At 33.4% G+C, this 70829-nt stretch overlaps 7 protein-coding genes across 13 annotated transcripts; 4 read left to right on the top strand and 3 right to left on the bottom strand.

The window, feature by feature from the left end:
- Nucleotides 1-16057: 16057 nt before the first annotated feature.
- Nucleotides 16058-19073, top strand: LOC105784633 (uncharacterized). Its single transcript, XM_012610558.2, has 3 exons — nucleotides 16058-16226; nucleotides 16339-16427; nucleotides 18740-19073. Exons 1-3 carry the CDS (start codon nucleotides 16200-16202, stop codon nucleotides 18885-18887), a joined length of 264 nt encoding a protein of 87 aa, XP_012466012.1. The 5' UTR covers nucleotides 16058-16199; the 3' UTR covers nucleotides 18888-19073.
- A 13715-nt stretch (nucleotides 19074-32788) lies between these two features.
- Nucleotides 32789-36227, bottom strand: LOC105784751 (protein KINESIN LIGHT CHAIN-RELATED 3). 3 transcript variants are annotated; one of them, XM_052633503.1, is made up of 3 exons: nucleotides 35839-36227; nucleotides 33483-35513; nucleotides 32789-33277 (listed from the first exon to the last, which is right to left on the bottom strand). In XM_052633503.1, the coding sequence occupies exons 2-3, from the start codon at nucleotides 35483-35485 to the stop codon at nucleotides 33067-33069; spliced, it is 2214 nt and encodes a 737-aa protein (XP_052489463.1). In that variant the 5' UTR covers nucleotides 35486-35513; nucleotides 35839-36227; the 3' UTR covers nucleotides 32789-33066. The 3 variants fall into 3 exon arrangements, with proteins under 3 accessions (XP_052489463.1, XP_052489465.1, XP_052489466.1); XM_052633505.1 differs by having other exon boundaries at nucleotides 35958-36227; XM_052633506.1 differs by having other exon boundaries at nucleotides 33131-33277; nucleotides 33386-35513.
- Nucleotides 36228-38706: 2479 nt separating this feature from the next.
- LOC105784994 (uncharacterized) lies at nucleotides 38707-44693 on the top strand. Of its 3 annotated transcripts, XM_012611072.2 has the most exons (8): nucleotides 38707-39007; nucleotides 39128-39332; nucleotides 39425-39548; nucleotides 39644-39984; nucleotides 40288-41397; nucleotides 41491-41590; nucleotides 43450-43649; nucleotides 44009-44693. In XM_012611072.2, the coding sequence occupies exons 1-8, from the start codon at nucleotides 38925-38927 to the stop codon at nucleotides 44084-44086; spliced, it is 2241 nt and encodes a 746-aa protein (XP_012466526.1). In that variant the 5' UTR covers nucleotides 38707-38924; the 3' UTR covers nucleotides 44087-44693. The 3 variants fall into 3 exon arrangements, with proteins under 3 accessions (XP_012466526.1, XP_012466453.1, XP_012466404.1); XM_012610999.2 differs by having other exon boundaries at nucleotides 39131-39332; nucleotides 40288-41590; XM_012610950.2 differs by having other exon boundaries at nucleotides 38709-39007; nucleotides 40288-41590.
- A 1347-nt stretch (nucleotides 44694-46040) lies between these two features.
- On the top strand, nucleotides 46041-48943 carry LOC105785165 (uncharacterized). The gene is made up of 4 exons (XM_012611105.2): nucleotides 46041-46438; nucleotides 46630-46856; nucleotides 47578-47678; nucleotides 48477-48943. The coding sequence occupies exons 1-4, from the start codon at nucleotides 46175-46177 to the stop codon at nucleotides 48554-48556; spliced, it is 672 nt and encodes a 223-aa protein (XP_012466559.1). The 5' UTR covers nucleotides 46041-46174; the 3' UTR covers nucleotides 48557-48943.
- A 3063-nt stretch (nucleotides 48944-52006) lies between these two features.
- Nucleotides 52007-54412, bottom strand: LOC105785172 (endoglucanase 8). 2 transcript variants are annotated; one of them, XM_012611123.2, is made up of 7 exons: nucleotides 54107-54412; nucleotides 53423-53830; nucleotides 53246-53338; nucleotides 52968-53155; nucleotides 52771-52856; nucleotides 52487-52650; nucleotides 52007-52400 (listed from the first exon to the last, which is right to left on the bottom strand). In XM_012611123.2, the coding sequence occupies exons 1-7, from the start codon at nucleotides 54299-54301 to the stop codon at nucleotides 52080-52082; spliced, it is 1455 nt and encodes a 484-aa protein (XP_012466577.1). In that variant the 5' UTR covers nucleotides 54302-54412; the 3' UTR covers nucleotides 52007-52079. The 2 variants fall into 2 exon arrangements, with proteins under 2 accessions (XP_012466577.1, XP_012466569.1); XM_012611115.2 differs by having other exon boundaries at nucleotides 52771-52873; nucleotides 52994-53155.
- A 6492-nt stretch (nucleotides 54413-60904) lies between these two features.
- On the top strand, nucleotides 60905-64516 carry LOC105785150 (NAC domain-containing protein 7). Of its 2 annotated transcripts, XM_012611093.2 has the most exons (3): nucleotides 60905-61293; nucleotides 63013-63178; nucleotides 63262-64516. In XM_012611093.2, exons 2-3 carry the CDS (start codon nucleotides 63019-63021, stop codon nucleotides 64107-64109), a joined length of 1008 nt encoding a protein of 335 aa, XP_012466547.1. In that variant the 5' UTR covers nucleotides 60905-61293; nucleotides 63013-63018; the 3' UTR covers nucleotides 64110-64516. The 2 variants fall into 2 exon arrangements, with proteins under 2 accessions (XP_012466547.1, XP_012466543.1); XM_012611089.2 differs by lacking the exon at nucleotides 60905-61293 and having other exon boundaries at nucleotides 61309-63178.
- A 2450-nt stretch (nucleotides 64517-66966) lies between these two features.
- On the bottom strand, nucleotides 66967-70357 carry LOC105785142 (monocopper oxidase-like protein SKS1; the record flags this gene model as incomplete). Its single annotated transcript, XM_012611081.2, has 9 exons — nucleotides 66967-67299; nucleotides 67383-67582; nucleotides 67677-67755; nucleotides 67842-68207; nucleotides 68361-68727; nucleotides 69007-69145; nucleotides 69247-69517; nucleotides 69600-69709; nucleotides 70052-70357. Coding segments are annotated over 9 exons (1938 nt in total), but the record flags the coding sequence as incomplete, so codon positions are not given.
- Between the last annotated feature and the right edge of the window lie 472 nt (nucleotides 70358-70829).

Here is a 70829-nt window from a genome sequence, read left to right as displayed (position 1 = left end):
CTCCACCACCAGTGTTCAATAGAGAAGGCTACCACATTTGGGTAGTAAAGATGAAAACCTACCTACAGGCATTTGACTTGTCGGAAGTTGTTAACTCCGATGTTGAACCAGCATCTCTAAGAGCCAATCCCATAGTGGCTCAGATCAGACAGCACACAGATGAAAGAACCAAGAGACACAAGGCCATGTATTGCATCCAAAACAGTGTGTCTGATGTGATTTTCACAAGGATCATGGCTTGTGAGTCACTAAAGCAGGCCTAGAATATGCTGAATGAGGAGTTTCAAGGGACTGAAAGAATGAGCCAACAACAGCTATTGAATTTGAGAATGGACTTTGAAAATTTGAAAATGAAGGAAGAAAAATAGTGAAGCAATATTCAGATAGAATCATGGCTGTTGTGAACAACATCAAATTGCTTGGGGACCAGTTTAGTGAAGCAAGAATTGTAGAGAAGGTTATCTCAATATTGCCTGAGAGTTATGAAGCCAAGATTTCTTCCCTTGAAGATTCAAGAGATCTGACTAGCATCTCCTTGACTAAGCTGATCAATGCTCTTTATGCTCAAGAGCAAAGAAGGGCCAGGAGATAGGAGAAGCATCAAAAAGGTGCCTTTCAAGCCAAAAGCAGACCTGCCTTGAGCTCCTCTAGCTACAAAGGGAAAAAAGGCCTGGTCTGACAAGCATAGAAGAGGTGGAGCAAGAAGAAGGTATTTATCTTGCCCACATTGCAAAAGGCTCAGTCATTTAGAAGCAAACTGTTGGTTCAAGCCTGATGTTCAGTACAAAGTCTACAAAAAGATAGGTCATGCTGAGAAAGTTTGCAGAAACAAAGGCAAGCTGAGACAAAACCAACCTTAATAGTCAAGAGCTTAAGCTCAAGTGGCAGAAGAAGGCAGTGACCAGGAATAGCAAGTCTTTACAGTCTCTTGCTCAGCTGCCAAAGGAAAAGCCACAAAAGGATGCTTGATAGACAGTGGTTGCACAAACCACATGACCCCTGATGCTGCTATCTTCAAGACAATAGACAGAAGCTTCAAAATAAGGGTAAAAGTTGGAAATGGACACTTCATCAAAGCAGAAGGCAAATGAGATGTGCTGATAGACACTCCTACAGGTAACAAACTTGTCTCTAATGTCTTGTTTGTGCCTGAAATTGATAGAAATCTGCTCAGCATAGCTCAGTTGCTAGAAAAGGGTTATTCAGTAGTGTTCAAAGGCAAAGAATGCCTGATCAGTGATCTAGGTAGATCCAAGCTTATGTCAGTGACCATGGCTGACAAAAGCTTTATAGTAGACTGGAATAAGAGCTCAGATAGTGCCTACACAGCTGTTTTAGATGAATCCAAGCTGTGGCACAAGAGGCTAAGACATGTCAACTATAAGTCACTGGCTCAGCTGACCAAAGAGGACCTGATTGAAAACTTCTCCAAATCAGTTGAGAAAGAAGATGTTTGTGAGGTGTGTCAATTAGGAAAGCAAGCCAGATTGTCATTTCCTTCAAACAAGGCTTGGAGAGCTTCTGAAAGGTTGCAACTAATCCATACTGATGTGTGTGGCCCTATGAAGACACTGTCCTTGAATAGCAGTAGGTATTTTATCGTATTTATTGATGATTACTCGAGGTATTGTTGGATTTACTTCCTAAAGCACAAGTCAGAAGTGGCCTCAGTATTTTAGAAGTTCAAGGCTGCAGCAAAAATAGAAACAGGTTGCAAACTCAAGACATTAAGGTCTGATAATGGCTCAGAGTATAACTCAGCTATGTTTCAGGGTTTCTATGATGAAGCTGGCATCAAGCACCAACTCACGAACACCTACACACCTCAACAGAATGGTGTTAGTGAAAGAAAGAATAGAAGCTTGATGGATATGGCAAGATGTTTGTTGTTTGAGAAAAATTTACCCAAGATCCTGTGGGCTGAGGTAATTAACACTACTGTGTGTCTTCAAAATAGGTTACCAACCAAGGCATTGGTTCAAAAAACTCCATTCGAGACCTGGTTTGGGTTCAAACCATCAGTTGCTCACCTGAGGGTCTTTGGTTGCATATGTTATGCACATGTTCCAATAGTAAAAAGAGACAAACTGGCCAAGAAGGCTCAACCTAGCATCTTGGTGGCCTATAGCAGTGTCAAGAAAGGCTATAGGATCTTGGACCCTTCATCTAACAAAGTCTTTATGAGCAAGGATGTTATATTTGATGAGAAGTCAAGTTAGAATTGGGATAAAAATAAACCAAAGGCTGCTGCTGAAGACCTGGTGATAGATCAGACTGAAGTTGATCGAAATGATCCTGAAATAGACATTGGTGATGTGCCAGTTAGGGGAACCAGACCATTAGCTAAAATATATGAGAGGGTTGATGTGGCTACTGTTGAACCAAGTTGTTTTGAAGAGGTTGAAGCTCAACAAGGGTGGAAACAGGCTATGCTCGATGAAATAAGCATGATTGATAAGAATCAGACCTGGGAGCTAGTTGCAAGACCAACCAATAGAAATGTCATATGAGTGAAATGGGTGTTTCGAGCTAAGTATAATGCTGATGGAACTTTGAACAAATTGAAGGCAAGGCTGGTAGTAAAGGGATTCAGTCAGAGGTATGGCATTGACTACCTTGAAACATTTGCACTAGTGGCTAGGCTTGATACAATTAGGTTGTTGGTTGCTTTAGCTGCATAGAAGCATTGGAAGATTATCAACTAGATGTAAAGTCTACCTTCCTCAATGGTTTTCTTGAAGAGGAGATAAATGTTGAACAGTCTGAAGGTTTCAAAGTAGCAGGCAAGGAAGATAATGTTTACAAGCTGAAGAAGGCCTTGTATGGCTTAAAATGTAATAGCCTGAATTTTTAGTGGTGTCGGAATGGTGATTCGAGATCACTAAATCTGACAAACGAGTAGAAAATATTATAAATTTAGTAAGTATAAGTTAAATGTGAAGTTAGGAAAATTTTTGAAATAGTGAATAGTGTACTAGGAATAAATATTAAAATAATTAAAATAAAAAACGAGGTATCGAGACCTCGAAGATTTTAAACCGAGCCATAAATATTTTAGAAATATTTATAGAGTGTCATTGAGTTGGTATTAAAGTTTAGTTAGAAAATTTTAACGTTTGGATAGTTAATTAACTAAAAGGACTAAATTGGGAATAGTGTAAAATTTGTTAAATTGGGATTAAATAGCTTAAGTGACTAAAGTGGAGGGATTTAAAGGCTATTAGGCCCAAATTATATGGGCTGGACGGTTGGGGAAGAAAAATCAGCAGAAGGTAAGGAGAAACAGGGGCAAAATTGGAAACTTAACAAATTAAATATTTAAAACAAAGACAAAAGTGAAAAATCTAGAGATCTCTTCACAATTTATCAGCAAAAACGCCATAGGAGGTCTGGAATAAGCTGGTTTTCATATTTTTGAATCATGTAAGTTTAATTCTTGATTATTTCTTCTAATTTTTGTGATTTTGATACTTTTACAATTAGGTCCAACTAATTATTTCATTAGTTTTTGATTCCATGGCTGATTTTGAAAGTTACCATTGATTAGTGTTGGATTTTTATGATGAATAAACATGAAATTGAAGCTTTAATTTTGTTATATGATGATTTTATTAAGTAATTTTGATAGAAATTGATTTTAGGGACCTAATTGTGAAAAAGTTGGGAATTAAGGTTTGGTGTTGTGGTTTTGAGTATAAAAGGCTATGTATTAGTCTAAAATAGTTGGAAAATGTGTTAATTGAGAAAAATTAGATCAATTGAGGGGTTAATTGAGTAGGGATCAAATTGTAAAAACTGTAAAGTTTGGGGTAAAAGTGTAACTTCGAAAATTAAAGGGCATAAATTGTGAAATGAATTAGAATTGAATTAAATGCTGATGAATGAATAAATTTGCATTTTAGATCGAGAACCTGAAACAAGTCGAGGAAAAGAAAAAGTAGCCGATTAGTCCACGAACTTTTACAAATTCTGCAAATTGGATCCAGGTAAGTTCATATGGCTGAAATTTAATGATTAAATGTTAATTTCATGAATTATACAATGTATGGTGAAATGTATTTATTGTTGAAATGAGAATAAAATAAAAATGTGAAAATCGAATAAATGATCAAATTAAGTGGAACGTCGGTTTGAGTACTTACGATCAAGTGACAAAGTGATAAGTGGTAGTTTTAGCTACACTTATCTGATCAAGAAACAAAGTGATAAGTGGTTACACTTATCGATCAAGAAACAAAGTGATAAGTGGCTACACTTATCGATCAAGTGATAAAGTGATAAGTGGTAGCTTACTACACTTATCCGATCAAATGGTAAAGTGATAAGTGGTAGCCTAGCTACACTTATCGATCAAGGACAAGTGATAAGAGGTCATATGGCAAAGTGAAAGTGAAGTACTCAAATTTCCATAACCGTTCCTTAATTTTGATCAAGGATGGTAAGTGACAAATGAGCCCAAAGGAATTATGGTAAAGAATAAGTAGTAGTGAGTTTATACCAAGGAACTCACCAAAGATTGTGGTTGACAGTAAATTTAGTAATGGTGTATATTGTATAAGTGTACAAGTGTTTGGTAAGATTTATGTTTTATGCCTATGAACTTACTAAGCTTTTCTATAAGCTTACATGTGTGTGTTTATTGTTTTGTAGATTAACGTATTTATACATTCGAGGATCGGATCTACATCAAGAATCACACTACCGGATATACTCCATTAGTTTATGTTAAGCAACTTTTGGATTTATATGGTATGTATAGGGAATTGAAGTAAAAAGTAAATTTGAATGTTATGGTTGCGTTAGATATCGAAATATATACATGTTTTAGTTTGAAATGGTTGATTGGTTGAACTTCATTAGTATTTAAATGAAGTAGATGAAATCTTGGAATTGGTTGTGATTTGAAATTTGCGGGAAGGTTAGACAATTATAAAGGGTTATATTGAATTTTTTAAAAATTGCAATGGAGCAGTTCTTGGACAGCAGCATTGATGTAACTTTTAAAAATCACCAAAAATAGTGGAAATAGAATTAGAAGTTGAGTGAGATATGAAATTAAAGCTGAAAGAGTCTACTTTCATAGGAAAGAAGTGGAGTAAGCAAAAGAATTATATACTTTTAGATATTTGAATTTTAGTGAAACAGGGCAAGAATGTTTTGAAGTCCCTGTTCTGACTTTAGAAATTCATTAAAAATTGTACAGAAGGAATTTTGAGTTATAATTTATATGTATAGACTCCTTAATGAGTCTATTTTCAGTAGAAATAAGTTTAATCACCATATGAAGTCTTTAATAAGAGATAATTAAATTTTAGTGATGAGTGGTTAGGATAGTCGATTAGTGAAACAGGGGAGACTTCAACTAATAAACTGTACTAATTGGCTAAAGCAAAAATTCTGAAAATTTTATGGTGAATAGATATATGAGTCTAGTTTTATGGAAAATTTATGGATCTAAATTTCGAGTTTCGTAGCTTGAATTATAATTATTTTAGTGACTGCTGTACAGGAGGACAGCTTTATTATGAATGATGAAATTAAATTTTAAAGTAAATTTTTATGCCCCGAACTTTTAAGTTAAGTCAAGTAACGCCTCATGCTCGACTCCGGCCATGGTCTCGGGTAAGGGGTGTTACATAAAACAAGCACCAAGAGCCTGGTATGACAGAATTGTCAGCTACCTAGCTAGCTTGGGATTTGAAAGAAGCATCAGTGAGCCAACCTTGTATGTAAAAAAGGACGATGATGAAACACAACTCATAGTCTCCTTGCATGTGGATGATCTACTGGTGACAGGAAGTAACATTGCCACGTTGGTTGATTTCAAAGGAAAGATGGAGAAGATGTTCGAGATGTCAGACTTGGGACAAATGTCCTACTTCCTTGGCATGGAAGTGTCTCAAACTCAACAAGGGATCTTCCTAAGTCAAAAGGCATTTGCCTTGAAGATTTTGAATAAATTCTCCATGTTGAACTGCAAGGCAATAAGCACACCAGTTACTATTGGAGAGAAGGTAGATGGCACAACCTACAGAAGTTTGGTTGGATGCCTGCTCTATTTGACAGCCACTAGACCAAACATTATGTTTGTTGTAAGTCTGTTATCTAGATTCATACATTGATGTAATGTGAAGCATTTACAAGCTGCCAAAATAATTCTCAGGTACATCAAAGGTACACTGAGCTTTGGAATGATGTTCAGCAAAGTTGATAGCATGAAGCTACTTGGTTATGCTGATAGTGACTGGGTTGGATCGATAGATGATATGAAGAGCACCTCAGGGTATCTGTTTACCCTTGGTTCAACCATTTTTTTTTTAGAGTTCGAAGAAGCAAAATGTTGTTGCTCAATCAACTGCTGAAGCTGAGTATGTAGCAGCTGCTAGTGCTGTTAACCAAGCCATTTGGCTAAAAAAGATCATGACAGACTTGAATCTTCACCAAAGGGAAGCAACAGAGATTAAACGTGACAACCAATATGTTGTTGCAATTGTAAAGAATCCAGTGTTCCATGGGAGAACAAAGCACTTCAAGATTAAGTTTCATTTTGTTAGGGAAATGGAACAAGCTCAAGAGGTGAAACTGATTCATTGCAGTTCTGAGGATCAGCTTGCTGATATCTTGACAAAGCCCCTTAATGTGTCAAGGTTCGTGCATTTGAGAGTCAAAATGGGAGTATGCAGCATGCAAGCCAAGGAGGAGTGTTGAAGTTGACCTGCATGCAGCCAAGAAGCAGAGGAGCTACCTGAGCCATGCATGTAGCAGCTGAAGCACATTGCTGCTGTTGTATTTCATTTTGTTTTGTTACTTCAAGTGTTGCTTTGTAACTTAGTCAGATTTGAACTAAGTAGGTAACATATTTGATGTAATTAGGTGAAGCTTAAGCTAAAAAATCAGCTTTGCAAAGTGTACAAATTATGTTTAACAAGTTTCAATGTAGTTTAGTGGAGTTAGGTAAATGTTTAGGTGACATTTGCTTATTTTTTACCAGCTTGTGTCTGGTATATGTATTGGCATTAAGCCTTCTTTCAGAGTTAACGAAAATTCATCAGAATTCTTCATCTAATGCTCTCCTAATTCTTTGCTTTCTTTAGTTCTTCAAGCCCGATTCTATTTTTGTATTCACAGCAAGTATCGAGCCTTCAAGCTCAAGAAACTGCTTGTTTCATTCATCTGTGTTCTTAGTTCCAACATAATTCCATTAATCTACCATTCGAAAGGCATTTCTTTTTAGCCTGTGCGGATGTCTTATCAACAGAAATATATTACTGGATCCCACTTGCTCTTCATTATCTAGCGGTGGAAGTTAGATGCTTTATTGCTGCATAAACAGTCCACATAAATTACATGGAGCGAAACGGCCACTTGAGATAACAGTTGACAAGTAAGATTCAGGATGAGTGCGGTTTATGTGATGACTGTAGCTTTCTCTTCCTGTAAAGTGTTCTGAAATACAAGCAAACAATTTATTCATAACTTGCCCAGAGGAATATATGTAAAATCATCAGTAACTGAGCTATTAATGACTTGAGGGCATCCATGTCGTGTCTGGAAGCATGTGGTTTAAACTGTTCAATACAGATTTGAATGGTAGCACCGGCTGAACCAGTTCCCTGTATGCATATGAAATTAACATGTGATAAAGAGTAAGCAAGTTATGAGCCTTAAAGTTTGAGTAAGGGAAACAAAGCAATGACATACCGATCAACGAAATATAATCCTTGAACCATCGGTGAAGACAAATCAAACACCCTGCTTTGTAGTTACACTTCCATCCACCTAAAAATACGGACAATCAATATTATAGATATTTGAAGATAGTACAGTAATATGTTGGAGGAAATCAAGTTTTAAGCAGAGACAGCAAAAATGTAGACTTCCAGGATCAGTGTATCAAAAGTCATTGGCAAACAGACGCAAAATAAGGTCATTTATAGTAGCTGGTGCAGATGGTATAAGATTTGGTTAAGACATCATTTTTACTTTGACTGGAGGATAAGTTTACAGTGAATAACAAAATCCACAAAAGCAACATAAACAAGGAACAGTTGCCTTAAAACATAAGTTAGGTCTTTAATGGTGAATACACACACAAGGGAGCAGCAAAAAAGCAAGTATTCAGGCCCATAATGCAATTCTGAAAATCTGGCTGGTAAATAAGTACCTATGAAGCCAAACGAAGAGTCATATTAAACTGTCCTTTATAGAGATAATGAAGAGAAGAGAGTGCAAATTACTTTTTTTTTCCCTTCCACTCGCAGTTTGGAGCTAATCAGATCTGAGAAATTTGGAGAAATAAAACTATTCACAAGTGTTCATATATAAGTAAATTTTAACTATTCACAAGTGTTGATATATAAGTAAAAGTACTATGGAGCCTATGTATTACTATTAGGGTTGTATTTTGCCTTCTCTATTTAAAATGGACAAATTAGTCCATACATATTAAATCAAAAAGTCAACTTGTCATTCCATTAAAAATTTTGTTAATTTCTATGATAACATGGTTATAATACCAATGATATAAGAACCTATAGGGTCATATTCTCTGGTTGTAATGATCGGAATAAAAAATGTTGGATTATATTTACCATATCGGACAAGTTAAATTAATTATAGAAATGTTATTATTATAATTATTTTATTTTGACATAAATAAAAATCTTATCGTTTTCTTTTTAAGGTAAATTAAAAAAATAGTCACTTTTGTTTGCCTCATATTACATTTTAGTCACTTATGTTTGAAATATTACGTTTTAGTCACTTATGTTATTGTTTTGTTACGAAGTAGTCATTCTGCCATTAAACTCCATTACCTTCGTAACAGCAATCCTACGTGGTAGTCCAAATGGGTTTTAAATGCCAACTTTGATATTCAACTAGGATAAAAATAGTTTTTTCAGTCAAAATAGAAAAGAAAACTAAAAGTGATTATTTTTATAGTTTCCCATTCTTTTAATATGGATTATCAAATGTGCTTAAAATAAATAGATAATGAAAATACTAATTTTAGTTGATTTAACTCTTCGTCTAAAATTATTTATAATTTTAACTATAAATTGAAATCAATTATAAAAATCAAGCATAATTTCCTCTTTGACTATAAGGTTTTGAGTAATTAAATAATGTATGTTTATATTTTATAATTAAAGTATTTCTCATAAATTTTCGTTTTGATATTTGGCTCATGTAATGGTAAGGTTTCCAAGAGTAGGTGGAATACTGAAATGACAAATCTAACTCATTCTTGGCATGATTCCATCATGGAAAGATGTTATGTGAAGTATTGAAATGACAAATGGAACTCATTCTTTGCATGATATTAGAGCATCATAAGATGTTAATATTGCAGTGAGTAGGTGAAATACTGAAATGAAAATTAGAGCTCGTTCTTTGCATTGCAACGAGTAGGTGGAATATTGAAATTACAATTCCTCTCCAGTTTTATTTCATCAATCAAAAAGTATCAACTTCCTAATGACAGTTCTAATGTACTTTCATTTGAGATAAACCAAATATAGCTTCAGTTCCATGGATCTCAAATTCCCTGCAATATGAAATGAGATTCGTAGCCTAGAATTTCTTGATGCATTTGTGATAGCAGTAACTCACATATCCTGCTTCTTTCTTCTTGTCTGAAAGAACAAGGATACCAAGAAATGTTTTTATCAGAAATCGATATTGATACCATGAAAAGATTTAAAAGACAAGTTAACTTAAAAGTCTTTTTACCGGATTTGCAAAGTTTGGGCATGGAATATGCACAATGAATGGTACAGTTGTAGACAAGCTGCCAGCAATAGAGTATGCATCTTTTCCCACAGATTTCGTTGCATAGGTTATTAAGAAGAGGAACTTTGTGTCTTATGCAAAGCGTAGAACACCTTGTTTTACAAGTGTTATCTAAAATCCATGGATGTTTAGGAGGATATGGAGGTTTTGTAGGTGAGGGTGGTGTAGCTGAGGACAAAGGTGCGGGAGATGGAGGAGGTGACTGGATTTTGACATTTGAATCTGTTTCATTAGGAAATTCTGATTCAAAAGGGTCTTCAAAAGGCTCATTGGGGTCTTGAGGAAATATAGATTCTGAAGAGAGAGAGGTATTGGGAGAACGTGATTGTTCTTCAAGAGATGACTTTTGGGTCTCCCTGGGGTATTTCATGTCCTGAGAATTCTGAGGAAATTCAGATTGCGAAGAAGAATAATCAGAAGGGAAGTCTCCTTGAGCGTGAACTGCAATAAGCATACATAAAATGGAGACTACATTGGTTATCACAAATCTCTTCTTCATGGAAACTGTTTCCATTGTCTCAAAAATATCTTCGAATGAGTAGCTAAAGACGAACAACAAATTTATAGGCCATGAACCCATTCGAATGCTTGCCACTGATTGATCCTTATTATAATTGCTAATATCTAATTAATGGGGTAGTCTAAGTTCTATAAAGGTTAGGAGTTGTGATATCTTTTACGTAGACATATAAAATAAAGCATGGTACATGAGCCATTTTGGTAGAGTGAGTGTCCTAGTTCTTTAATCCACGCATCAGCATTTTCACAATATTTATTTTACTAGTAGGTCCTATTTTGTAAATTATGGTTTTTAAATACGTTTTGGTAGTAACTGTCATGTATAAAATGTTATCAACACCTTGTATTTATATTAGGGGTGAGCAAAACTCAATTCGACTTGAAAATCTTTTCAAATTTCGGATTAGCTCGAATAAATAATTTGAATTTCGAGTTTGAGTCAAGTTTAACTTTACAATAAGGATAACTCGATAAATACGTCAAAACTTTTCACAAGCAAAATCAAACACTAATAGTAATAAAAAGTTATAAAAAACACGAAAATTATAATCAAAATCAATTAAGTTGCAAAATATATCAGTCTAAAAGAACACTTTAGAAAATTTTAATTCTAAAAAAATTAAATTAAATTAAGAAGATATTTAATTTCAAATTTTAAAAACAATGTGAAAGAAAAGGGACTTGATTGAAAAATTTTCTAAATTCAAATGAAATTAAAACTTAAAGGGACCAATCATGTTATCTCAAAAAGCAGAAACACTTGAAAATTAAAAAAAAACTGAAGGGACTAGATAGAAATTTTCCCATTTGGCTCACTATTTAACCCCCCAAAACTTTTTTTTTTTTTTTTGAAAAACACCCTCCCTTTCTCTTTTCCCTTTATTTTCCTCTCATTTGTCAGGTAGCCTTCAGCTTGCACTTTATTCCGACTTAATGTTTTAAAAATAATCTCTCTATCTTATGTTGAAATGGAAGTTGAGAAGTCTCAAATTTAACCCAAATTATTACAAATAAGTCTCTTCAAATACCTCACATTACCTTCAATATCTCCCCACAAAAATTTCTAAACAATGAGTGTCTATGCACACCCCAAAATGGCTAATAAGGAAGTTGACTAGCTAACTATTTATACCTATTCTCCAAAGTTGGTTAGCAACCAAGAGATAAAAGAGTTTAATATAACTTTAAACACTGATAATTATCTTAAAAGATATTCAAATAAAGCTATTTATAGAACAATTTCCATCAGCACATAAAACTATTCTACCTCTTCTCCAAGTCACATGAGCAAATGATGATGATTATCCTAGAATGTTAACTATGAAATATCTCCACATTTGCAGTTTTAATGATATTTAATTAAAAGTCAAACATGACAACATAAAAGACTTCAACTGTTCCAAAATAGATAATTCTAACTGTTGTTCCAACATGAAAAGAGACAAGCAATATAGCTAAAATTTTAGCACAAAAAACCTCAAACTAATCAAACATGGGTTTGACTACTAGTTTGGTCTTTAAAATAATGTCAACCTTAAAAGATTTTGATTGGAACATACGCTTATTCTAATATAAGTTTAAATAGTAGAGATAGTCATATTTCACCACTTGTTTTAACACACTATGAAACAATCAAATATTCTAACTCAAAATTATTTAGCGGAGCACCGCACGCAATGGTTGGAAATTTCAAAATTTTTTCTGTTTTTAAAGAAGAAAAAAAAACTCTTCTTTTTCTTCTTCTCAAAGAAAAGATCATAACTTTTCCCTTTCCTTTTCTCAAATCTATTTTTAAGGATAAAAGAAAATTTATTTTATCTTCTGCGCTTAAGAAAATTGATGGGTCTCTCATGACTTTAGGCTTAAACCCTGGTAAGGTCATGTTCATTAGAGCCTTCTCTCTTTCTCATCTCAAAGCCCCAAAAACTTCTCGAAACCAAACCTCAATTATCAACAATGCATCCACACAAAAAAAAAACAAAGGGGAAAAGAAAAAAACGATTTCAAAAATTATACATTTGATATTCTGAAACTGCTACTGCTTGTGCTCTCTGTGTTTGTGTGTGCCTATAGGTATTCTTTTCTAATTTATTTTTTTTAATTTTTTATTGAAATGTTGATAGTGGTTGATGTTTTCTTGTGTTCACTATACGGGATTTCTATAATGATACTGTAATTTGAGATAAAAAAAATTAAACATATCGTACTAGAAGTAAATGCTCATCTAAATCCTTAGGCAATTAAGGTTTCTAAAATTTATTTATTTGTGCATCAAAAATGTTAGATTTCCATGCTTGTGTTCTTGATCAGAAAGAAACTTTTTTTTTCATTTTCCTTCTTTTGATTTCCGAGATTCATTTTAGCAGTTTTTGATATTTTCAAAAGTAAAAATAAAAAATACAATAATAAGTGGTATTTACTACCACTTTAGGGTTCAAAACCATAAACTGAAATAGCCTTTAGGCCTCAAAACAAAATGGACTTTAAAATAAACCGTTTCTCGAAATGGGGCTTAAAACTAGGCTCAAATATGGACTTGGGTCGGAATTTAATTGGACTCAGAACGAGCTCTTCCATCGAACCTCATTATTAATAATTAAAATTTATTTAAATACAAAATCAAATTTATTTATAAAAAACGTTTTTATTATTTTCAAAATATTCCAAAACAAATAAATTGCAATTCAGCTTGTCGCTATTTGAACCAAAATTTTAACCAAAATCTAACTAGATTAATACTAACTCAACTTTAAAATCAAAATCAAAATCAAAATTGATTTTACTCAAAAGTATCATATAACCTCTATTTTAATGGATTCAAATCCCAATAAATTCGAAATCGCATACTCTAGACAAAATTAGGTGTCCACAGCTGCCCCTTTTAGTGTGTCCTTTGTGTAACAAGGAAGGTGCAAAGGCATAGACACCTATTCTGTTTTGGCCTTTTTTTTTTTTTTTGAAAAATAAAATGAAAAAGAGAATTAACAAATGAAACCTTAAACTAGCTTTCTAATCTTTAAAGGTGATTGATCTCATAATTAAACCTTTAAGCCATAAACAAACTTCAAAACTAGGTTTCTAAAGTAAAACAATCTTACAACTACTCTTGCTTTAATTCATTTCTACTAATTTAATATTTAGAATGGTTGTTTGTGTTTTGATTACCATGTGCTAAATTTTTCTAATGGTTGATTAGAATGTTGGTTGTTAAGTACAGTTAATGTGCATGTTAAAGATTGATTGGTTGTTTGATTTGGTTAAAACGCTTGATAAATTACAAATGACGACTGTAGTTGGACATGTAGATAGATGAGACTGAGATAAGAGTTTATTGAGTAGAATGTTAATATGATTGTGTTGAATAGTGAAACCCAGAAGAGAGCTATGAACTAGTTAAAACTGATAAGAGATCCTGAATTGCAATCCCTAAGTTTGAATGAGGTCAAGAGAAGATTGATTAGGGATGACAATTGATACAATCGAGACATATGTTTGCTTGGTTAGTAACTATTTGACTAATCGATCATCGCCCCACTAATTGCATTAGTCTAAAGTAAGAAGGGGGAAGTTTAAGTTAGCTTACTTGGTAGATAATATAGCTTAGCTTTCTATGAATTTGATTTTAATTGCATGAATAATTCCTAAACGACTAGGCTGGTAATCTCTTAACTAGTAACTTGGGTAACTAGTGCATAGTTATCACATTACATTTACTCAAAAAATCACTCCGCATATTTCTGGTATAACACTTTACAAATATAGCATGGTGATTTTAGAGGTATTACATTTAAGAGAAAAATCATGTTTTACACGCACTAGAGCACATTTACTCATTTGGCACTTGTGCACGATTATTTGGAAGGTTAGAGGATTGATCTATGTATTTATTCTATGTTTTATAATTGGTCAATAAGGGCAAATTTCTTGATGTAAACTAATGTTTGCTATGATAATATCAACTTGAAAAATATGAAGATTTGGCATTTGAAAATATGTTATACCATGAATTGAGGTTTTGCCTAACTAAACTTTGAGATATGTTGATCTATGGGTTTGTGCTAGTGATGATATGTTAATTGATACTTTAAGATAATGTTTCGATTATATGAGTTATATTTAATTGATGCTAACATTTTAGCATGCTTAATTGCATAATGGTCATACATTATGAAATTGGTTTTGCTAACACCATTAAACTTTGAAAAGCTCAACGCGTAGTATGTTTGTTTTGTGTGAAAGTAGTAGGGATACATACGAGATTTGATTTGATTATTCCAGCAACCAAGCCCTAAGTTTCATCTACAACTTCGTAACTCCTACTTTGAACTTTATTAGTTTGAAGATGTACTTGAGCCACTAAGTGGATTTTCATATCTTTAAGTATATCTCTATGTGATTTTAGAATATTTGATATATTTGTTATGTCTTGATTTATTTTGAGAATATTAATTACTTTTGGTTTGAGTTGTGATGCAAATTATATGCTCATGCATACATTTAAGTGTTAAAATTTACTTGCCTAGCGAAATTTTTTTTATCTATTATGATAATGATCATATTTTTACAAGTTTCAGACTCGTTTTTGTATTTTCAATATGCTTACAATGATTTGATTGCATTTCGTATATGTATAGAGACATTTATAGACTCAACTTGTGATACTTGCTTTCTGCATTTTTAAGGCCATATCTCAAGACATCAAGATTGTATTTAAAGACTCAAGAACAATTTTATGAGATCTATGCTTCCCTGGGTACATATGTTGAAACATATCATATTTGTCTTGATACATAAACGCTAAAACCATAAAACATCGAAACTAAAAACATTAATTTAGAGGCCAAAGTCTCGAGACATGGTGCTATCATCTTGAGATATATAGGTCAAGTCTTAAGATATAGCTATATTGTCTCAAGGCACGAAACTTCAAAGTTAAATTTAAATATAAAAAAGGCATATCTTTGACATAGCTTTGTATTGTACTAATTTAACCTAGTATTCGTAACTTGTGTTTGATTATCTTTGACTCCAATATCACTTGTTATATCTTTTAATTGTATTTGTCACACTTCAGTTATTTTTGTTCAAACTTTTAGCTTTGATAGTTAGTTTAGAGTTTATTTTTATTGCTTTGACAACAAACGTGAAACTTCACATCTCATCGTCTTTTGTTAGGTATAAAATGTTATATCAAATTTTAATAATTTTTATTTATAATTAAATTAAATAATATATATTATAAATACTACAATTCTACTACATGTATCTATTTAAAAACTATGTATTTAAAACATACAGATTAGCTTTAAAATAACATATATTAAAGCATAAAACAAATTATTTAAAACTAATTAATAATATTAATAAAATATATACAATATTATAATAAAAATAGTTAATTCAAAATAAACTTAAAATTTTACATTAGTTCAGTCCAACATAATCCAATCCCAACCCATGATCAATTTTTATTTTTACTTGTCTTTTTTATTTTAAATTTCAATTTGTGTAAGCTATTTTAATTTTAAATCTAGCTATTATAATAGATATATAATAAATAAACATTTTCCTTCTATTATATATCAATAACCTAATATTATCTCTTTTTTTTTTTTTGCAAGAGCCTCGAAAAGAGCACTGCAATCCACGCGGCATCAACAGATTGGATAAATCCCATACGTTACCGCTGTTTCCGAACCAATTAGGTTCAACCGCGTATAATTATTTTAAAGCAAAAAAGAAATAGAATATGCCCTAACAAGTCATCCAGATAAAAGGTGGTTTTTTCTTCCCGTTTTCTTCCTTTTTTCCCTTAATTTCAAAGCTCTCTTTCTCTATTCTCTTTGGCGTATCTATCGCTTTGATTTCGCGTCCTTGCTGTGCACTCGATGGCAAATCGATGGTTGAGGCCTGAGGTAAGCTCAGATTCATGTCGTTGGTCCATTTCACTTTTTTCTAAAGGTTATAGTAGATTGTCAGATCTGATGAATTAATAAGAAAAAACGGGGATTTGGGGGTGCTTTGCAGGTGTATCCGCTGTTCGCGGCCGTAGGTGTTGCTGTCGGAATCTGCGGGTTTCAGTTGGTGCGAAATATCTGCATCAACCCTGAAGTCAGGTCTTTCTCTCCTTTTCATATTTTAATATATTTATGATTTTTGTTATATATAAGCTAGTTTGCCTTTTTATAGGTTTTTTTTTTAAATATTCGCTGTGTTTTATGTTTGATTTATATTCAATACGAATATAGAATACAAAATTTCTAATATATAAAACGCTTATGATTATTTCTTAAATATATGGATATTTGTTGGAGATTTATTAATAGCACATTTGAGATTAATGTTTTTATACCTTTCATACAAATCATTGTTGAGAGTTGCTAGCACTCAGCAAATTCAACATATTGTTCTCTTTTTTGGGGGGGGGGGGGTTGCTTCAAATTTACTGACACTCTTGGTGGTAGATTCATAAGGAAGGAGTGCCGAAATAGATAAAGTGTCAAAATTGAAGAGTTTGTGCTTGGTGGTCTTGATCTACGACCAATGAGCTATGGCATATTGGTCAATCACAGGGAGGATGCTACCACTTGAGTATAACTTGCATATTTCCTCATACATGAGGTATATGCCATAGGTAGCTCAAGTAGTAGCTCTTTCTATAAATGACCTATAATAAATCGAGTTAAACCATATGCAAGCTCTTCAATTTTCCAGTTGTGTCAGGACTTATAGGTCATTGGTAGCTCAAGCTGTGGAATCGTCTCTATAAATGGCCTATAACAAATTCGACTTAAACCGTATGCAGTTTAGGCACTTTGAAGCGCTTCCACTTTTTGAATCCATTAGGGATTTTGATAGAATTGGAAGAAAAACCCCAATCGGATGGAATGACCACAATAGCTTACTTGAAACATTCATCTTATCATGCATTGTAAGAAGTTGCTATACTTGCCATTGCATGATCAAGAAGATCAAGAGTAAAGGCGACAGAAATCAAGAAGAAAGCTAGTATTATCATCTTTTTGAAGAACCTAAATCAGCATGGGACAAAGATTTTAGTTGCCTCTCTTGAAATCTAAATCAGTAATATCTTCGGTTTGATCATTAGATAAGATCACATATCTTTCTCTAAAGAGCTCATAGCAAAGTATTACAAAGAGATAGGACAGATCAAGGGATAGGATAACATGGTAAGAATTACATTATTTGACGAACTTCGGATGACTAAAGAAATTATACTGATTCATAAGAGAGCTATATAATCTAAATTTCTCCTAGGATATGATTCAATATCATTTCGATTTCGAGTTCTTTATATGTTTGTATATTTATATGACATGCATTAATCATTGGCGATCATGTATGAAAGCTAAATCTAACCAATTGCAAAAGCAAAACATTGAACAATACGATATACTTAAAATAGAATAACCTACGATAATCACTTCCTATAATGTCCTCAATCATAAAGTTTAGATTCAAGAATCAAATTTGAACAAATTAGCTAAATCATAAAACATATCAGCAAGATAAAGAACCTATTACCTCAAAAAGAAAAAAAAAATCATATTACTTTATTTTAATCTAAAAACAATTAAAAGAGCAAAGAAATCCTCACCTTTGCCCGATGGCCCTGGACTGGACCTTAAACATAAGCAGGACCACCAATCATGTCCCAAACATTTGTTGTAGCTAAGGAAGTTATCTTTGCTGTATTCAGCAAAGCTACGACTTTTGTTCTACTTGTGAAAGTAATTGGGAAAGCTGCTGCTGTAGTTGTCTAGTTGAGGGAGTTGTGAATACTATTATTGTTGTGAAAGTATGGAAGCTACTGTTATTGTTGTTTTTGTTGTAGCTGTGAAAGCTGCTGTTCTTACTACTATAATGGGTTTGTATCTATTGTTGGTGGTACTGGCCATATACATGTGGTTTCAAGTGAAAGTTGATAGCACCTTTAAATCAAATATAAGTTTTAACGATAATCATGGGGTAGGTTTACAAAGGGATTTTTCCTTTTATAATTGAACCATCTTTGTCAAAATTCATCTCTTCTTTTGACACGTAATGAGGAATGCTACTTGTCGAGATTACAGAATGCCACCTGGAGATGTTTTCATAATTGCAACATTGATTTTTCAAGTCAATCGGTCCATCCAATTTGTTTTTTATTACTGATCAGGGATTCCCTAGAGAGGAATCAAACCCGGGTATACACTATTGCAGTGCACTTCCTGCTCGCCCTTTCTACAGTTCCATGTCTATGTCGACACGAATGAGTGGAAAATTAAAACTTATTTTGCTTTTAAAAAGTGAATAAATAAAAAAATAAGCAAATAGGCAAATTATCAAGCCAAATTGTCTTTTTGGGTATTAGTGAAAGATTGTGAGAGAGAATCAATTAAACTGTTGAATATATTGATTTTCACAGGGTAACCAAGGAGAACAGGGCTGCTGGGGTTTTGGACAACTTTGCTGAGGGAGAAAAATATTCTGAACATTTCTTGAGAAAATATGTCCGCAACAAGACGCCAGAAATCATGCCCAGTATCAACAGCTTCTTCACTGACCCAAAGTGAGGCTTCACTCTTGCTTTATGCTGAAACTAAAAAATAAAAATAAAAAAATAGAAGAACTAAGTCTTATTCAATCAATACCAAGTTATGCCCTTTCTTTCTGCTGACTGTGATGCAAATTTGTGTTGGTTTTGCACTTGGATGAGGTGTGTTTTTTAAGAGAATAAAAGGTGTTCTGGATTTTTCGAAGTTGTGTTGTTTTAGCTTAAATGAATGACCCTTATTTGCAATAATATGATTTTGGTAAGTGGGCAATTATGGGTTTCTGGATTTGCCTCATTAGGTAGAGTATGGATGTGGTAATTTTTAACGATTTATTGACATTTTCTGGGAATTTTATGATTTAGCTAAGATATTACTGTTCTTTGGCTCCAAGGTAATGTGGGTTGTATTAGACTCGTTTTCTCGTCGGTTCTGCAAATAGAAATACAATCTAAATACAATAATCTGTTTTTTATAATCTTCAAGACTCATCGAAATGGAAGAAATAGTGGAGGGAACATCCCAAGAGAATCGGTTTACATAGAACAGAGCTACCTTAGAGCAGCTAGCATCCTGTCGCGTGTTCGAAGGAAAGACAGATGCGAGTCTTTCAACATTAAACAATCACTAATTATAATACTAAACAAGAAGAGGCCAACACATTAACAACCTTAAGGCAATCTGATTCGAATTATTATCCTAAAAGAATGTTGTGCTTCTTGAATTTCAGCAAAGCATGGATTAAACCTGATCAAGGGTCATGCATTTAAGTTTGAAGATCCACTTGAAAAGTAAGAGAATTTTGAGAATTTAAATAAAAATATAGGTAAAATGAGTTTAAATAATAATTAAAGCTCGAATAAAATCTTTTTTGAGTAGGGTCTAACCCAAACAAATTATATTATAAAATAATAAAAACAAATCTTCTTTTTTCCCCTTATTTAACAATCAATAGCCCTCTTTGAAGTTTAAAGTCGTAAATCCCCAACAAAAGCCTTTGTTGTTTTCCACTCCACCGACACCAATTGGCTGCCATCATCATCGTTCATTAGCTGTTTATTTTCGTGCACTGGTCTCGTAAAGATTTAGTAGATCAAGTTCGAAGCATCCAATATTCAGCAACTCAACTCCGATCAAATTTGCACTCATTTTATATTTTTATAGTTTATGGCATGTACCTAGGTTGAGTTTTGAAATCTAATATTTTGATTTTTTTTTTTGTATGTTTTGGTGGTAAGGACTTACAATGTCTTAGATGATGAATATGCAAGTTTAAACATGCTACCGTATATGCCAAATTGATGTTTATGCATTTGTTTATAAGTTGGCTTAGGAATGAATTTGATTGTTGTTGCATGCGTTAAATGCTTACTTTTAGGTCATTTTAATATAGAGTCTCGAGACGATAAGAACATGCCTCGAGACCATAAGAGTAAAATTAACTATTTCATCTCATGCATTTACTTGCTTTAAATTTAACTTAAGTCTTGAGACAATGTGACTTTTGTTTCGAGACAATGTCACTTCGAAGCTAAAATAAATTTGCTCTGTTCCAAGTATCGAGACATAAATTAAACACACAAACATTAAACTAAATTAAGAAAACATGAGAAATTCGTCTCAAGACATAAGGCGCAAAGTCTTGAGACATAAACCCCAATGTCTCGAGACATCTTCATATCAAATTATAGTAAAACCCATCTTGTCTTGAGACATGGAAGGTATGTCTCAAAACCTCCAATAGAAATTAGTCACATGTGTTTGGATTCAAATCCTAAATACAGGTTAACCCTGTACAATCATTACATTCTTTAAATGTGTTTAATTAACAAATGTTTTATTTATCTACGTGTACAATCATTCCTAAATACAGGTTAACCCTGTACAATCATTCCATTCTTTAAATGTGTTTAATTAACAAATGTTTTATTTGTCTACGTGTACGATATGAGAATGCATGGGAATTTAATTGCTTCAAATGACACGTTGCTTGTCAAATAAAGGTTGAATTGGTCAAGTGATGCCATTAATTAATTGTGGGATGTGAAATCTTGGTTGCCATGGAAGTGTTAAAAAATATTTTAGGATGTGTATGAATATGTATGAAACACTTTATTGTATGAAAATGTTAATAATGTCACTATAGCCAAGTAAGACCTGTTCATGGGCCGGGCCAAAGTAGGAGGATTTAGGTAAAATATGGCTCGAAAAATGGGCTTGGGAAAAAAAATAAGGCTCGTTTAGAAAACGGGTTGGACCTCAGGTAAGGCTTTTTTCTCCCAAGCCCGACTCGGCCCAAATATGCAAAAAAAAAAGTTGTTTTTTTGTTATTTTGTTATAGTTTTTTTCACTATTTTACTACCATTTCACTATTATGTTGCTACTATTTTGTTGTTATTATTTGGATATTGTATATCTCTTGTTTTATTGTTAATTTTGTTACTATTTTAAAGGCATTTACTTGTTAAGTTGCACATATCTTAGTGTTATTTAAGTTTGCATTTTTTTAAATTTATTTTCAATTTGTTAGAAACATTTATTTTAATATTTTTAATATTTTAGATGTATTATATATTTTTTTAAAAATTTATATAAAAATAATATAAAAAATTAATACAGGTGGGCCAGGCTGGGTTCAAATTTTAGCATTTTTATTCGGGCCAGGTTTGAACAAAATTTTAGGCTTATTTTTTAGGTCGGGTCAAGCCCGGGCCTAGCAAATGAGCCTAAAATTTTAGTTGAGCCCTAAGCCTAGTATGTGATGAATTGTTAATTCTTGCAAGTTGTCAATAGAGTCTATACATAGTAAAAACATGAAAATGACTATGTGAAAGTAGATGAATAAATGAATCATGACTCTCCACCATTTGGGGACCATTAAATGGAAATGAATGTGTATGAAGTATATTTAAGATCATGAAATTTGATATGCTATAACATAAAAATGGAAAGATGATAAATACTACGTGAATAAAGATCTTGATTATGTGGTAGCAATGTTAGGATATTGTTGGCAAGTCAATTAGGGTCTCATTTGTATTTTTACTGGAATTTTGTAATGGTGTTATGTGGGGTTCTAGAGTTATGTGATTAGACTTGGAATTTTGTTACGTTACCCCTTGGTATAGCTTGTTTTGCATATCATTAGGCTTACGTTACCTCTTCAGAGGCCATCATGATACATTCGGAGTTTTGTTGCCTTTGGGTTTAGCACCTTGATGCTCATTAGTGTATGCAGATTTCCTGTGTATCTGAATCCTATTTTACTAAGATTATAGTAGGCGTTAATTCAAAATTTGATAAAAGTTGAAAATGAAATGAAAAATGTGGCTATAAGGTGCATAATCTAAATAAGCTAATAAGAAATTGATATGGTAACAAGTTCTAACTATGTGTGGCCTAAGTGAACATGTCTTTAGTGATATTATGGTAATTGATAATCACGTATGCCCTTAGTGAAGTTACAGAAATAAAATGTATGATACATAAAGAGATTTTTTGTATATATATATATGAAAATGTTAAGAAACTATGGTTTAAAGGATTGAGTGTGAGATTAAACTCCATACAAACTTTCCATAAGATTTTGGAACATGAATTCCATAAATGATTGACAAATAAACTATTAAAATGTAATTTGAGGCCTATAATTTAATTAATTTAAATGAATCAATTTGTAGCATTATAATGGGGGTTGAGTGGACTTCGTATGACATGCTTAAGAGGGGATCAACATTATAAAATGATAGGATAAATAGATTTATCTTTAGTTACTTACTAAGCTCATCAAGCTCACACAGTAATGATTTAGAACCCGTAGGTGAAACCATTTCCGAGAAGATTGAATTAGTGATTTAGATGTATCACATCACCACTTGATGATAGAAGAATGTTGAACATTGGATGATATCTTAGAATTTGTATCAAAATGACATTTACATAAAGGCTTTGTCCCTTGAAAAAAGTTGTAATTATTTGTTTCATGTTGATAAGTGATAATGTACTTTAATATGATGATTTATAAATTATAATTTGATCCTTGAAATTGTAGAGTATGCTCTTATGAATGTATGTGAGTTCTACGAGTAATTTTGAATGTGTTTTAAATGATTTGAAATCTACCGATACTTAATGGTGTTTTATATGTTTTTAAACTGAGTTTTGGCTTAAGGAAACCAAGTTCCGGTCCTAACTTATTGGTATCAGAATAGGACTTTACAATAGTTAAAATGCTATAATACCAGGCTTAGGTATCCTGGGTAGGGTTCCTTGCATTGTCTCGGTCGTTTTGGGTTCCTTGAAGCTCGTACTTAACCTTGATCAACTTTAATCACTCAATAAGAGTTTCTAAATGATTTTAAAGCCTTCAAAAATTATTTTACCTTGCTTTTATAGTTCTATTGAAATTATTTTAAGTTTTAAGTTATTGTAAAACTCTTATCTTTCTCAACCCGAATGATCTCGATTATGTAGCACCTGTAACAACCCAGTTTTAGCTAAATCGGAATAGTGATTTTGAAGCCACAAATCCGAGGTTGTAAAATTATTTTAATATTATTTTTGGTGTTTGCAGCGTGTTATTTGATATGTGTGAAAATTTCGTGAATTAATTTTACCGATTGGTTAGTTAATTTGATAAAAGGACTTAATCGCGTAAAATACAAAAGTTGCATACTATTTGTTAAAGTGCTCAATTGCTATGATTAATTAAATGTGAGGTCCTTATGATGTGATTAGACCATAGTTAGTGGATAATGACATAAATAGTCATCCATTATATGATTTTCTAATGATTTCATTAATGGCATTAAAGTAATTTGTAAAATAAAGATAAAACTAATAAAATAAAATAAGCCATCATCTTTATTTTCATCTCTTACAACCGAAATTAAGAAAATTTGGAAGCCATGAGAGCTTGAAGTTTCGGCAAAACAATTTACCTTGCATTGGTATGAATTTTTGCCCCATTTTTAATTATTTCTATGTTTTTGTGATCGTTGCTTCGTATTCTAGCTAGCCCGTGTTTTAATTTTTGAAATTGTTGATGATTTTGTGAAATTAAATTGATGAATATTCAAGCTTTCTATTTTTTTATGGTGAAAAATAAATATTTGTTAATAGATTATTATATTTTATTAAGTGATTTTTGATAAAAATGCTAATTAGGGATTAAATTGAGAAATGTGTAAATTGAGTTGTTGAACAGTGAAATAAATGCAAGTTTTGGGCTGCTAGCGACCTCTAATAAATTCAGCTAAGCATGCGTGTATTGAAATTTTGTGTAATTTGAGATTTTGTGAAATAAGGACTAAATTGTAAAAATGTGAAACTTTGGGGGAAAAAGTGTAAACATGTTCAAATGTGTGTTTTGGATTAAATAGATTAAAGCAGTGATTGAATAAGCTAAATTTTATATTATATAGATCAAGAAAAGCGGAATTCGAACCTAAATCGAGGGAAAACTAAAGTTATCGACTAAACGACTCGATTCGCCGTTTTAGCATCCCAAGTAAGTTCATACGCAATAAACCTTGTTACAATTATGATTTTAATGCTTTGTTATTGCATAAATTGTATACACGAGAATACGGTCATGTTTAACGATAAATCAACTATGTTTAGCACTTGTTACAATTATGCTTTTAATGCTTTGTTATTGCATAAATTGTATACACGAGAATACAATCATGTTTAACGATAAATCGGCTATGTTTAGCACTTAGTATGAAATTTGAGATAGCTTCGGCTAATTATGACAGTTAGTGTGCGATTTGGAATAGCTTCGGTTATATATATGCACTTAGTGTGCGAGACTGAGATAGCTTCGGCTATGTAAGGCACTTAGTGTGCGAGATTATAATAGCTTCGGCTATACGATGGCAATTAGTGTACAAAACATTAAGTGCTCGATAATGTTACGAGAATATTTAAGTTCATTATGAATTTGTACAGGAATATACAAGTAAGTAGGAAGTTCAAATAGAAAAGGTTAAGATTTTGCACATATGTATATGAATAAGCTGAAGGTTTGATATTATCGTGAGTTATACATTAATTTTTTCAAATTGCTTATTTGTGTTTTATGATTTGTTGAGTATATTTAGTACGAACTTACTAAGCTTTGTAGCTTATCCTGTTTGTTTTCCTGTGTTTTATAGATTTGAAAGCTAGCTCGAGTTCGGGAATTGTTCAGGAACATCGTCACACTATCGATCGCTATTTCGGTACCTTATAAATTTGTACTATCGACTTATGGCATGTATAGGCTAGTTTCGCCATGGTACATTTTGATTAGTGTATATATAGCCATGCGAAAATGACTTAATAATACTATTAATGTTTGTGAATATTGTGCTATGTATTGAGCTCATTTTGGAAGTAAGTTATATAGTATATAATTGTGTGATAGTAAGGATGTCCAAATAAGTTTGCCGATTTTGCTTTTTAATGTTCGGATATGAATATTAAGTCATGCTACAAATGTGTTTCAAAGACATTAAAATGTGGTTATTTCGCATATTAATATGATATTCAAATGTGGTTGTTTTTAGATGTATAATGCTGTCCATTTTGAGCATATTGATGCTGTCCAATTTGATGTATAATGCTGTCCATTTTGAGCATAATTTGATGTATAAATGCTGTCCAAAATAGGGTAGGTTACCTATGTTTGTATTATGTTGCATAGTTAGTAATTTGTTAATGAAATAAATGTACACAAATAGATGTTTTGATATATGCTCGGTAGATGTTATGTAATGATAAATGTTTGAAAATGTTTAAGTATTTGAATGATATAAAATTTTGATTAGGTAAATGGTAATGAAAGGGTTGAAATTTAAAGCATGATTTGAAAATGTAATTTAATTAGTAAAGCATGATTGATATTTGGTGTGGATTGTTAATGACCTATGTTTTGTGAATAAATTGTTTTGATCATTAGGTGAGATAAATTAGGGTTTAAATATATATAATTACATACACATGACGCATATTTATATACAACTATGATATTTGGTTCATTTTGTTAAGTATGAGATTTCGATATTTAGTAATGCTTCGTAACCTTAATCCGGCGACGGATACAGATCAAGTAAACTTATATTCTATTTTATATAATATTCATGTCAAAAATCAAACATAAAGTCTTTTATATGAACCTTCGAGGTCCAAAACATGCATTAGAAACGAGTCAGGGCTAAACCGGGTACTCAGAAATTTTTTTGTAAAATTTTAAAATTTTTCCTAGGTGCAAGGGTCACACGCCTGTGTGGTCGGGCCTTGTGAAGGGAAACGCCCGTGTCTCATGCCGTGTAACTCTCTGTCTTGGGTCACACGGACAAGACACACGCCCGTGTGCTAGGCCGTGTGTAAATACCTGGGTATTCTGTTTTGAAATTTTAAAGATGCAGGGGACACACGCCCAGGTCACACGCCCATGTGCTAGACTGTGTGTCACAGACGGCTGAGACACACGCTCGTGTTTCTACCCGTGTGGACGAAAATAAGCTATTTTTCAAGCCATATTTCTCACCCCATTTTGTCATCCTCCTACACCAACACTTTAACACATTCACAAGCTATTATAGGTCATTTAACCTAACTCAAAATCAAGTCCTATACATGATACAATACCTCATATAATCAAGTATACACACTTACTTAAATTACCAAGTTATCATATATGCATATCTTATCAAATATGCTAACTTAATCCAATCATCAATATGCCAATATAATTTATATCAATCAACCATTTCAAACACATACCATACATATCCATCATAAGTCATTCCAATGGCTAGTTACAGTTAAAGCATTTATATGCTGATATTGGCCAATTAACCTATACATGCCATTATAACCATAATTGATTTATCATATATATATACCAAAATAGGCTGATGGATAGTGTAAGTGATCTCTGCCAAGCTTCCAATCCAACGAGCCTCTGAATTACTATAGAACAGGGGAAAATAAAATAGTGTAAGCATGAAATGCTTAGTAAGTTCGTATAACATGGTAATTAACTTAACACTCATTTAAATTCAATATAAACATACAAGGCACATTCAATCAACTTGATCACGAGCCCTAACACATATCCTCATCACCCTTGTTAGTAATATATTTCATATAAATATCAAGAAAAATGTATGGGCTCAACAATAATTAGATTCCCATGTACATATACTTTCCACATCATGTATTCATATAACATATACAAATCATATCCTTGTATTTCAAGTACATTTTCATAATAATTTGTCTCGAGTTCAGATTATTTCATGTCGGAACTTTGCCTATTAAACCATTTGAAATATCAATGTCACACGGGTATTACACTCAAGGTGTACAAATTTATAATCATAGATGAACATATTCATCAAACAAATTCCATGTTCATATATTATCATCTCGTATTTCCATATATCATGTATCATCATTTTCATATATTTCAGACAGATATGTGTATTAATTAATTTCATGTTCAGATTTTCTCATGTTAGGATTTTGCCTGTTAAATCATTGAAAACATTGATGGATACACAGGTAGTGCTCTTTAAAGCACATAATCGGGAAATCCTCTCTCAAGCCATATAACAGGAAGCTCACAAAGAGTCATTAATCGGGAAGCTCACAAAGAGCCTATCAGGAAGCTTATCCGAGCTATATAACAGGAAGCTCATAAGAGTCATAATTAGGAAGTTCACAAATAACTTTTTGTAACACCCCTATACCATGTTCGACTCAAGGAACCCGTTATAGGAATATTACATTTGGTGCCAAATTAATTCTTGGCTAATTACTAATATATTAGAACATAAAAAAAATGGACACTTGGAACATACTTAATATTTTTCCTAAGTACATGCCATTCTATTCAAAATTTGAAAACATGTCCTATTGTTGCTTGAAGATGTGATGAGATGAAAGCTTGCAATCTCAAATTCAACTCTTCAAAAATCACTATACCTAATCTGCGCACTGAAACAAACCGTACACTAAGTATATTTACTCAGTGGTATTACTATAATTCAAATACTTAGAGTAAAATATTAAACTTGTATTTTCAATCATAAGCCATTCTCTCTCAATGGATCACTTATTTGTTCATCGTTTAATTCATACTACCAACTAGCTTAATTAGCTTTAATCATTTCAATTTGCACTTCAAACTCTGTATCATTATTCATTTTACAAAGAATCTTTTGTTCACATATCTTATTCCAATAATTCATTCCATTTCATATATAAATCATTCAATTCAACAATTCATACAATATCAATTCGATTATCAAATTGTTCATTACCTTTATTAACAACTCATAATCTTTATACTTATAATCTTTAATAACCATTTCATGCACAAAACAATTTGTTTCATTAATAGTATTAACTATCTCAAATTCATTTCAATTTCCAAATTTTCGTTATAATAACTCATCCATTATCAATTCCATTGTCATTCGTTCTTTTATAATCAATTTACGATTATAGTCTTTTAATATTCGATTCATGCATTAAATCCATAAATAAATTTCAAGAACTTGTATTCAATTAAATTCAAGTATTATTTCACTATTTCAAATCATTTTATTTTCACTTCTCATTTCAATTCAATTTAGTTCAATTCAAATCACTTTTAATTTCTAATCAATATATTTTCAAATATTCACATAATTCATAATTCAATATCATTTCTAACCTCAAGTTCTTTTATTTCCCCCTATTAACATGACTAAGACTTTGACAGATACACGGATTCCAATCCAAACACACCACTACGGCACATTGTGCCTAAAACGGTACATAGTACTTGATCAGTACGCGAGGTGCCTGAAATACAACACATAAAGTGTCTGATATTCAAAGCTAATAAATCTCGTACTCTTCCAAATCCTATGGCATGCCAACCATATCCGACTCAACCGACTAGTTAATAGGGTATTCAAATCATTTTTCTATTTCAAACTCACTTTCAATTCAATCACAATTCAATTCAAATTCACTCTCCACTTTTTAATCAATATACAATTCAGTACCAATACATATTTCAGATATTCACATGCATATAATCATAATCATACTTCGATTCAATTCAAACCACTTTTCAATCAATACATAATTCACGTATTCACACATATTCATAATTTAATTCATTTTATTAAATTCATATTTTTAATTCATTTTCCAATCAAATTCAAATCACTAATTACTTTTCAGTCAATATACATTTCAAATATTCACATATTTTCTTCATTCAATTCAATTTAATTCAAATCATTTTAATTTCCAATTTGTTCACATTCAATTTCAATAGCCATAAACATTTTTGAATCAATTTCATTCAAATCAATATTATCATTTCAATTGCTTACCTAATTTTATCTACCATGCATTTTAATTAAAATATAACAATTAATAATAAATAGATTTGAATTATAGTAATACAAACCCAAATTTACTAGATTACTCCTCGACAACTTTTCCCTTTCCTTTCGATGCCAATACTTCAGGTTCTTTGCTAACAATTAAACTTGAAGCTTCCAAATTCCAATTCGCCCTTTTTCTTTTCTCTTTCGTCTTTCTCTGTTTCTTCTTTCTCTTTTGTTTTCCTTTTATTTATATGCTTTTTTTGTTTAATAATAATATAATAACTTAACAAATATCTATTTAATAATCAATATATTTATTACAAGTGTAATGTTACTTATATTTACACATGTGCTATATCATCATCATACATTTGTCATGTTTTAATTTGTTTATCACATAAAAATCTTATAATATAATTATTTAATTAATAAATATATTTTACTTAATAATAAATAATAGATATCTATTTACTTAAAAGTAATTAAATAAATATATTACAAATGTATGAACACTATTATTACATTTGTATATTTTATCACCATACACTTGGCTTTAATTTAATAATTTTATTATAATAAATATTTTAGCTTAAAATATAAGTAAATAAATAATTATACTACAAATGTTTACATATATTTATTACACATATGTTTTATCATCAAGTGTATCCTTATTTTATTAATTATAATATAATTATTATAATTTAACATAATTAAATTTATAACTAATTTATTTATTTATATTAATTAAACAAACAAAAATGTTAGATTTTTGTTTTGTTTGCCGCCTCAACTTATGCTAAATGGCTTATTTTCCATTTTGGTCCTTTTTATTTTCTTTTAATCTACAATTCAACTTTTACCCTTTTTTCACTTTAGTCTTTTTTCCTAATTACTCTTAATTAAGCTAAATTCACCTAATTAGAACCTAATTAGGCACACCACTAGTCTCATAAATATTTCTAATAATTATTTACGAACCCATTTCACTAAGACAGAGGCCCGATATTGTACTTTTCTGATACCCGTGAATTTTGGGTCATTACACTTTTAATTAGGAAGCTCACGAAGAACATTTAATCAAGAGCTTCGGATAGCCATATATCGGGAAGTTCAAGCTAGCCATATATTGGGAAGTTCAAGCGAGCCATATCAAGACGCTCAAAAAGAGTTGCGTTTGTGTCTGCAATATATGCAGGATCACAACTGATCATATAACAAGACGCTCACAAAGAGCTGCGGTAGTCTGCAACACATGCAAGATCACTATCGATCAAGATGCTCGCAAGAACCATATAACTGGAAGCTCGAGAGGGATTATAACGGGATGTTCATAGGAGCTGTGGTGTGTCCGCAACACATGCAGGACCACAACCAATCAGGAAATCCTGTATCCATCGAATTCCGTTATTCAAACGAGATTTAATATTTATCGGGCTTTGTCGGGTATGTAACCAATTTCATATATTTGACATTTATACAATTCACATATACAACATTTAATTCAAGCATATAAATATACACAATTTGGTTACACGAACTTACCTCGACAAATGTTCGTGTACGTATAATCTACTAATCTGACATTTTCTCTTTTCCTCGTTCTGACTCCGAATTTGGTCTTTCCGAATCTATATGAATGAATTTAACATTAATTCTTGTTCATTTCAATTCAATTCACATCTTAAGCAAAATTACCATTTTCCCCCTAAACTTTTAATTAATGACAATTTCATCCCTAGGCTCGAAAAATGAAATTCATACAATTTAATCCTTATTCCAACTCTAGCTTATTTTTACATGTAAAATTTATAGCCCATATATTTCATAAAATTTAGAATTTTTCCATGAGTTTTACATATTTTCCATTTAGTCCCTAAATCATAATTTCATCAAAATTCCATTTACAAAAGTTGTTTATATATTAACAACCTTTCATTTTCTACCATAAAACTTCATAATTCATCTATGTTTATCCATGGCAAAACCCTAGTACCTTGATAACTTTACAAATTAATCCCCGAGATATCTAGATTAAGCTATTACGATCTTGAAAATATAAAAATCATTAAAAATTGGCAAGAATACTTACCTAATTAAGCAAAATAAGTTGGCTTGAGCTTAGGTTTCCATGGCTAGGGTTTCCATGCTTTTAATTTGGGAAAGATGATATAAATGATGATATTTTTATTTTTATTTATCATTTATCATCTTTTATTATTTCACTTTCCAATTTCATCATTTTTTTATTTTATTTTCCATGGATGAATCATCATCCTTAACCACTAAGCATTTTTAATGGTCTATTTGTCATATAAGGACCTCAAATTTTTGAATTCCATAGCTATTTAATCCTTTTAGCTATTAGAACTCAACTTTTTCACTTTGTGCAATTTGGTCCTTTATCAAATTAAACATGTAATCGGTAAAATTTCTTTACGAAATTTTTTTATACGACATTAATATCATACTACAGACCATAAAATAATATAAAAATATATTTTTTTGAAATCAGATTTGTGGTCTCAGAACCACTGTTCTAATTTTACCGAAAACGGGCTGTTACAGATTAAGCCAAAGAATTTTCAAATGCTTGTATGATTTGGACATGTCCCTGTATATACTCAATGACCCAAAATGATTTCTAATCTTGTTCGAAACTTTCTAACCTTGTCAATTTGATTTATAGAACATTAATATGATGCGAAATAGATACCTTTATAAAAGTTTTTTTTTTGGTTTAAGCTTGAATTTGTCGTCGTTGCAACTCATATTCGTTCCAATCGTTGAGATGGATAAGGAGTGTTATAGTTCATTTGACTAATTCATTCAACATATATACCAATATTACCAAGCCAACAGTTAAACCATGTCACAAGTTCAATAATGGTTATTGTTACGGTTTCAATTTTAGTCCTTAGTAAATAGTGGTGGAATATAAGTAGAATAAATTTTTTTTGTTCGACGTATGTATCCCCATTTAATTTTGGCCATTAAATAATTTTTTAATGAATAACTAATTCTTTCTTTCAGTCTTCTTTTAGTCTGTTAATAACAAAATGGATTCTTCCAATATATAAAATAAAAATTCCAATAACTTTTGCTACTCTAATCATCCCAACCACAATTTTTTCATTTTCTAGCATTTCATTTAGCCTTGAAATAAGTATCTGAAGTATATCCATTTGTATAAAACATAGATATTATCACTTTTCAATAGTTTAATGTCACATCAATAATTCATCTTAAATTTCAGGATTTTTATTTAAATTTGATTTTTTTAGGATGAAAATATTAAAATTCAGAATAAAAATTCTAATAGAACATTAAATTATTAGAAAAAAAATATAAATGACATAACATCACTGTATCGTTGAATGCTTTCCCACTGAACACACTCCAATTTATCAATGATGCCTAGCATTTATAATGCCTTTCCTCCTAACACTCTAAGGCGATTCAAGAATGGTAGCACCGAACCGAAAAAGAGCAATCGATCAACTGAATAAGATGTTGGTCATCATTGCAACCACTAATTACATCTGATCACACTAAGCATAAAGAGATTTTATTATAGAAATAACATCACAAATTATTAGAATATAATTAAAAGCAACCTTCAATCAATATAGGATTACAACAAGTAGTACAGCAAAATCTCCAGATAATTATTTCATCCCTCCCAAGTCCCAACCGCCCTTTATATTCTTCCCAAGCCAATAAAAAATTCTATTTTTTTTATTTTCTTTTCTTCCATTCTGTCATTTTAATGGGTCCTATAATACACTATCTTCAATCATAAATACATAAATTCTTCCTTATCACACCTTAATTCCTTCACCATTTAAACTATGAGGGTTGGCATCGAGAAGGGTTTCTAATGATCTGGCTTTCCTGCTCCGAACTCTTCCAGCTTCTTTTAGTAATTCAGATAACCTTTTCTTCTCATCATAAACCTCAGGAGTAGCAGTCCCAAGTTTTTCCTCTCTCATTTGAACAACATGCTCCAATATTTCAATGGCATCATCCAACCTGTTGACACCATAATCACAACAATCACGGTAAGAAGATTAAAAAATCTGCATCCAGAAAGTAGTATAATGGTAGCAGTTAAGTTAAATATTTATAGATCCATCAAACCTAGCGTAACCCGAGGAAAGTCAGTGTAGCGTCGTGAATTTTGACAATCAGGTATAGATATGAGATTGAGAAGAAAGGAACAGACGCATATTGATACCTGCCACTTGCATCATAAGTGCCTGCAAGATTACTATAAACACCAAGTGTATCAAGGTGGTATGGTCCGCACTCTTGCTCCAATATGCTCTTGGCTTCTTCGAACAACTGGACAGCCTCATGTATAGCGTAGCATTGGACACAAGCTAGCCCCATCTGATTGAGAGCAACGCCAAAGAAGGCAGATTTCCTCTGTCCACATGCACGTAGCTTTGAAATGGCACCTTCGAAGGAGTTGTAAGATTCTGAATAGTTCCCCAGCATGTAATACATTACTCCTATCTGTGCTTCAATTCCAGCAATTGTACTTTGCTGACCAGGGCAATCATTGTATATTTTTAAGGCCTTCTGTAGCAACTTGATTGCCTGATCAAGGTCATTCATTGATTCATAGATTGCAGAAACATCTGTGAGGCCACTTGCAATTTCTTCTGGAGGAATCCCAAGCGTGGGTTTTTCGTAGATTCGGAGAGCATTCTCACAGTATGATTTTGATTCCCTTAATTTCCCTGTCCTGTTATACAAGTCAGCCAACCGGACAAAAACTGATCCAATTGCTGGATGATTCTCTCCTTTGGTTGTCTTAAAAGCTGTGAGCGCTTTCTGATAGGCAAAAACAGCCTCATCATACCTAGACAAAGATAGGTATGCATCTCCAATGCTGCAATCAATAGAAGCCACTTCTGCCTCCTGGCCATTTGCCACCATGGACATACTGGCTAAAACAAGATGTTCCAAAGCTGCCTCATGGTCTCCCCTTGTTTCACATATGAGACCCATGAGCCTCCGATCCGCTGCCTCTTCAAGAACAGCTGATGAACCATTTTCTCTGTGAATGTCAAGAGCCATTTGACATAGCCTCTGAGCTTCATCAAATTGCAATGCCTGCACATGAGCTTCAGCCAAATACCTGCAGATCTCACCAACTCTGGGATCTGTTTCTCCAAGAACATGTTTCTGGACTTCAAGGCCAGTGGAGTAACAAGTTATTGAGTTCTCAAGCTCTCCTAACATTGCATAAGTGTCACCCAACTGCATATGACCAGCAAATTTAGCGAGGGCATGCTCCTGGCTTTCCTCAATCAGTGGAATCTCAATTGATTGTTCAAGAAGAGGAATTGCCTCATTGTACTGGCCTAAGCTGCAATAAATTGCTGCAGTAACATGCAAACACACGACCAGTTCTAAGTTGGGTATCTCATTGGCGCAAAGTTCATATGATTTTGCCGCTCGAAGTGCCAATTCAAGAGCTTTCTGGGGATTGTCTCCTGCAGAAACCAAATCTCTAGCTTGCTTGAGTAAAAATGGTCCAAGATCAGGATTACCTAACCATGACTCGGAAGCATCCTCAGTTCCATTTTGTAACTTCGACCCTTTCTCTTTCTTCATGGATACAATTCCTGTGTTTGATTTCTTCAGAATCTTATTGTTCCGCTTGTTAATGGGAGGTTTCTCAGGTGGACTTTTTCCCTTAAGACTGAGTTTTGTTGATACTTCAGAGACCGTTTGTGATTGAGACGATTTCTTGACATGATCTGGAGAAATGGATTTTGCACTTGCAGATTGGCTCTTCTCCAACAACCCTGACTTCTTACCACTAGACGAGCCTCCCTTCTTAGAAGAGGAATTACTATTACTATCATCTTCTGGTTTATCTATATCTTCTTGCATTATTTCAACTTCTCTCATCTCTCCTCCAACAAGATGGCACAATTCCGAATCAATCCTAGACTCTTCACCATATGATCCAAAGCTCTGCCTTGAGGGTGACTGATCAGAACTCTGCATATCACACACATCCTCGTAAAGCTGCTCAATGGAGGTGTCAGCCTGATTCATCCCATTATTGAGGTGACTAGCAGATTCTGCACCACGAAGGCTTTGCGGTCTTGCGCTCTTAGGGGACTTATTCAAAACCACATTTTCCTTAATATGTGATGAAGTCCCATTCACTTCATTCATATCTGCTTCTTCTTTATTATCATCCATAATAAGACCGGGCATCGTTTTCTACGAAAAATCCTAAACTTGTCTGCACCAAAAAGTTTCATTCCTTCAGAGAACTAAAATAACTTATCATAACAATTTCTTAATAAAACTTCTTTAATCCCCAAGGACCGTATATAGTAAGAACTAAGAAAAGTCAATGGTCCTCAATCAGATCTTTAGGAATCAAATCCACCCAATTATCCATTAACTCATCAACAAATAAAGAAACCAATCATGCAAATCAACATAAATAAAGAAAAATAGAAACCCCACAACTAATATCACAAAATATCAAGAAATAAACTACAGTCTACTTGATAGAAGGGGGAATGAAAAGGAAGAAAAAAGAAGTGAAGACATGATAATACCTCCACATTACAGCCAAGTATAAACCGACAAACAAGGTGATATCTTCTCTGGGTTTTACATATACTGGGTATTGTGAGAGGAGGGAAAAGATTTTTACATACGAAGATAAAAAGTCTACCTTTAGGCTTGGTATAAATAAAGCCAGAGCCTGGGAAAAGAAGCAGAAGCGGAAAATCAAAGGGCAAAAATGAGAAAATGAAGCTGTAAATTTAATATAAAAATTAAACTGAGGGAGGTTTTGCATATGCAGGGGTTTGAATGGCAGAAAGAAAAGGGGGAAAGGTAATCTGAGTCGGAACCGTATCCGTATAAGAACAGTAGGCAAGTTTACGCTGGCCTGTAGTTTTCAGTTGGGCGATAATGCCCTTTATCAATTTGGGACTCACATTCCCAAATCTCAAATTAAAAAAAAAAACCCCAAATCTTTAAATAATAAAAAAAATCCCCAAATCTCGTCTTAAATTATTCTCAAACCTCTTCACGTAAAACACCCACGCTCTTTCAAATCACTAGCAGTACCATTAGCTCTCAACTACTTGCAAGAGTCCAAGCTTCTTACCTAAAGGGTTCAAAAACACACAGGTTATGTCTCAAGGTGCAACAACAGGGAGCTAAGCACCCAAAGTACAGCTGGGATGGTAGATTCCTTAGAAGGAAAGGCAAAATCGTGGTAGGTGATGAAAATAACCTCAGGCAAGAACTATTCCAGCTATTCTATGCAAGTGCTTTGGGAGGGCACTCTGGTATCATGCTACCAAAAGGAGAATGGGAAGTCTATTGTATTGGAAGGGACTGTCAAATGACATTAAGCGTTGGACAAAAGAATGTTCCACCTGTCAAAAATACAAGTCAGAAAATGTTGCACCTCCAGGCTTACTGCAACCTCGTCCAATGCCAGTGAGGTCTTGGTCATCAATCTCTATGGATTTTATAGAAGGCATTCCAAGTTCAATGGAAAAATTGTCATACTGGTGGTGGTAGATCGTTTGACTAAATATGGTCATTTTATTGCCTTGTCTCACCCTTTTACTGCTGTATCAGTAGCTCAGGTATTCTTGGATAATGTCTACAAGTTATATGGAATGCCAGACTCAATCGTATCTGATAGGGACAAGTTATTCATCAGCAACTTCTGGCAGGACCTTTTCCAAAGGGCTGGTGCAAGACTTCATCTTACAACTGCTTACCATCCTGAAACTGATGGACAAACCGAGGTGTTGAACAGATGTCTTGAGAGTTACTTAACGTGCATGTCTGGAGAACGGCCACAAGATTGGGTGAAGTGGTTACCACTTGCCGAATGGTGGTATAACTCCACCTTCCATACTGCTTCCATACAGCAAGTTTCTTTAAATGACCATATCCCTACACTACTCATGGCCACTTGACTGGACCTGCAGTTTTTTAACATTTAAACGTACCTATATCTGGGGTAGGTCCTTAAGTCACATTTAAATCTATTTTATATTTACTTTTAAATCTAATATTCTTAAAGAACTGGTTTTAAAATTCAGAGCTGATTACATAATTTGCTCCTTCATTAGGTTGTGGATTAAAGAATTTTAGAACTTGAAGCTACACATGAGCTTTCGACGATATGGTACGTGTAGATATGGCTGTGTTTTAGGCTGCTGTTGAGATTTCTGAGTAACCCTTCAATAAAGGTAACTGTTGGCAGCAAATTCTTTAGTAGAGAAGTAGAAAACCAAAAGCTAGCAGATATATATGAGCAGAACACCCACCACTACCCGGTCTCCTTCAATGAAATTCCTGATGGATGTACATGGTATGAGTTTTGACGCAATGCACAGGTAATGTTTCTCATGACATGATCAAACTCAAAGTGTAGATGAGCTACAATTGATGAAGAGTTACATTCATGACTTTGACAAGCAATTTTATTCTCAACTTCATGCATACAGGAAAACATCCAGTTGTATTTGGCCCTTAAAACTTGAAAAACTGGAAGGAACGACAAGTAATAAGCAAACAACTGATTGAGCAATATTTAGCAAGAAAAAGAGATCTAGGCTTATTTATAGGCTTATTATTGAGTAATTAAAATTTAATCGAGATAAAAGTTGAGATTACAAGTAATGAGCACTCATGGAACAGAACTCCTTGATGAATTCAAACTCCTGAAGGATGTGGCCAATCTTGTCTAACAAGAATTTAAAATTATTTACAACTCTTATTTCCTAAGTAACTTAAAATAAATAAATAAAAAACCATATAAAATTATTAAATATACTTCTGTGCTTATATATAGACATTAAAATTAAACCTTATGATTTAAAAATTAATTAATACCTAAACTCGTAATTTTCGTTATCTTGTTCAAATATTGTGCTCACACATTCTTTACTAAAATGGTAATAACTTGAGCTATCAGATTTGAAATCGAGTGATTCAAAGTACATTTCGAAGTTAAGAGATAACTTTATGAAGACATCTCAGCTTAGAAATGTCTAGATCTCATCTCAAAAGTTATTATCACAAGTCGACTGATTTTTCAAACTTGAAAATTGACAAATTTGATAAATTGAATTTAATAAATTTCAATTCATCTGTGCATGTATCATTCTTCCATTTCTCGAAAAGATTCGTTCTCGAATTTATCATAAATGAAATGATTTAATTAAGCTATTTTCAAAAAATCAACAAATTTTTAAAAGAGACAAATTCAAATTAAGATTAGTAAAACATAATATTTTTTTCTTTGTATGGTTTCATTCTTTGTTTCCATTCTCTTTTTAAATATGATCGAACTCTCTAAATTTACATTATACGAATTTTCACTCTTCAAAATTGAAAATCGGGAGATCTATATACTCGGCACTGGGGCTACCCCTATCCAATATAATAAATTTTCGGCCTGGCCCTTAACAAGCCCAAAGCGAAGAGCAAATTCTGCACTGATGTTAGGGGTGAAGAAAGCGAATCATTAGAAGAGGCTCAATCGTTCTAGGAGCGGCAAGAGATCTTAAAATCCACTGGAGAGGGCGAGGCGGAGTTCAATAACATTCTTCTTCTTCGTTTCTCTTTTGTACAGCGAAGATATTATTTCTCCGATAAAGGAAATAAAATGGCCGACGATCCAGAGAAGAGGTTTTATTCGATCATGGACAAGCTCTTCCATTCTTCTAAATCTACAACTCCCTTCTCCAGGTTCCTTTTTGTTTCCCTATTTGCTTTTACCTTCTGATTTGTTTCCTTCTAGTTGATGAAATTTCTATTAAACTACGGCTATTTATTTGTTTATTTATAAATATTTTTGTAATTAATTAGTAGTCCTCCGGCACCGGGAACGGGAGGACAAAGACAACTATTACGGGCGAAGAAACGACCCGTTCCATCGTACACTACAGCAGTGGAAAAGCCGCAGCACTGCTTAGCTGCGTCTGAAGCTCCACTTTGCAGACCATGGGATAGAGGAGATCTTTTGAGGAGGTTATCAACTTTCAAATCCATGACTTGGTTTGCTAAGCCCAAGGTTCCCTCTCTCTATTTTGACTATACACTTTTATAAGCTTTTGGGTTTTTATTTAATAGATAAAGAGATGATCATGTTTTCCGTTGTTTTAGGTAGTAAATGCTGTTAATTGTGCTAGGAGAGGTTGGGTCAATGTAGATATGGACATTATAGCCTGTGAATCATGTGGAGCACGTCTCCTGTTTTCTACTCCATCGTCTTGGAAACGGCAGCAAGGCATGTCATCCATCAGATATTCCTTCACTTTGAACTAATAGTTCGAAAAATCTGGTATTTGTAAGGCTAAATTATTTAACTTTTATACTCTTCAGTTGAGAAGGCAGCCTTGGTATTTAGCTTAAAGCTGGATAGTGAACACAAATTGCTTTGCCCTTGGATTGATAATACCTGTGATGAAAGATTGGCTGAATTTCCTCCTTCTGTGCCTGCTGATTTAGTTGATAAATTCCGGGAGAGATCCGACTCACTCTTTCAACTTATAGCTCTTCCTGTTATTTCATCTTTGGCCATTGAATTTATGAGAAGCCCTCAGCTTGAACAATTTCTCAGACAACCCTTAATGCTGGATTGTCTGAAAGGGAATGCTGAATTTTCTCATTTAGAAAGGATAGAAGATGGTTCTGCAGTGGATTCTGCCATCTTGTATTATCAGGTATGTAACTTGTTTCTCATTTTGGTTTGCGATTACAAGTACATTAGGACTGACAGCTTTTGCCAGTTTCAGTTGCATAAGTACGTGTACACTTAAACATGCATGTTTGTTTTCTGAAACTTTCTTCTAATGCATTTTCATACCATTCTACCTGCTTTCTGGTAAAAGGAGTAACAATAATCCAATGGATTCTCCAATTGATGACTGTACAACATGTCCTGCATTTTTTATTGTGGTTTTGTCTTTTATGGCTTCCTGGATTTGTGTTGGTGTTGAAGACTGATGAATCTGAAAATGTTGCAGGCTCAAAAGCTTTTAAGTCTTTGTGGCTGGGAACCACGTTCACTACCTTATGTAGTTGACTGCAAGGATGGTCAGAATCAGTTTGTTAAAGATGCTGATATTTTGAGTTCATCCCAGGGAGTTGGTTATGGACTAAATTTGCATCTCAGCTTCCGTCCAACTGATGAAAATGAGAATTTGGAGGCAAATAAAGGCTTTGAAAATTCTTTTGGATTGCAATATGATCCCAAATCTGTTGTTTTAGATTGCAGGCTTTGTGGCGCGAGTGTTGGATTATGGGCTTTCTCCACTGTCCAACGGCCTGTAGAGTTATTCAGATTATTTGGATGCGAGGAAGTCAATCCTGGAGTCCACGATTCTGGCCATGAAAGCGATGTCTGTGAGGTTCCTTTTAATAGTGGGTCATCATCTATGGAGCAATCTTCAAATTCAAAATTAACTATAGCTGGGGGTCCTCCACCAACACGACAAAACTTTAAAGCAAGAATCTATGTACCTGTTATTGGCGAGAGTTTAAGGGCTAGACTTTTGTATCATCCAGAGATTAGAGATCAGATATACAGTAATCCAAAAAATACTCTAGTAGAATCCAATTGTAATAGGATTCTGGGAGAAATAGATTGTTTCAATAATAGTGTTAATCAGCTAGGTGTTCCGTTAGCGGACTTGAGAACTTTAAATGGAAAAAAAGATGGTCAAGTGAATTGTAATTCTAAAAGCAGTGATCAGTCTCCTTGTTCAAACTATGATGTTTGTTCAGGAGATGATACTTTTAGAAACGTCACACCGTTGGAAGGAACCGACTTCACTGCAAAAGAAAATTCTCCTTATACTGGTATAGATGATTCTAATATTGGGGGTCAAATAGAGAGTTCGCAGAATTTAGTCCTAGATTCTTGCCAAAGTAATAACTTTCCTGAAAAGGTAGACAATGATAGAACTTGCAACTTAGCAGTAAAGAACTCTGATGCTATGCTTGTTGGTGAGTCTTCTGTTATGACTCAAGGTGCTAATGTTTCCCCTAGAAATGAAGGAGCTGAGGCTAATGATTCATCAGTTATGGTTACATCTGAAAAGTACTATCCAGAACAAAATGCAGAACCAGATAAGGTTTGTGATAAAAAAAATTGTTTTTCTAATCGAGACTCTACATGTGTTGCCTCTTGCTTGGAAGCTGATGTAAATGTTGATGGCACAAATAAGATGAACTCCAGAGAAGACAAAACTTGTTCCAACAGCGAGGAAGGAGTGATTGCTGAAGTCCAGGCTGTACAAAACAATAAGGTCTTATCCTGTCCCAAAGGTAAGCATTAATGCAGTATTGTTTGTGATCAATAAGTTTTGTTCTCAGTGTTATTGGAAAGGATCTTTAGCAAAATGAAAGTTTCACTTATGCTTTTTTTTCCCTCTTTCTGTGTTGTTAATTAGTTCCCTTTTTTAGGGGCTTTGCTGGGCTTTTAACTGATTATTGTTTATTGATAATGAAGTTAAACTTTTTTTTCAATGGGAGAAGATGCTGTTCACTTTATGTTACAGGAAGTTAAATTAGGATATGATATTTTTTAGTGCTCTGATTACCAGCTGATTAATATGTAATTTAGTGCTCTAATTTGCTGAACTCTCCTTTTCTGTTAGTGTGATTGAGTGATTCTTGTTTATATACTCATTACACATTATTTTTTTTCTGTCCTTTCGAATTGAGTTCTACGTACCAAGTTGGGTGTTTGAGTTGTACTATGTTTCCTGTTTAGAAGTGTGCAATAAGCACAAGTTGGAGACTTCTAGAATCTTCTAGAAGATATTTGAAACATATGAGCTTTGTATGTACAATTGAGCAGAATTTTCAACTTTCCTAGTGCAGTATAGCCCAAGGAGACCAACTATGTTCCTACATGGAAGGAATAACTTCCCTTCAGTCTATCATGTTGAACCCAAATCCATAGATAATATCAGATGGACTGAGGGAAGATTATTCAGTGCTTCTCTATCCCACTTTTCCATCTGATGTGTTGTCAAGAATGTCACACATTTTTCAGTGCTCCTATGCTCCTGATTTGATTCCAACTTTACTTTTCAAGAATGGACTTATTCAAGATGCTTGTAGACCTAGTTGGGTTAGACATTTTTAGCTTATAGTTTTTGCTTGTAGAAACCAAAATGGTTCTGTAGTTTCTTTTGATCAATCAAGTACCTTGTTGAAAATTAATGCCCTTGTTAATAAATCTTTCATCATTTGTTACTGCAGAAGGTACATCCAAGGTCTTATTGATTTGCTCTTGCATTTGCTAAAATATTTTATGTAACCTTTGTTCTAGTTCTCTAGGTATAGAATGAGAGGTAGATCTGTTGTTGGATGGGCAGACAACATGCTAGAGTTGTCATGTAGAAGAATCTTCCTAGAACTGCACCTTGATGAATTAAAAGAAACATAGCCATCAACTTATGCATTTATCTAGATATGATGTTTGAAAAATGGTACTTGATTAAATTGATGCTAGGTTACTGGGGTGGTGATGGTGGTTGAGGCTATCTTCATGAGTTGCTTTCAACTTAATGGTGACGGGGTTTAATATAATTTCTATTTTATCTTTTTTTTTCATCTTGGAATTTGCGACAGAACAGTTTAAAGTTCTTACTGGACTGATAGAGGACAGTGCTCCAAGGTTGTGAAGGCAATAATTAACTCTGATTGCACTCAAACACTTCAATTTCACTGGGATGATATGTTTATATTCATTGACAATTATCTGTCTTGAACGATTTAACCTGCAACAGTGTCTTGTTGTGAAACTTTGCCGCAAAGTTAGAATTCAACTCTTTTGTTTTTTTTTCTTTTACTTCCGTAATAATGCCCCGAGTATGTTGTACTTTAAACCTTTTGTTGGATCAGCTAGGAGCTTTTGTGATCTATCTCATGCTAGTGCTACCTGGAAAGGTTGATCCAGTAACTGCATGGCTTTTTTTTTTTTTCATTTCTTTTTCTTAAGTCCTCATTAGATCTTTGCAATCCAGCTGGTTAGTAATGAAGTATGTCTTTCTTGATATGTAACTTATATATGGTCTATGTGTTTGTGGTATTTGCAATTGCTATATTCCTATTTGTGATTTCATGAATTTTCAGTTAATAACAAGAGTGAGCAATTGATGTGCCTCCATTTTCAGGAAAGGATCTAAAGCGACTACATATGGATAAAATATCAGAGTTTGATCCGATCAGGCAGCACAGGCATTTTTGTCCATGGATTGCACCAATGAGTGGTGGGGCACCTGGATGGCAACAAACATTATCTGCTTTGCTTTATGGGAAAGATTTTCCTCATTCTTCACCTGTGTGTTCTACTTCAACCGTCTCCATGATTAAGGTAAGTTGAAATGTTACTTAGTTCAAGTAATGGAGGTGTTGCTGTATATCTTGTTCTGAAACAGAAATATATATTCATATTAATTTGTAATCGAGTATAAATATGAATTTGGTATGCTTGCTGTTAAGAGTTTTTTTTAATAAAAAATTGATTTACTGTGCTTACCCCCAGTTCTACTATCTTACTCTAATTTTTGAATCTGTTCTAAAATTTAGGCTTCATCCATAAAGCAGTTCGTTATAGGAACTGTTGCTTAGCCTTGATGATTAAAATATCCTAAGTTTTTGTTTTTACCGGATTAACATCCTTAGCTTTACCATCCCTAGAGGATTATAATCATCCTAGATTTTATTCTGCAGGTTGATGATCCCATTGCCTCAGTTAGAAAGCTTTTCATGTCCCCTACGGCCAAAAGAACTAAAATCACTCGAGAATGAAGCTAAAGTAGTATTTGTACCTACAAGCATTATCGTGGTATGCATCATGAAAGAGATGGAAGATTGATCTCGCTCATTCTGTATGCGAATACGGAAATCACACATATCTTGGTTTCTACCATGTGAAACATAGAAATATATTGTTGTATCCATTGGTGGGCTTTGTGAAATAGTACTCCAGTTTGCAGCCAAATTATTGCCGAGACAGCTGAAATTGAATGAATGAGTTTTAAAAGTCAATTTTGGGGAGTTGGGAAAGTTTTAAGATTTAAATGAGTCGTTTAATTTTAGATGATAGGAGTGGTAAGTGTTTTATTTCCAAAAAAGAAAAGAAGAAAGCATGCATGCATGCAAATCGGAGTCCATCAAGATGAAGGCACAATTTATGATGACCACCTTTGAAGCCTCTTCTTCAGCCACATAAGAAGAGATGACACAAAACTGGGGATAATTTGAACTGTTTGAGAATGGAAAGGGGGGGGGGGGAGATGAAATGAATGTTAGGGAGTAATGGAAGAGGTTGCAGAGTTGCTGCTCCTCTCATAACTTTTCTTTTCTGTGTTCTAAATCTACACTGCGTTCAGAGAGTTCTGCTGCTTTTGCTTCACGTAGCTCTATTCTGTTCTTTTACCTATTTTTAATTGGGTGACTCTCCAAATTAGCTACTAGTATGTCCCTTTAGGTTCCCCAGTTTATATTGTTAATAATAACCAATAATTTTCGTTTGTAAGTTTGTTTGAGTAAAAATAATATTCATTTTTATATAAAAATATAATTAATTTAACCATTATATATACTAAAATGTTTTAAATTTGATTTAATGGTGTAAAAAGTCATCAAACTTTTTCAAAAGAGTCAATTAAGTTTTGCCCTTTTTTTTTTGCATTTAATTGATTACTTGAACTTTCAAAGTGTATCAAAAGGGCTTTTTGAATGATAAAGTTAACTGATTCTAATTTTTGTAGTTAAAGTCACCCCGTGTCACAATCATACACAATCATAGCATGACATGTGGTAAAAAAATTATAAAAAATAAAAATTAATAAAAAGTTATAAAATTAATTAAATTTTAAAAAAAAATATTTTAAATTTATTAAAAATTAGAAAAAATTATAAAATTCATAAAAAATATATATTTTAACCGTTGACCGTTCAAATTATAAAAACAACCTGCTAGTTTTTTTTCCAGTTAAAGCCATTATGTGTTGCAACATAGCGTGACATGTGACAAAAAATTATAAAATAAAATTAATAAAAGTTATAGAAAAATTATAAAATGCTTCTTTGGTAAGATAATTTTTATAATTCTTTTACAAATTTTATATTTTATACATTTTATAATTTTCTTACGACTTTATAAAATTTTATATTATTTTCTATATTTCTATATATTTTATACTTTTTACGATTTTTATAAATTTTTCTAATTTTTAGTAAATTTTAAATATTTTTATTAAAATTTAATAATTTTATAATTTTATTTTTATTATTTTGTTACCACATGTCATACTGTGATTGTGACACATGGTGCTTTTAACTAAAAATTAGGGATGTTAATTTTAACCGTCAACTGTTAAAGTTAATGTTAAATGATTTGTTTGATGCATTTTGACAATTCAAATATTTAATTGAGTACAAAAAGACTTAATAATTTTTTAAAATTGTGAGGATCTTTTATGTATTTTAAAAGTTTTCCAATTAGATAAAAAAAAGCAGGTACTTAATTTTTATTTTTAAGTCCGGAGGGTTTCTACATTTTGAAAAAAAATATTTGATATTGCATCAGAAAGTGTAATAAAAATAATTATTTAAAAAATTTAAAACTTGTCACATTTTTCATTTGCATATTAAATAATTGTTTTTATTTAAATAAATATATCATACCAAATAATTATCCTTTCGATAATACAAAATATGGCAGCCTCTCTAGTTGTAAATAAAAGGAGAAAACATTAATTGAATAAAGAAAATTTAGAAATGTGGGAGTGTGTGAGTCATACATTGCTAGGGTTTAAGCTTTGTGTTTAAGAATTAAGCCTACTCTGCCACCGCGACATTCGAAATTTTCCAGCTCCAGCCAAAAAGAAAATGGCGAATTCGATGGCAAATTTATCTAGAAGGGTTTATAGATCTCTTCTCTGTAACCCCAGAACTTCTCAACTTTCAATGCCCTTTTGCACCACCACCCCGATTTCCTCCTCTGCTGAAACTTCCGACTCGGACTCTGATCCATTTCCCGACTTACCTTCTTCGCAATCCTCAACGCCCTTAGAATCTGCCAAGGACTCCAACACTAAGAGTCGTTTATACGACTGCCCGCTTGAGAATGGCTTTGATACGGGCATTTACAAGGTGCATTCATTTTCACTCTAATGACTTTGCATACCTCTCTCTCTCTCTCTCTTATTAAAAGAAATTTCAATATTTCTGTTTGGTGATTTCTGGGCATTAGCTAACTCTAAAAAGAAAACAAGAGGACAAAAATGTCATATATGCTAACTCGAAGTGGTTCTTTGGCTTTTGGTTGGTTTTCCTGTTGGTAGGCAATTCTGGTTGGACAGGTAGGGCAGACCCCAATTAATAAGAAACTGAAGAGTGGGCTGTCAGTGACATTATTTTCCCTGGGGACAGGTGGGATTCGAAACAACAGGAGGCCATATGGGAATGAGGAACCAGTGGAGTATGCTAATCGCTGTGCTATTCAGTGGCATCGCGTTTGTGTTTACCAAGAGCACTTGGGAGGTCTTGTCCTGAAGCATGCTCTCCCTGGGTAAGGTTTCATTCGAAGCATATTTCATTGTACTTAATATGCGGAAATGCTTCTTTATATTCAGATTATGTCTATTTTCTTATCCTTGAATTTCATCCCTTTTATTTGTAAAAGTTATTGTAAGGGTTAGTTACTGTGTTTTCTTTTGATTTAGAAGTACATACATGCTGTAAAAGATTAAGGGTGAATGCTCTGGTATTACTAAATCATTAAAGTTATTAGACACTTATACTGAAGATGCTCTTGTAACAGTCTGTTTACATCTAGAATTGGGTAGCCTTCTTTAATGAATGTGAAATGCAAGAGAAAAGGTGGCTGCAAGAATCCGGATAAAGTCAACCTTCTTCTGTCGAGAGAATAGTTGGTTTTGAAGGATTTGAGTTATGTCTGAGTTTAGACTGAATGAGAACTACTAATCAGCTGATGAAATCTAGGTAGCTTTTGGATTTTGTGCATTCCATGTTCTTGGGTGGGGAAACTGTAGTGGATCATTTCTGAGCATAACAGTTTTCTGATAGCATTATTTGCAGTTTATAAACTTAGGGCAACTAGTTCCGTTTATGTATGAAATTCAAAATGAGGTTTCTAATATGTCTCTTGGAATGGGTGAGAGTGGGATATTGAATGCTATAGTAATCTGGTTTTGAGCAGGGTTTGATGCCTTTTAAATGCTTTCATTCTTTATCTTGATTGTAGTATATGTTTTTTTCCTCTGATGTAGCACAACTCTATATCTAGAGGGTAATCTGGAGATGAAAGTCTTCGCTGATCCAATCAGTGGTATGGTTCGACGACTGAGAGAGATTTCTGTTCGTCGAAATGGTAAGCATTTTGTTTTCTTCCATTCTATGCTTACTAATTACCTGTTTTAGTACTTGCTCTATTGAACTGAAAAGAAAAAAATGAAACCACTATACTTGTCTGCCAAGATTTTTTCTTATGTCTTTTTAGTGCTCAAATGGATGTATTTCTGATTAATATTTCATACCGCGATTAATTCCTTATTTGACAATAGCAAAAATTTAGATGTGTATAGTCAACTGGATGAGTGATTTTATGATTAAACACTAATTTTTGGTTTACTGTCATGGGATAGATTTTGAAGTCATGAATGCTTTTTGACTTTTGTTTTGTTTTTGGCATGCCAAACTTGGAGTACTTACCTTGAATTGAAAGAAAAGTTAATAATAATTTATAATATTATTATTTTGTACCAAGGAGTCCGCAAAATCCCGAATAGCCTTATGGGTCTTTCAGTTTATGCCTGTTGGAAAAGGTATCCTTGATCTTACCTTATAAAATTGAAAAAGGTCAAGTGGTGCTTATAAGAAGAATGTGTTCTCTTGCTTGAAATTTTCAGATTCTTTTTTTGTTTACCTTGGTGTTGATATTTAAATATTTATATTTTATGAATGTTGTGTGTCCATGTATGGATGAATCTGACACTAGGCTGTCTTGTGCCTTACTGGTGTAGTCTTTTTTTTTTTCATCCATTTTTTCCTGGTCTTGTTTCTGCTTCATGGAGGAAATGAGAGATTTAGTCTGCTTGTTTTATTATATTATCTTTTGGGGGTGAAAAGTACTTGACTTTAAAGTTAATGTTTGTTGTGAAATTTGTAGGTCGGATTGTGTTTTTGGGAAATGTTGATAAAGAAGAGGGGCCAGCTACTGGAGAAATGAAAGGTGTTGGGTTTTTCTAGAAAGAAATGGTGTTAGTTGAAGTGAAAATGTATTTGATATGGAACCAATTTGAGCAATATGGTAGCAATAGCTGCGAGGGGTAGTTGGTTTATGGATGACGAAGGCATTGAATGGTAAAGACGTGAAAGTAGTTGAAATTGCAACTATCGTTTGAAGTAGTTATGCTAATATATTACAACACATCTATTTTGGGGAAACATCTGTTGCCTATCTTTTGGATTGAACCAGCTTATCTACCCTCATTTTTTATAACAACAGAAAACCAGCTCTTGATGGTTTAGACAAAATATGGTTTGTTGAAATTGCGGGTTGTTTGTTATACTTCTGTAGTGGAATCGACTTTCAGACATTTTAATTTGAAAAGGAAAGGCGAGGTTTTTTATGCTTTTTAAGTGCTAACAATAAAATAACCAAATGTACGTCTCATATGAGTATATAGGATTCGGCTCTAGAAAGTATGAAATTAATATGGGAATGACACGTGATTAGAAGTGTTTGTGTGTCGGGTTTGAGTCGAGTTTAGACATGATATTAATATATTTAATATTTTTTTAAACTCGGTTTGGTTTGGAATGTGTTTAAAATTTTGCTTAAGCCTACTCATTTGTAAATAGTTAATCCAAGTTCATTTTAGGTTTGCTCATATTATTTTTTAAATTTTAAAAATATCTATTTATATTATTTTTAATTTAATATTTAATGATTTTTTATATTTTTATTTATTAAAATGTTATATTTAGTTATTTTAACATTTTTAATGTTTACATTATAGTAGTATTATATATTACTATAGATTTAATTTTTATGTATTATAAATTACATAATTATTGAAAATAACATAATATAAAATATTACAAACTTAAAAGTGAGTCGGGTTGGGTTTGGGCCTCAAATGTTTAAGCCTGAACCTAACGTATATTTTAAATGGACTTAATTTTTTTATTGAAGTCCATTTCTTAGGCCTAATATTTTTTCTCAAACCCTCATCAATTTCTAACAGGCCTTCAAGCTTGGATAAATAACTCGATCCATGAACAGGTCTACACGTGACGTCTTGAAAAGGCACCTCCTTTTAAGACCCATAAACATCAGAACAAGGCATTTCTCTCTTTAAGAGTTTTGAATTTTGATCACCCTTAATCACATACGATATAATTATAAAACGAAGCAATAGATTTGATAGTGAAATGAGAAAGTAAATATGTGTATATGACTTGACTTATAATACAAACACTTGAGTTGGTATTGAAATTGTATAGTAAATGGATTCAAAGTAATTGAAAGTGATTTGTTACAACAAGCATAATAAGTACATGACACAAGAGTAGATGATATGGTTTCATTAGTTATGAATTATATGTTAAGAAATGTGTTTAACTTAATTATGCATTGATTCATTTTGTTTACAAATTATGTTAGTATTACTGAACTTTATTGTTCAGCATACGGTTTTATTTATTTTTGTGCACAAGTAATATTAAATTTCGAAGATTCAAAAAATACAAAAATATTTAAGATTCAGTTCTCAACTTAACAGAATTTGTATAGCTTTGGATATGTTTTGTAGCAAATTAACATGTAGCTAGAGTCATTGAATAGTCTTTGAGCTTATTGGATGTTTTGATACCTATCATGTTAAAGGCTTGTTACTTGAATGTGGTCATGTATGTATGGTGGTGTGTATATATGTTAACCTAGGAATATGATGGTATGCGCGTGCTCATTTTGGTTATGTTTATACTATATTTGAGGTATTGCTTGCACGCCAAATAAGTGAAATCGATGCATGGAATTAGTAATGTGGTGTATATGTTTGTGAGCATGTGATTCAAGGCGTTAAATATGCTTGAAATTTTGAGATGAATTGGCAATGTTTTGGATTAGGTGAGTTTTGGAGTATTTTTGGGTTTTGGTAAATTTTTATCAGTACAATTAAGTTAGTAGTTAAAAATAAACAGTAATACCCAATAGTATCAGCAAAAGTATTTACTTGTATCGATACAACCGGGTCAGATAGGGGCCTTCTTCTATTTTGACTTGATTTGATCCCTAGAGACCTGAACTTAGTCCTGATTATCCCCAAACACCTAGCTCAATTAAAAATGTTTCTAAAGTGTTTTAAATGATTTAGGAATATAGAATTTATAAATCACAGATTCCAAAGATAAAATTTTGAAATTTGAACCCAAATACAAATTCTAATTTTCAAACACCACCCAAAGAAATGATAGTAAATCTGTTATTCACTAACAAAAATAATAGTAAATCTGTTTCAAATCAAGTCTAGAACACATTAAATTAAAGCTCTCTCTAATCCAGTTGCATCAATATAAAATATATAAAATTCATTTTCAAGATTAATTCTCATGAGTACTAAAACAGATCCAATTATCCAAGATGAAGTTCTGACGACCTTCGGTTCCAAACTTTTGTTAAATTCGAGTAAATCATAATTACACCTAAAATAAATCACATTTTTAAAGATTAACTCAAAAGGACACTTGAATCGAAATTCAACCGTTTCATAGTAATTTTGTTTGTAAAGAAATTTTAAGATTGTAAACTTTTAGAAGTTATAAATAAACTCTAAAGTTTTCTAAGTGAATTGAAATTTGTTTGACTTTCATAAAACAATAATGAAGAAAACAGTGATGGCTTGGGTGGTGTAGTTGACCAGTGGGTGGTGCAGTTATCATATTCGGGTTCTTGTTTTTGTCTTGGACTCAAAGTTTTAGATAAGTTTTTTTTTGGGATTCAAAAGTCCCTGGCGATGATGATTGTTCTTGTCTGGGAGTAAGGGGTATGATTTTGGTCAAGGCGCTTATTGGCTTTGAAGAAGGTTTTGGAAGATACTTAATAAGGATCTTAAGTTATAAGAAATCGTTTTGCAAGCTTTTGCTACGAGGGAATCATATGGGATGATTTGTTGGCTTGAGAGAGGATGTTGAGCTGATATTATATGTTGATTGGAGTGTTCTCACAACTGATTATGGTGTTTTTTGGCTTCCATCGCAGCTCACTTTTTGAGCCTTTCTTTTTGGCATTTATAGGAGCTTTTAAGGCTGTTTGTGTATGGTGTTCTTATTGCTTTCTCCTCTAGGGCTTAAGTGTGCTTTATGGATTCAAACATGTTATTTCGTTTCAGGTGTGTGTTTTGGTGTGATGCAGGGGTGCTTTTGGTTAGTTTTTAATCTTTATTCCAGCCGGTAATTTGTTTTCAGTCTCTTTCTAGTTTTACTTCTAAACTTGTTCTTATCCTTATTAAACATAGAAGCTTTATCAAGTTTGTTTCATTTTCTGTAAAAAAAAAAGAAAAAAGCATAGAGAAGTTGAGCAATATTTGCATAGGATAGCAGTTTGATTCCACTAAACAAGATTTGACCTTTTGTAGCATTCAAAGTTGAATTGCTACACTGTCATATAAAAATCAACAAATTTCTCGGGTAAGAAATCCAATTAATTATATACATACAGACATGCATGTTTGTATACAGTTGCTAGAAACGGAAAGAAGGTTAATCATTAATGTGATTTGAAGTAAGCCAAGAGACCAACGAGAGGTGCGTTAATGTATGTGGTTGGCTCGGAGTGTGCAAAATCGGCTCTGGAATCACCATAAGAATCCTTAATATCAGGTCCTCCAACAACAGCTCCTGTTAACAAATTAGGGTTAGGATTGTTAGTATAGAAATAGGTGGCTCCGCCTGTGCAGTCAATATGTTGGGGATGTTGAGTAATGGAAGGTAAAGAGGAGCCCCGATGATGTATCCTCTCCGGAAACTTCTCACCATATCCCACCATGTATGACATATTCAGTGGATTGCTTCCTAAGATGTAATCCACCTGCATGCGCGCATCAATATATTATTCCCAAAACAAAGCTAGTCACAGGGGTATGGACATTAATGTATAATCATATAATTCATTACCTGGCTTCTTGCAACCTGTATAAGCCTGGCAGGGGTGGCAACAACATTGCCACAATGGATCACCCGACTGTCTTTACTCAGAGGGCGACTGTACACTAGAAGAAGGAAGGATAAAGCTGTTGCATGCTGCAAATTGCTTCCTCCAGGTTTAATAAGGAGCCCACCTGACGGGAAGGGAGATAGATAAATGTATATTACATGTATTTAATTTCCAAGAAAATTAAACAACAGTCAGCCAGTAAATAGAATTGAGTTTGGTCGTAAGAGAAAACTGATTGCCTTACCTGGCGAGTAGGAGACTGAAATAGTTGGTGATTCAGGCAACACAGAGCAGACAAACTTGTCTGCATTGGTAATGAAAGGCTCAGGAGTTTGACTCTTTATTAGCTGCGCGCAGATGAGTAAACTATTACATTGATATTTGATCATCTCCATGTTTTCAAGAACAAAATAAAAATAAAAATTACTCAAGTCAGTAAATTAAAATTTAATACTACATATACTTGCCCTCGAAACAAGTACGTTGATGCCAGCATGCTTGGTATCCCATCCAAATTCCGCAAAGCTACTACTCTTGTCCAAGTTTTGAATGTTGGCTAAAACATAATTCCTGTAATAGGGAGCCTTTGTTGCCCTCAGTAACCATGCTGCCCCCCAAACTAATTCATCCTTGCATTGATTAAGGTGTATCGGAAGTCATTATTAATTTATATATGATGAGCTGATCATTTGAATGTTTATTGTTTCCCCTAACCTTACCTGATATCCACTATAATCACAGTAAAATGGGCACGCCCATGGTCCAAGACTATCATTGTATGATCCCCTGTACTTATCTGCAAATTCAAAAATCTAACCCCAGCACAAGTGTTGTGTTACTCATGGGACATGTTCCTAGATCCAAAGAAAATTATTTAATTTAATACCACCATTTACCATTCTTGCTCTTTTGAGCAGCCTTGCAGAATATCCACGATTAATAGGTCTAAACACCATTGAAGAGGCTGCAAGCGCAGCAGCTATCTCAGCCGAAACTTCTGACCCTGGAAACTCTTTACTCACTGCATATGGGGTTCTAGGAGTGTCCATGTCTTCAGGCCTCTCCCAGCAGTTGTGATCACCATAAGGATCGCCAACTTGAGCAAACACAAAGCCTGGGACGCTTGTGGCTTTCAGCAAGTAATCCGTTCCCCACTGAATTGCCTTCAATGAATGCTGCAGATCTGTGCCAAGGGATTGGCCAAACTCTAGTAAACTCCAAGCTAGCATAGTTATGGAGAAAGCCATTGGAAAAGTGAATTTAACATTATCACCAGCGTCATAGTAACCTCCCACCAAATCAACCTGTGAATGAAAAGCCATATAATGTGATACTAAACTAGCTAGAGAATGTTTTTTTTTTTTTCAGTTTTTATGGTCTATTCTATTTTACGTAATTTCTGTTCCATGCAAGTATTTCTTAGGCGTGAATCCCATGAAATGTAAGAACTTGAGTCACGCAAGTGCTATTGCTAGCACACAATAGTTCTTTTTTTCGGGTAGTCCAACATTACTTGTCAAACAAAGACTTTAGCTCATTGCACCGTTGTGCTGCCGAAGAGGGAAGACAGAAAGACTTACACCAATCTCAAAGCCATCGCGAAGAGCAGAATCCTTCCTCCAGGTGATCCTTTGAGTAGGAGGCAACTTCCCCGACCTCTGGCCTTCGTAGAACAAAATACTCTTTGTTAATGCCGCACCATAATCATGTGAAGCCACCAAACCCATCGCCATTGCCGCCATTCCCAACACTGATAACCTTTGTATTAGGCTCATGACTAAACGTTTCCGTTGTTTAGTTACCCTTTTAGTCTGTTTCTGTCTACTTGCAGATGTCCAAGGAAAAATATAAGCACCTATTATATGTAAGCACGGATTTGGCTTAGAGGTTGAATTTTAAGATGAATGGTATCCAATTTATCTATGGGATAATGCTATATAATTAGTTCATGGATGACCAAAACCAATCGCTTTGTAATGAAGCATGCATGCATTTGCTTGCTTCCGCCTAAACAAAAGAAAGCAGAAATAAGGCACGCAACAGGCGGAGACTTCGTGTACCGTCGTAACTGGTGAGGCGTTAGTTTCAGATTATTTGGAATGTTGGATACGTAGTTGCCTTTGTCAATAAGCCAAAGATAAGTTGCCCAAAAAGGTATTTTGGGAAAAGAAAAAAAGAGAGAAATTAATGGAAGAATAAACAATAACTAGTAGATACAATTTCAGTTGACAATTTCAATAATCTGGGGTTAGATCAAGCAGCAAGGGACTTCGCCGCCTAGGTTATGCATGTATATCTTGAAAAGGTAATCTGCATTGATTGAAGAGAAATTAAACAAGCTTTTAAATTGAAAAGCAAGATGGGATCATCTGGAGGCTCAATGGCGGGCGCCTTTGCCAGTGGCACTTACCTTAAGTTACGTACTTTAAATTAATTAATACCAATAATAAATGCCCTTGTTTTCTCTTTACGTTTATTCCATCGGCCTCATCCTTTTAAGCTTCCACTGAGTTCACCTTGCTAGGTTTGACATTTTTCTCTTTTTATTTAATAAATCCACAGTATTGCCGAAGAAACTTGGGAAGATAATGGGCTGGATCCTTGCACAACTAGCCTAAGAATCAAGTTGAGAATAGATTTTGCCCAGCCCACCACTCGGGACTTTATATGTTTATAAAAACTATTTTCCTTTTTAATAATTAGTTCTTTCTGTTTTTTATTCTTTATTAAAACATTTTATTTCACACATTTAATATAAATAATAGTGATAAATAAAGAAGCTAAATGTATAAACCTAAAAAATGGGTTTGGAAAAAAAAAAAACAAGGCTCATTTAAAAAACAGGTTGGGCCTCATGTAAGGCTTTTTTTGCCCAGTCTAGCCCCACTCGAATTTGCAAAAAGAAAAAAATTTGTTGTTTTCTTATTGTTTTCCCATTATTTTACTGTTGTTTCTTGCTATTTTCTCAGTATTTTGCTTTCATTTCACTATTATGTTGTTGCTATTTTGTTGTTATTGGTTAGATATTGTATAACTCTTATTTTATTGTTAATTTTGGTACTATTTTAGAGGCATTTACTTGTTAAGTTGCACCTATCTTAGTGTTATTTAAGTATAAATATTTTTTAAAATTTATTTACAATTTTTGGGAAACATTTATTTTAATATTTTTAGTATTTTTGATGTATTATATATATATATTTAAAAAGTATATACAAAATTTTACTATGGACGGGCTAGGTTGGGTTTGGGCTTTAGCATTATTATTCAGGCCAAACTTGAGCAAAAATTTTAAATCTATTTTTTAGTTTGGGTTAAACCCAAGCTTATCAAACGGGCCTAAAATTTTGTCAAGATCAAACTAGAACCCTACTCATGAACAAATCTACTTTCTTACCATATGTTTATTATGGGTTAAAGCATAAGTGTTATTTGCTAATATACCATCGTACCCTTAACATATTTATTTTTATATATATTACATATTTCCTGTAACAGCCTAATTTTCAGTGGTGTCGGAAACAGTGATTTGAGATCACTAAATCCGACCAATGAGTTAAAATTTAATGAACTAATAATTATGGGTCAAGTGTGAATTTAGAAGAAATTTTGAATTAGTGAATTTTGTGATTTTATTTAATTTTGTGATTTAAAAAGAATTTAATAGGTAAATTGGGTCTAAAATGAGGTATCGAGACCTCGAGTTCATAAACCAAGCCATAAATATTTTTATAAATATTTATGGAGTGTCATTGAGTTATTATATAAGTTTCGTTACAAAATTTTAACGTTTGGATAGTCAATTAATTAAAAAGGACTAAATTGAAAATAGTGCAAAATTTGTTAAATTGTGATTAAATAGCTTAAGTGACTAATAAGGAGGGATTTAAAAGGCAATTAGACCCAAATTATATGGGCTGGACGGTTGGGCAAGAAAAATCAGCAAGAAAGTAAGAAGAAACAAGGGCAAAATTGGAAATTTTATAAATTAAATATATAAAACAAAGATAAAAGTGAAAAATCTAGAGATCTCTTCATAATTTATCAGAAAAAACTCCATAGGAGGTCTGAAGCAAGCTGGTTCCTCATATTTTTATACCATGTGAGTTCAATTCTTGCTTTTTACTTGAAATTTTTATGTTTTGTGACTTTTACAACTAGGTCCAACTATTGAATTCATTATTTTTGATTCCATGGGTGATTTTTAAGTTACCATGAATAAGTTCTGGAATTTTATGATGAATTATTATATATTTGAAGTTTTAATTTCATTATATTATGATCTTATTAATTGATTTTAGTAGAAAATGATTTTAGGACCTAATTGTGAAAAAGTTAGGAATTGGGGTTTTGTGCTGAAATTATGAATATAAAAGGCTGTTTAGTAGTCTAAAATGGTTGGATAATGTGTTAATTTAGAAAAATTAGATCAATTTAAGGGTTAATTGAGTAGGGACCAAATTGTAAAATTGTTAATTTTAGGGTAAAAGTGTAATTTCGAAAATTGAAAGGCATAAATTGTGAAGTAAATTAGTATTGAATTAGATGCTAATAAATGAAAAATTTTATATTATGGATCGAGAATTCGAAGATAAACGCAGAAAAGAGAAAGTATTGAACTAGTTTCTAAACTTTTACAACTTCTACGAATTGGCCCAGGTAAGTTCATATGGCTGAAATTTAATGATTAATTGCTACTGTGGGAATGATATAATGTATCAATTCGTATATTGTTGTTAAATTATGATTATGGTAAAAATGAGAATAGGATTAGATTGTTAGTTCAAATTAAGGGATACGCAGGATTGAGTACATACGTTCGATAACTAGTGATGAATTGATGGATAAGTCCATGGTGGATCCATGGAAAAGTGTGAAACGTAGGTATGGTATTTCAGTGAAGAAAACCATACTGAGTTATGAAAAGTAGGTATGGTGTTTCAGTGAAGAAAACTATATTGAGTTGTGAAAAGTAGGTATGGTGTTTCCGTGAAGAAAACCATACTGAGTTGTGAAAAGTAGGTATGGTATTTCCGTGAAGAAAACCATACTGAGTTATAGCAATGTGAAATATTCAAGCAAATCGTGGCATCGGGCAAACGATGTACTCAAATCCGTAAGACGATCCTTAATTTGACAGGTATTTGTAAGTGCAATTGAAGCTAAATGTCGGAATTGAAGTTGACATCTGATATTGAGCTCGATTGGATAGATTCATTGTTTGAGATTGTGGTTGGCAGGAAATGTTGAATTTTTATTTGTTTATTAATGTTGTTAGTGAAATTTTGGTAAGATTTTGTTATGAGCCTATGAACTTACTAAGCTTTCAGCAAGCTTACTTGTGTGTGTTTATTATTTCTTGTAGATTGATATATATATGTTCGGAGGATCGGATCTACATCAACGATCACACTATTCAAATTTACTCCGGTAGATTTTGTTAAACAACTTTTTGATTTATATGGCATGTATAGGGAATTGAAGTAAAAAGTAATAGAATGAATGACTAAGTATGCAAGGTAAATCTGAATGTGATGGTTGTGTTAGACATTTAAATATACATGTTTTTAGCTTGAAATGGTTGATTGGTTGAACTTTATTAGTATTTGAATGAAGTAGTTGAAATGCTGAAATTGGTAGTGAATTGAAATTTGCAGGGAAGGTTAGATAATTATAAAAGAGTTATATTGAATTTTAAAAAAAATAAAATAAAATACAGTTGCAATGGAACAGTTTTTGGACAGCAGCATTGATGTAAATTTGAAAAATCACCAAAAATAGTGTAAATTGAATTAGAAGCTGAGTGAGATATGAAATTAAAGCTGAATGAGCCTACTTTCACATGAAATAAATAGAGTAAGCAAAAGAGTTATATATTTTTAGATATTTTAATTTTAGTGAGACAGGGTAAGAATGGTTTTTGAAGTCCTCTGTTCTGACTTTATAAATTCATTAAAATTGTACAGAAGGAATTATGAGTTATAATTTAGATGTATAGATTCCTTAATGAGTATATTTTAAGTAGAAATAAGTGGAATCACCATATGAAGTCTGTACAATGAGATAATTGAATTTTAGTGACTAGAGGTCAGGATAGTTGATCAGTGAAACAGGGAGAATTTAACTAATAAAATGTACTAATTTGCTGAACCAAAATTCTGAAACATTTATGGTAAAAATATATATGAGTCTAGTTTTAGAGAAAATTTACGGATCTAAATTTTTAATTTTGTAGCTTGAGTTATAATTAATTTAGTAACTGCTGCGCAGGTGGATAGCCTTATTATGAATAGTGAAATAACTTTTAAAAGTAAATTTTTATGCTTTGAACTTTTAAGTTAAGTCAAGTAACGCCTCATGCTCGACTTCGGCAACAGTCTCGGGTAAGGGGTGTTACATTTCATTTTCTTTGACTAAAATTTTATTTAAGAAATCTATTTTATCAAATTAAACAAATAAAGTTGAATTATATAACATTTCATCAAATTAATTTTTGATATTTTTAAAAATAAATAAGATTTTGGTCGGAAATCATCAACATGTGATTTGAGCTGAAATGCTATCATTATATTATTTTATTAAAAGTAAATAAAATGATAAAAATATTTTTAGTACTTTATAAAATTAAGGTGCTTACATAATTAAATTGGTATGACACCAATTTAAGTAAATATTTTATAATAATTATAAATTTTAAATACATAAAAGTTAGTATATGATAAATTGGAAAATAAAACAAACAAATTGCTTAAGCTTTAGTCCATTAATATTATATCAACAAAAGAGGATATAAGTTTAAACGTGATTACGCGAGAACCATTCAAGGTTTGCAATCAATACTTGCAGCTTTGCTAAATTTCACGTGCACTGAAATTTGGGATAAAAGACGGGGAGTCCCACCCTCAAGTGCGAGCTTAATGATAGTGGCTAGCCCACGCCGGACCGCAAGCCGCAGCATACAAAGGCCCACCCAGGGGGAGTATTTCTTTATTATTCACTTCCGATCCATCTTGCATTGCGTGACCTACTGTTCACCAGTCACGTATAGCATAATGCAGAGATTTATTATTTAAAAATATTGTTTAATTTTTAATATCTTAAAATTCATTTTTATGATTTTTATGAAATTCTTTAATCAATATATATTAAAATTTAAATTTATTTGATTCTGTTACTAATATAAGAAACTATGTTTATTTAATAAAATTGAATCAGAGAGATATTAGCGCATAATGTAGCAAAGGTGGTTCCCAGGGAGGAAGTTAGTTGGACCGACGGCGAAGCCACTGGAAATCGGGAGTAGTATGGTTGTCAAAGCATCAGACCAACCCAACGGAGCCACGTACCGTTGTTTGGTGGGCGTCATTACTTGAAGAAAAAGGACGCGCACGGGACGGAAGGGATAAAAGCTATGAGCAAGCTGTTGAAGCAAAATTGGGAGATTGAACTCCGTAACAATGGCGCAAGCTGATGAGCAGATACTGGGCGTGTTTTCTTTATAAAATGGACTGCCCATATATTTATTATCATTATGATAGTGAAAGTGGAACAGAAACTTATACAAGTTCTTAACACACAAACATTGTTAGAATGAATTAATTTTCAAAAACATAAAAACAACATCAATGATATCTTAATTAAAAAAAGAAAATTGTTGGCTCATTAAACCATAAATTAAAAAAAAAATTCTCTTTCAAATGTATTAGTGAATATATGATGTTGCCTACATTTTTATGACAAATAAGACAAGTGGAAGCAGCTTGCCAAGGTTTGCACGCACCCCTTGTTTAGCCAAAATAACAGATATTAGAGGAAATGGTAGGGAGTAGGAAAGGAGTTAGGGCTAAGAGGGGGGCCGGCCATACATAGGGAGATTCATGGAGTAGACCATTTCCCTCTGCTGGAATTTATCAATAATATTATCAAAGTATTCGTGGGCTGCTGGTGGTTTAGGGTTGCGTCACCCCACTCCAGATCAGCACTATCACAATTGATTCACACCCCATATAGCTAATATGATTTCTGTTACAGTTGATGTTGTGGTTGGTTCCTCTGACTTCGAAACTGAAAAACATTCACACTCATTAGGGTCGTTGTCATTTACGGGTGGAGGTGGCAGAAGAGTGGGGTATTTCTCTCTCGCCATCTTTCTCTCAGCCAATCTTGCGCCACCATTTTCCCGCCCTAAGCTTCTGCACCAATTTAGCTCCAAACCGACAGTGAGAGACAATGATTGGTTATGATAGATAATGAACACATTTAGCTTACTAACATACATCTTACCAATTCTTCCATCATTAGGGTTTCCCTCTCTCTCCAATCACTTTCTTTTTCTTTTGCTTCCTATATAACCGTATTCTTTCTCCATTCCTCCAAACCCTTTCCCTTTTTCTCTGCTTTCTTCCTTCGGGATTCGATCCCACCGATCCTTTGTCCAAAGCAGTTGGGTTCAGTTTTCGAGACCACAAAAAAATATCTAGTAACTTGTTTCTTTCTCTCTCTTTATTTGTCTTCTTGTCCAAATTTGGAGTCAATAGTTAAAAGCAAAAAAAAAAATAAGACTACCTATTGCCACTAATTAATCACTTGACTGCTTCTCTGTCTTGGTCTTCTTGTCCAAATTTGGAGCCTGCTGAATGGTTAAAAGTTTAGAACACTGTCGACATATTTCGGGAGAAAAAGGCATTTTCTTGATTCTTCCTGGAAGATTCAATCACTCCAGATCCGTGTGTTAAAAAAGAGCTAGAGATCTTTGGTTGCTTGATCCGTGAGCTCTCCCTCTCTCTCTCTCTCTATACACACACATCACACACGCACGCAATTCTATATTTTTCTTTAGATTGTCTAAAACACTGTGTGTGTTAGGTTTAACGTTATGGGATGAATTTAGTTTGGGTCAAAGGAACATCTTTGATCAGATCTACAAGTTTTTCTTTCTAATGAAAAGTGGGCCTCTAACTCATTTTGTCATTGATTGCATATTTGTACCAGTTTTGGATAATTAAAACTTGCACTAATCCCATGATCATCATACTTACATTCAGCAAAAAATTATCACTTGTAATATATATTTCTTTTTCTACGACGCATTAATACATTCTTCTAGACTATTTTACCAACTGTAGACCTCGAAAGCATGCGTGTTCCATTAAGTTTCCTTATCACAAAATAGGATCTCTCGCCACAATGAACACTTGTTCAGCCATTTCATGAGTTTACAATGGAGATGACATAATGGGTTTATCACGTGCTTTTAATTTCACTGCATGTCGGCCTGTGTTCGTGCACCTTATTGCTGTAATAACAAGATAAGAATGAAATGCTATGTCAGGTGTCTTCTTCTTCTCTTTATTTTTTCCATTAACACAGCAGAAAAAAGGGGTAAAAAAGAAAGCTAACTTTGTTTTCTCTCTTTTAAGCTTCTATTACTTTAATCTATTATGATTATATACGAAAAGTGTATTAATATGCGATTAAATACATGGTATTTCAACATGTTATTCTCCTCTTACCAAAACTATATATCCACATTCTCCTACAATGAATGTCCGAGTTACACTCCTTTCGGCCTTGTGAAAAAGGGACTTATCAAATATAACATATCATCATATTTCCTTTAAAAGGATTTAGGGGAAACAGAAGGACAGTTGAATATGCATAATATAATGATACTAACATGATTTTGTTTACTTGTCTTCATTATGTTATTGTCTTATTGGCCTCCATAAAACATTCATTGTAGTTTTATCTAATACAAAACAATGATAATGTAGGCCATTGAATCTGCAAGGAACGTGCATTTCAATTTAAACTGCATAAAATGGTAATGAAAATAATCGAAATCAGACTTATCTTAACCGTTCTTGCTTCTATGAATTGATTTTTGTTTTGTTTTCTTTTCTTTTTTAGATTTCTTCATTTAGTCGAATATATGTAGAATCTAAAGAGTTATAAAATGAAATTTACAGATTAGTTTACAGATTATATGATGATTTATTCATATACTTTCATCATGTCTTGCAGAGTAAGAACAACAGAAAATGGAAAATTCACTTATTTTCTTACTTGGTGTAACATGTGCATTGATATTTTGTAGTTAGAGTTATATTGTTGAGCCAGTTGTAGTTTATCCTTTACCAATTGCTTTGGGAATCAAAATACGAAAGTAATTAAATACGTAAAAATATGAGTACGTAGACTCTCAAAAGAGCTAGGTTTTGCCCGCATTGAGATGGTCTGTTATAATTGTGCAACAACCATGGAACAAGTTCTCTCTTCTCTCTTTTGATAAAACCATGTCCCAAGTTGAATGGGCAAGTACTAGTTAAGCCATGAATTTTGCTAGGTCTTAAAATCTTAGTAGCTAAGTGTACATTTCAATCAATTCTTTGATCGATCCGTGCTCATCTGTTCTCTGATTGTGGTTAATGGAAAATTATGTTAATTTATCATGTGATCAAAGTTTAGTGTGGTGATGGGTTTGCAGGGGAAAATGAATGCATTTTCACAAGTTCCTCCAGGCTTTCGCTTCCATCCCACTGATGAAGAACTTGTGGCCTATTACCTGAGGAAGAAAATTACATCAAGAAGGATTGACCTAGATGTAATTAAAGATGTTGATCTCTATAAAATTGAGCCATGGGATCTTCAAGGTAGATAAATTCTGAAATCTTTGCAGATTACAAAGTTAAGGCCAAATGACACTAATTCAACACCTTGCGTGTATTTTGAACAGAGCTATGCAGAATAGGGACAGAAGAGCAAAATGAATGGTATTTCTTTAGTCATAAGGATAAGAAGTATCCAACTGGAACTCGCACAAATAGAGCCACTGCAGCTGGGTTTTGGAAAGCAACCGGTAGAGACAAGGCTATTTACTCTAAGCATGACTTGATTGGCATGAGGAAGACCTTAGTGTTTTATAAAGGTCGAGCCCCAAATGGACAAAAGTCAGACTGGATCATGCATGAGTATCGCCTTGAAACAGACGAAAACGGGACTCCACAGGAAGAAGGATGGGTTGTGTGTAGGGTATTCAAGAAGAGAATACCAGCTATTAACAAAGTCAGTGAGTATGAGTCTCCCTGTTGGTACGATGACCAAGTCACTTTCAATCCAGATCTTGCTTCACCAATGCAAAATATGGCTTACCACCACCTTCCCTATTCCTGCAAGAAAGAGCTTGATTTGCAGTACCAAGCCCCAAATGAGCATTACCTCCAGCTACCACTTCTAGACAGCCCAAAACTACTCCACCCACCCGTCGAAGCATTTGGGCTAGACATCAACAATGCAAGCACTCTACAGGAAACTCATGAGCAACACTTGCAGACACTCTATGCTAACACCAATAATGAGCATGCGGCGGATCAAGTCACCGATTGGCGCATCCTCGACAAGTTTGTGGCTTCTCAACTCAGTCGAGAAGAAGTTGCCAAGCAAAATAACTATTCAAGTGCTTCAGCTAAGAATGTCTTCCACTCGTCGCAGCACGCAAATTTGCTCATCAGACATTTAAACAAACAAGAAATGGTACCGGAAAATGCATCAACATCCAATCGTCACACTGATCTGTGGAAGTGACTGGTCCTTTAATTATTTGACAGTATATATTACTAATCATAGCATATATTTCAGTTTCAAAGGGAAAAAAGAAAGAAGGGAAGGGAAGTTATTATTTAATTTTCTGTACATATCAAAACTATATAACAATTGCTAGCTCTTCCCTTCCCTGGTAGTATTAAATTAATAACATGATTAGTCAGGGGGAAAAAAGTTGTTTCCATCAAGAAGAAAAATTGGTATAGGTAGCAAAGGAGTATTACAGTGAGGAACTGAGTTGTTTAATTATGGCCTATGGATTAAGTATATAACAGCCCCAGACACATATATTATTGTTTATTGATCGACCCGACAGGTGATAAGATATTTATACTTGTCAGTAAATAGTAGCGTTAATCAGAAAAACTTTCCTTTGCCTCTTTCTTTCATCTTGTGATCAATATTAGTTTCTAGAATTGTTTCTTATGGACTACTGATTGGATTATAAGTAAAGCAAATTTAAATGCTTTGCTGCAATATTGAAAAAGACGATAAAAAAAGATCCATTTTTGCAATGAGGGTCCAAGCAGCATGTATAGATATCAAACAAACATCTGGTGGGACCAGAATCAAATATAAATTGTCTCAACTTGTCTAAAATGATTACTTGAATGCTAGCTTTGCTGGAAAGCTTGGTATGCAAGTGAGGCACGCAACACAAATGCGTAGGTATACTCTTTTTTCTTTTTTTGGTTCTTTTTAAACGTAGAAGCCACTCCAAAATAGTTCAGTCATCCTAAAAATATTGCTGTGGAAGTCAAGTTTCTGCTAATACGTAATCCTAAAATGTGTTGAACATAGAGGTAGAGAGCTACCTAACCTCATATAATAAAAGGTATATAAAATATATATGAGCAAACTAGGTGCCTATCAAGCTATAGATAGAGGCCAAAATGACTAGGAATGCATGAAAATGAGTAAAAAGCAAGTTTCCAGAGTTTCAGAGAATTACAAGCTTATATAGGAACACCGAACTCATCCTAAAGGCATTTGAAACTCCCAAAATATTCTTGCATGTTCTGATACTAGGAAGGTGTTTGAAGGGCATGCAAAGTACGTATAAGAAACATCTTAAAATTGGATGATGTGAAAGGACATATAGCAGATATGATACAAGTCATTGCATGTAGAGGAGTGAAACTAAGAAGCAAGAAATACCTACCTTGAACATTTACGTTTGGTTCAACTGAAGGCGGACCGAGAGAATGCAAGAAAAGGCATAGACAGTGATCAAGAAGTGTCGAAGGATGAGGGGAGCAAAGTGATTGAGCATGAGTACTGCTTAATATGAACTAAAAATGCTATGAAGTCAATTTAAAAAAAATACTGCCATGAAATTAATTTTTATAAAAGCTTAGAGAAGTTTGAATTGGAAAAACATTTACTCATCAGACTCATACAAGAGTCAAGACGGCTTTAACTTTAGCCAAAGATATCTCCCCATGGACATACTCATAGTGCCCCTCCTTCTCAACGCACACTGCACATGAGAGAGACACAGAGATGGACATTAATATTCGAAACAAGGAATCCAAGGTTAGAGAAAAAAAGGAAAAAAAGAAGAAGAAGCGCAAATACAGATGATATATTATTTTATAAAAAAACTATTGTAGAGAATTTTTATAAAATTTGATATTTTGTTGTATGTATTTTTTTGGGTTCTCAATAGACTATTTTCCTTCAATACAAATAATCATTAGACTTTACTGAATCACGCTTTTACCCACCTATATATATTTGAAAAGAAAATTTATCGATCAAGGCCACAAGCTGCAGAATTGTTGAAACACAGCATAGGCAGTGTAAGATGGTGACTAACACAAAAACTCCACAAAGTAGAGAAATGGAAGATATCATATATCTGGTTAACTTTTCTAGCCAAGGTGGAATATAGGGAAATCATTGGCTTACGTAATATCATTATTATGATATAGAAATAAAATCTTTTAAGAGAAGTGTAACACAATAGACATATGTTCGAAATTAAGATTGTGAATGCTTATGGTGACACATGATTTTTTTATATATTTGATACTCTAATATGACTATGTTTTTGAAATAAATGCCGTTTTTAAGAAAAATAATAATGATAACTCCTGTCTCTTTATTTTAATTAAAGTCTAATAAAAATAATATAGTAAGGTTAAAATATCTAATTCAAATCAATATCAAATAAAGCAAATATATCTCTATACTGGATTCCACTTTTAATAATAATTTTAAATTTATTTTGATATTAATTTATACTATCACTTTGCGCAAATCTTTGAAAATTTCTACTTACGACAATTATGTAAAGTTTAAATTTTTGTTGTTGTAATAATCTCTTATATTACTTGTATAAAAAAATAATTATGAATGTAATTACTCCAATAATTTATAAATGTTGTCATGTCAAGAATAACATTTTTGCTGCTTCGGCACAGTCCACCTCATCATATCTGCATACCATTTAGTGATCCTATTATTGTTGGATACTGCGTTCTCGAAGCCAAATATTCTTGCTTTTATCTTCAATCCTAATTTCTCTTTCAATCCAAAAAAATCCCAACTATTATAAAGCTACTTTGCCCCACTCGTGCTAAAAGTAGATGAATTGTCCCTCTTGTGAAAATCTAAATCAAGATTATGAGTTATGATACCCCATTGCTTCAAGTTAAAGTCATGTTATAGAACTGACATTCAAAAGTTCACACAACACTGCTAAAATGAATTGTCATAAGTACCATAAAAAGGTCCTGTTCTACTTACAGAATCAAGACAAATAATGTTGAATGTAGGTAATAAATCAACCCAGGAAACATAGAAAGCAAAATTTTAACAAAGAAGACGTAAGGTATTCTAGTGAAGTCCAATGGTATAGAGAATGTGAAGTACATAATGATGGATCCCCTCATGATGCAAATTACAATTATGTAGAAAGAGGAGAAACTTTTAACACCAAAACAAAGAATAATGTGAGGTCTGACTTCATTTGCACGCCTAATCTAACTATCAAATAGGAGCAAACCACTCCTACAGGATAGAGAAATATACCAAACCGCCGAGGAGCTGTAAGCTTTGAATAGTCACCTAAAAGTGAAAATACAAGGCTAAAATTGTGATGGCTAGAGTTAGAAACAGCTTGAAGTTACCACAGTGCAATGCCATTGCAGAAGAGCTTTGTGATTCCCTGCAAATACAACCGGCCATTAGTAATAGGAAGGGATGGAGAGAAATTTTAACAAGGTTTCATTATCAGATATATATACATACTTCTGCAAGCTCTGCAGAGCACCGCAATAAATAACATTATCAGGAGGGACCATCTCTGTCTTGCCATTTTCCTCTGGATTGATAATTCTCATGTAGGTCTCTTGGCCTAGGTACCATCTATCCAAGTTCTCCACTCTAAGGTTCCATACTCCAACATTATCAAGAGATACAAGGACAGCCGTCCATCCACCTGGGTAGACCTACATAAAACAAATTAATAGAAATATTAATTAATTAAGCACTTGCCACTGCACACAGCGGTGAACAAGGTGGTGGTGTTAGAAAAAAACAAACCTCTGTTGTGGAGCGAGAAATCGCATCCCATTTATTATAATTGTTTCTGCTGTTCTCACTCCACACACCAAAATCCATTCTGCATAAAACACCCAAGAGTTGCTTAAAATACTATAAAACATAAATGCAGATTGGCACTTGGCACATCATGTATAAGTTTCTTACCCGACCACAAAGAATGCATAGCCATCCATGTGAAAGCTCTGCATTTTGGTGTCATTATTCTGCAATATAATTTCTATGAATCCTTTGTATGTAGCATTAATGACAGATCGGTCCATGTGGGGAGTTCTATCATGTGGCTTATTGGGGAAATCCAGCTTATAAGCACCCTTTACTTTGTGCAGGTCAGCTAGCCTGATTGGTGTATCAGGGTTGACGAAAGAGATACCATTCAGTGTAGCACGAAACTTCCCATCAATCCTAACCGGAGGCAAGCTCTGTATCACATATGTGTCAGTCACATTAATTGAACCATAGTGAAAAGACCCTTGGGGGTTTGGGCGAGCTCCACTTGCAGTAGTATTTTGCCTAATCATTACAAAATAGAGAGTTCAATATGTGAATCTTTGCAGACAAATTTGTTCTAAAAATAAGCCAACTTTAGAAAGAGGGGCCGTTGGAAGTTTATAAAGCAAGGAAAGTATGAATCTAGACACATGCTAAGGAACTGTGAGCATAAACCTGATGGCCCTGGGCTGGTTCATTGCTGACCATTGATTGTAAATATCACTTGGCGCAACAGGCAGAGGCCCACTGGCTGGTCCTTTTGAGTTGGAATAATGCAAGATGGCCACACCGGTTACTCTTTCCCACACTGTTTCATTTACAAACCTAGCACTTGCCACAATGTAATAATCTTTAGTTGCATTCTGATCCATGGTAACCAGAAATGAATACGACTGTCCCACATGAATATCAAAGCTGGTGAAATTCTGTTGTGTTGTATAGAATCCCTCGGTTTCCACTAAGAGAAGATTATGGCCCTCTATTCTAAAGTTCAAACTAGTAGATGTCCCAACATTATGCACTCGAAAGCGATAAGTTTTGCCTGAAAAACACAATGCCATTGCAGATTAAGACTTCATACAGTAAAAACTAAAAACCCCTTTCAGCTGATGTTACATGAAGCGTTATCAATAACTGAATGAAACACGTGAAACCTATTACTTTCAAGGGTGTGGGGTATATTTTAGATAAAGCTTAAAGGATGCCAACGCAAAAGGTAAAACCATTCAGTTTAAATCAGGCTCAGAAAAATTACCGTAACTGATGATACCATATACCCAGATGATAAGAAAAACAAAGCAAACTTGTTTGAAAAGAATACCTGGATCAACATTAATGATTTCATATTCAATACCATCGGGTACAAGAGTTGAGTTATACCGGTAGGGTCCTTTCCCATTAATGAGAACTCCATCTGGCATCCCAAGTTCTTCACCAGACTCAAGAGTTGTTCTCAATGCCTAAAAGAAGCGTGTGTCAATTATTAGACTTAAACCGCAAAAAAAAAAAAAGGGTAGAATGCGGATAAAATCAAAATCCCAACCCTTCCTCAGTTACTAACCGTGTGGTTTTTGGTATACCAATCACCCACCAAGAGGACAATGTCAGCATCCGGATGAGCAAAAGGAATTGCTATAATATTCCGGTTATTAATAATAATGGGACCAAAGCCACCCGATGCTCTTTGAAAATTGAGGGAGGGGAAGTAGAAAAAGCTCCCAATTTGATCCTTGACTTGAAATTGGTAAGTAAAATTCTTCTTGGGATGAATTGGACAGTTGGTGCCAAGAACACCATCCTGCCATGAATTTCTCCGCATTTGAATTCCTGGCCTGTAAAATCTCAAATTTCAGAACCTGACGTTGAACAAATAATAGTAGTAATAATATCCCAAGGGAAACACTAAAATCCTACCAAGTCATCAAAAGATTTTCGTCCAACTGATTGTGAACATTAATATTCACATTGTAATTAGTTGTGACATTAACAACAGGACCAGGAAACGCCCCATTCACTGCTATAACCTGCCAACAGATGAATTAAACATAAGGGAATTTGAACTTTTATAAGTATCCAGATTTTCAAACACGGGGACAAGTCGTAAGGTCCTATGCGACATGCGTATATGCTAACTACTAATCTAGTTGAAGCACAACCATTGCCAAGTACCCAACTTAGGTTCAAAAGTTAATCAAAGAACACAAATATAATATACTAGTGGAAAATCACAAATAGTTAACTAACAATCCAGTTTGTAGATGCAGTTACTTAAAGAGATACCCTCTGATGTACTTCAAAAATCTAAGCCAGAAACATCCCACAAAGTGTAAGTACTGAAAGAAACAGAGAGTAGTAAGAAAACAAACCCGTTGAGGAACACCAAGAGGGGAGAGGGTGATGTAAGAGAGTTTAAAATCAAGGAAGACGGAAGGGTCGGCAGCAAAACAGAGAGTGGAAAACAGAGCAATGTGAATCAAAAGAAGCAGAGCCATATTACCAAAAGAAAAAAAAACGAGATCTTCTTCTTCGCAGCGAAGAATGGGATTTGAATAAAATGGAATGAAAATAATCAAGAAAGAATATTTATGAAGTTTTACAACATCAAAGTAAGAGAAAAAGATGAAATAAGAAACAAGTAGTAGAAAGAGAAAGAGGAAGAGCGGGCCTTTTGTTGTTTATTTAATTTATGTATGAATGGAAAACATTGATTTCCAAATATTTTATTGTCTGTTACACCGGAAACGCGCTTAACCGGTTCTCTGAAATACCGATACTGTTTCAACCTGTATAGCTTTAACTTGCTGCAGCCGGTGGCATGAGACAAACAGCCCTGTAATGAAGGCAGGGATGAACAGAAGAAACTGCACAAGTTTCGGTCTTCTTTTCTCACATTAATATTATTTAAATGTGAAATCAGGATTTCCTTCCCTTTTTCTCCAAACTTCTAACCTTCAGTTGAGATTATGCTGAGAAAAGCGTCCGCCTCACATGCACCGCAACCCAACGACTCACACCATTTTCACATTCTTCATCTTTCCAACGTTAATCCTAATATTTTAATTTTAATTAGTATTTAAATTTTAAAATTCAAAAAATACAAAAAGAAATTGACTTTTTCTCAAATTATTGAAAGGCCCACCCCGA

The sequence above is a fragment of the Gossypium raimondii genome, chromosome 7 (genome assembly GCF_025698545.1).
Source record: "Gossypium raimondii isolate GPD5lz chromosome 7, ASM2569854v1, whole genome shotgun sequence".
In the NCBI taxonomy this organism is placed as follows: Eukaryota; Viridiplantae; Streptophyta; class Magnoliopsida; order Malvales; family Malvaceae; genus Gossypium; species Gossypium raimondii.
The sequence above is the reverse complement of the archived record's forward strand: the minus strand, read 5'-3'. Positions and strand labels throughout refer to the sequence as shown.

Excerpts from the sequence above, each read along its gene's own strand:
- LOC105784633 (XM_012610558.2), top strand. The coding sequence starts at position 16,200 with ATGGCAAATCGATGGTTGAGGCCTGAG. Across the intron at positions 16,227-16,338 it reads ATCGATGGTTGAGGCCTGAG|GTGTATCCGCTGTTCGCGGC; the intron begins GTAAGCTCAGAT and ends GGTGCTTTGCAG. Across the intron at positions 16,428-18,739 it reads TGCATCAACCCTGAAGTCAG|GGTAACCAAGGAGAACAGGG; the intron begins GTCTTTCTCTCC and ends TGATTTTCACAG.
- LOC105784751 (XM_052633503.1), bottom strand. The coding sequence starts at position 35,485 with ATGCCCGGTCTTATTATGGATGATAATAAAGAAGAAGCAGATATGAAT. Across the intron at positions 33,278-33,482 it reads ACTTATGATGCAAGTGGCAG|GTTGGATGATGCCATTGAAA; the intron begins GTATCAATATGC and ends TGGTGTCAACAG.
- LOC105784994 (XM_012610950.2), top strand. The coding sequence starts at position 38,925 with ATGGCCGACGATCCAGAGAAGAGGTTTTATTCGATCATGGACAAGCTC. Across the intron at positions 39,333-39,424 it reads CTTGGTTTGCTAAGCCCAAG|GTAGTAAATGCTGTTAATTG; the intron begins GTTCCCTCTCTC and ends CCGTTGTTTTAG. Across the intron at positions 41,591-43,449 it reads GGTCTTATCCTGTCCCAAAG|GAAAGGATCTAAAGCGACTA; the intron begins GTAAGCATTAAT and ends CTCCATTTTCAG.
- LOC105785165 (XM_012611105.2), top strand. The coding sequence starts at position 46,175 with ATGGCGAATTCGATGGCAAATTTATCTAGAAGGGTTTATAGATCTCTT. Across the intron at positions 46,857-47,577 it reads CTGAAGCATGCTCTCCCTGG|CACAACTCTATATCTAGAGG; the intron begins GTAAGGTTTCAT and ends CCTCTGATGTAG. Across the intron at positions 47,679-48,476 it reads GATTTCTGTTCGTCGAAATG|GTCGGATTGTGTTTTTGGGA; the intron begins GTAAGCATTTTG and ends TGAAATTTGTAG.
- LOC105785172 (XM_012611123.2), bottom strand. The coding sequence starts at position 54,301 with ATGAGCCTAATACAAAGGTTATCAGTGTTGGGAATGGCGGCAATGGCG. Across the intron at positions 53,156-53,245 it reads GTGATTATAGTGGATATCAG|GATGAATTAGTTTGGGGGGC; the intron begins GTAAGGTTAGGG and ends AATCAATGCAAG. Across the intron at positions 52,401-52,486 it reads TACAGGTTGCAAGAAGCCAG|GTGGATTACATCTTAGGAAG; the intron begins GTAATGAATTAT and ends GCGCGCATGCAG.
- LOC105785150 (XM_012611089.2), top strand. The coding sequence starts at position 63,001 with ATGGGTTTGCAGGGGAAAATGAATGCATTTTCACAAGTTCCTCCAGGC. Across the intron at positions 63,179-63,261 it reads TGAGCCATGGGATCTTCAAG|AGCTATGCAGAATAGGGACA; the intron begins GTAGATAAATTC and ends TATTTTGAACAG.